The following is a 72089-nucleotide window of genomic DNA, read 5'->3' as shown; positions in this document are numbered from 1 at the left end:
GTCTTGACCTGGAAGCTCTAGTGAAACCTGTCCACCGTGGATAGCCCTGCTGGGATTGGAACTATCGGTGGAAATAGTTTCCAGCATCCTAGCAGCATGCAAGTCATCATGATAAAGGAACCTGACAGATGATTAGTGGGCTCCTAATATCACAACATTTCCCCCATTATTGTTGTGTTGGTGTCTATAACATCATTACCTCTACTATTTTTCTTCTTGAAATTCTTGTTGCCTACAGGTAAACATTTTGGTGGGGCTTTGCCACGCATTTACCATGTACCAAACATATTAAACAAATGGTCTTCTGATGAAATTTTTAAAAAATGAACTAATATCTCTAATACTATATCAATGATAAAGAGACCTCTTTTAGACATGATTTTATTTTTTCACCCAAAATATGAAGGCAACCCCATTCATAACTCTTGATCTGTGATAGAGGACTATTGATTAATTCAACAGATATTCTGACAATATTCTCTGATATAAAATTTCTAATCCCACCAACATTTCACACATATCCCCAAAATCCACCTGTCTAACAATTTGGGAGTTTTATTGATTGATTGATAAAGGCTAGGTACTTAGGAATTCAGATTAAAGGTTTACAGGCAAGCCCCACTCTAGTGCATGCTTGAGATAAATTCCAAATTCCCATATTCCCTGTGCCTCCTTGAGTCCCAGATTCCCATCACCACCATTTGGCCATCTTTTGAAAATCAACAAAAAACGGTGACAACATTGTACTGCAGAAGATCTGTGGAGTTCTTTTTCACAAAGAGAAGGGTATATGTCTTATTTCCTTTTGTTTTGTTTTAATTCTCTTTTAAAATCTGGAAGATAAATGATATTCAAACAAAGCAGTGCCTTTGAAGGCAGCCGTACATTTGACTCATAGTCTCAGAGCTCGCAATTACAAACATTTGTAGTTCTAGGGCCTTTCTAGGAAATGCAAATAGATAGCAGCAAGGAAACACATCCTCATGAACTCCCACAGGGGAGGAAAGAGAAGCTGCAGTTCCCGGGAAGTGACAGGAACACTAAGTTCAATGCACTATTCTTCTTGGGGAGACCCTCGTTTGTGTTCATCTGAATTTAAATTGTTTATGTAGCTTAACAATAAGTGAAAGGGAAAAGCATAAAAAGCCTTCTCCTCTGTAAACTTTAATTTAATCCTTTATGTGATCTATTGCTCGATTTTGCATTCCTGGTACCAACCTGGCTTATAGCAACCCTCAGTAACTATTTTGTGAATGATGAAATTAAGATCCTCCCTGACTGAAGAAAGTCAATCATTTGAATCTTTGAGAATGAAGTCAGTAGCGAAATAGTAACTTCATCTCCTTTAGTTTATGCTATCTTTTAACATGCTCCACCCGGTACTTTAACAACCAGCAAACCTCATTTTTTGTAATTAAAAATTCTAACTGATGTACCCTTTAGTTATTTGTTTTTTACTAGCTTTTCTAAGATTATAGAAAAAAATAAGTGAGAGCATTTGGAAGCCCCTAAATATTTTCCTGACTAAACAGAGGAGCAACTTAGCACATCCTACTGGTACTTATTGAAGAAATATAACCGGAATGCTCCTTAGGGGTGAGGGTGCAGAGATTCCTTTTGCACGTATTATCAGGAGACACCAGTCCCTGGAAAATGACGTCATGCTGGGTAAAGCAGACGGGCATCAAAAAAGGGGAAGGCTCTTAACAAAATTAGCACAGTGGCTGCCAAAATGGGCCCAACCTAACCACAATGTTGAGGGCGGCACAGGACTGAGCAGTGGTTTGGTCTATTGTACTTAGAGCTGCTGTGTGCTGAAGCTGACTCCATAGTACCTAGAAGCAACGATCGGCATAAAATGTGGAATTAAGGTTCATGTGCTCTCATTGTACAGCATAAACAATTGAGACAGACGCAAGCCCCACTGGAGTACATGCCTGAGATGAACTCAAGATTTCTCCTTTCATGCTGTGGGTGCAAAATAAGCAGTTCCAGTGATAAAGAACAGTAGAATGCACAATTGACTTTATTACCAAGCCTACGATGATATACAGATGTACAAGAAAACCAAACCTACTGCCATCAAGTTGATTCTGACTCATAGCAAACTTACAGGACAGTTAGAACTGTGGGTTTCGGAGACTGTAACTTCTCATCAGGTAGAAAGCCCCACCTTTTGCCATGGTGCAGCTGGAAGTTTCAAACTGCTGACCTTGCTGTTAGCAGCCTACTCCGTAAGATTTTAACACTGGATACCCTTTTTTAACATTTTCTTAGGGGCTCATACAACTCTTACCACAATCCATGCATATACATACATCAATTGTATAAAGCACATCTGTACATTCTTTGCCCTAATCATTTCAAAGCATTTGCTCTCCACTTAAGCCCTTTGCATCAGGTCCTCTTTTTTTCCCCTCCCTCCCCACTCCCCCCTCCCTCATGAGCCCTTGATAATCCACAGATTGTTATTTTGTCATATCTTGCCCTATCTGGAGTCTCCCTTCACCCCCTTCTCAGTTGTCCATCTCCCAGGGAGGAGGTCACCTGTAGATTCTTGTCATCGGTTCCCCCTTTCCAAACCATTCACCCTCCACTCTCCCAGCATCACCCCTCACACCCCTGGTCCTGAAGGTATCATCCGCCCTGGATTCCCTGTGCCTCCAGCTCCCATATGCACCAGTGTACAACCTCTGCTCTATGATATTCTTATACTCCCCTTCTAGATTTTGCCATGAACTTTGTGCTGTATTAACTTTATCTCATATTTCTCCATCTTGCTCTTCCTCTATCTACCCATAAATCTAGCCTATACTTTGATGTAATCCAAAATTCAGCATACATACATGTCTATTGACTAGAGTTCCAATTTTGTAAATATGTTTTTGTTCCAATGTTTTTTAGAGTTCCAATTTTGTAAATGTGTTTTTCAACATGAAAACATGTCTATTGCCTAGAGTTCCAATTTTATAAATGTGTTTCACAACTCTGAGATAAAATCTTCCCAGAATTAAATACGAGAATATCAAGTGACAAAGGAGTGTTGAAAAGTGTCACTTTGTGGTGTTCTAAACCTCTTATAAGGTTTTGAACCTCCATCACCCCAGAAATGATCACGCTTCTTCTAAGTCAGTGCTCACCAGAGTCCAACTTCAAGCCAACGGTGGTTCGGAGTCCCTGCTGCCCCACATTAATTTTTCCTGTTCTGAAAATTCACAAAACTGCACTTGCAACCTCTTTCACCCAGCATGTTTTAAAAATTAACCATTTTGATTTGGGGCTTGCACTTAATTCTAACCCCGATCTAACAACAACGAGTTCTTTTGACATGGCCCTGCTTGACACTTGCCCTCATGACGAACTCATTGAAGATATGGGTGCTGTAGCAAAGTGAGGTGAAGAAAGCAGATGGTGCTTGGCTATCAGAAAGAATAGGCTTGTCTTCAATTACGCAGCCATCTAAGCGAGGCATCAACTAAGTCTACATGGAGGAAACATACCAGCCTGTGTGATCCAAGGATTGTAAATGTTTTTATGTTAAGTGCTGTCCACTCAGCTCCAGCTCATAACGGCCCTCGGAACAACGGAACAAAACACTGCCTAGTCCTGTGCCATCGCTACAATTGTTCCTATGCCTGAGTCCATTGATGCAGCCACTGTGTCAATGCATCTCATTGAGGGTGCCTCTTTTTCACTGTTCCCACCCTTTACCAAATATGATGTCCCTCTGCAGAGACTGGTCTCTCCTGACAATATGTCCAAAGTTTGTAAGATAAAGTCTTGCCATCCTTTCCTCTAAGGAACACTCTGGCCTTACTTCTTCCAGTGCAGATAAGTGTGTCCTTTAGCAGTCCATGGTACTTTCAGTTTTCTTCTTCAGCACAATTCAAACCCATCTATTTTTTTTCATTTTATTGGGGGCTTTTACAACTCTTGTTACAATCCATACATCAATTATATCCGACATATTTGTACATATATCCCATCATTCTTTTCTAGACATGTACTTTCCATTGAGCCCTTGGGATCAGCTCCACCTGTTTTCTCTCTCTCCTCACCCCACCCCAAACCTCATGGCCCCCTGATAGATTGTAGTTTTTAATTATTTAAAAATCTCACTCTGACCTCCATCTCCCTTCCCCTCTGATTTCTGTTGTTCTTCCTCCTAGATGGGGGTGTGTGATTATGTGCCAATCATTGTGATCAGTGGCCCCCTCCCTCCCACCTCTCCTCCTATTCTTCCCCCTACCCTTTTGGTATCTCTATTCCCATTCTTGTTCCTGTGTTTCATTTTTTTGTGAGTTTTATCTCTTGCCTATACCTATGTACATGTTCCCGTCTAGTCTCGATTGGGAGGCGGCACTGAGGTCGCGATAGGGGGGGTGAGGAGGCCTCCAGGGAGCAGAGGCATATTGCATGCCTCATTAGTGCTCTACTGCACCCTGCTTGACTCGCCCCCTCCCTGCGACCCCTCTGTGGGGCATGCTCCATTGTCCATAGATGGGCCTTGGGTTTCCGCTCAGCTCCCCTCCATTATCACCAGTGTGTTTTCATTTGTTTGTTTACTGTTTGTTGTGAATCTTCTGATATCCATTGGCCAGTCTCAAAACCTCATGATTGCACTGACTGGTGTGCTTCTTCCATGTGGGCTTGTTGCTTCACCGTTGGATGGTGGCTTGTTTAACTTCAAGCCTTTAAGACCCAAGACACTCAGACAGTATATCTTTTAAAAGTTGGGCACCATCCTCTGTCTTCACCACAGCCGCTTATGTACCCATTTTGTCTTCAGAGATTGTGGGTGGGGGTGGGGGTGGTGAACATCACAGAATGCCAATTTGTTAGAAGAAAATGTTCTTGTATAGAGGGGAGGTATGAGCCAAGACCCAAAGCCCACCTGCAGCTTTAGTGTATTGCCTTATAAATATATGTACATAGGCCAATACCACTATTGTTATGTTTTTAATATATTTGCATAAGTGCACACCTCTGTTAATCTCCCTATCTGTTCCATTGCTTCCTAGAGGTTGCCTCTGTTTCCTTTGGCCTCCTCCTGGCCCGCCATCACGATCCCCCTTCTTCCACAACTTAGAGCTTCCTCTCCACTAGCTTGGTGTTACTCTAATACTCACCGGATCTCTAATCTCTGCTAGATGCTGGTTCCACTTCCCTAGTCATTCCCCTGTCCATGATGCCATGCACTCACCACCCCCTTCTCCCCAAGTCCTTCTTCCCCTTCTACCTCCCGGGGCCATTGGCCCCATTGCCTTCACCCTGGACTTCCCTCCCATTGCCCAACCCATAGATTAAGCAGCCCTTCCATGTCCTAGTCTGAACAACAAGAAAACCTATGGTTGAAGAAAGAGAAGGGAAGAGGAAAATATGTTTATGGTCTTCCTTATTAAATGTGCACATACATTATTTACAATCCTTATTCAGTTGGACATTGGGCATTAAATAAAGATTTTAACTATGTAATAAAATGCAAATCTGAAGAAGAGAAGGGTATCAGAGCTTGTTCTGAACTCCTGGTTTGCAGAAGGATAGGGATGCCAGTGCAAGCCCAAAATCTATTGGCAGGATCTACACACTGATTAAACCTCTGACCATAAGTAGCGGGATGTGAGTAGTCTAGTTATTCAACAGAGACTATTATACAAATGATTATAGTAGATCAAAATGGAACATCTGGTTTGATCCCTTTTTTGACACATCTAAAAATTCTAACAGTTAAAACAAAAAAGGGAGAGAGAAATACATGCAGATAAATTCTCCAGTGGATCCCCTCTGAACATAGACCAGGAACATGAAAAGCCTTGCTGTTCTACAGAAGACATTGGAAAGTGGAGTATGACAGATATAACTAAGTTAAAATCTAACACCTTATCATTTGATCTTTTGGATACATTGTTAATTTTTAATATTTTCTGTTTTCTTTTCAACTAGGGTTTTTCTCTATTTTATTTTGTAATTATTCGTAGCTGTTTTTTACTCTTTTGGTTTTGTATTTTTACATGTTTTTCAGTATGTGAAATCCAGCATTAGTGAATCTGTAGAGACAATGATTGGGTCAATGGTTCCTTGGTGGTACAGCAGGGGGGTGGGGGAAATAAGGAGATAATAACAAGGAGTACAAAAAATATTCTTAAATTGATTTCGAAAGTCATTGTACAACACTTCTTTGTATAATGGAACTATTGAACCATATGATGTTGCTATAAAGCTGTTTTAAATAAAATAAAGTCATCCTAGGGTGGTGGGAATCACCATTTTGTTGTATGTAATGGTAGGGTTTTCCCCTTTTATTGTTGAATAGTCTATTTTATTTCTATTATACTACAATTTGTTTACCCATTCTATTGACGGACATCTCAGCCATTTCTAGTTTTGATCTATTTTGAATAATACTTCTATAGATATTTATCTACAACTCCTTTTATAGATATGTTTTCATTTGCTTTGGGTAACACAGCATTGCTAGGATATAGAGTAGGTAAATGTTAAATTCTGTAATAAACTGCTGGACATTTTTTTCTGCATGAGCCTACTGTTTCATATTTCTTCCAATAATGTATGCAAATTCAATTTGTTTGATAAACTGGTGCTGACAGTTTTTCATCTGCTTTTTTTTCTTTTCTCTCTTTTAAATTTAAGACGTGAATTTGCCTGTGAGTGGTATCTCATTGTGGTTTTAATTTTATTCCTGATGGTTAATTCTGTTGTCCATTTAGGTATCTTCCTTCGTGAAATATTTGTTCACATCCTTGTTCCCATCTATTTGAGTTGTCTGCCTTGTTCATTTCTTACTAGAAGGTGTTCTTTGTGTTGGAAATATGTGTGCATCTTTTATCAATCATGTATTTTGCAAATATCTTCATCCAAGTTATTGCTTCCCTGTTTACTTGCTTACCAATCTCATTCGATAAGTTTCTCAATGTTATAATGATAAAACACATTCACTTCTAGCTTTTTTTTCCTTTTTATTGGTTGCTCTTGCCATATTGCAATGGTTAAGACCTCTCAAATCAAAACCAAATGCACTGAAGAAAGCTGATGGTGCCCGGCTATCAAAAGATACAGCGTCTGGGGTCTTAAAGGTTTGAAGATAAACAAGCGGCCATCTAGCTCAGAAGCAACAAAACCCACATGGAAGAAGCACACCAGTCTGTGTGATCACAAGGTGTCAAGGGATCAGGTATCAGGCATCATCAGAACAAAAAAATCATATCACTCTGAATGAGGAGAAGTGTGGAGTGGAGATCCAAAGCCCATCAGTAGGAAGCTGGATATCCCTTCTAGAAGGGTCACGGGGAGGAGACGAGCCAGTCAGGGTATCGTGTAGCAATAATGAAACACACAACTTTCCTCTAGTTCCTAAATGTTTCCTACCCCCCTACCCCCACTATCATGATCTCAATTCTACCTTACAAATCTGGCTAGACCAGAGGATGTGCATTGGTACAGATAGGAACTGGAAACACAGGGAATCCAGGACAGATGATCCCTTCAAGACCAGTGGTTAGAGTGACGATACTGGGAGGGAGGAGGGAGGGTAGGGTGGAAAGGGAGAAAGGATTACAAGGATCTACATATAACCTCCTACCTGGGGGACGGACAACAGAAAAGTGGGTGAAGGGAGATGTTGGACAGTGCAAGAGATGACAAAATAATAATTTATAAAGTATCAAGGATTCATGAGGGAGGGGAAGCAGGAAGGGAGGGGGAAAATGAAGAGCTGATGTCAGGGGTTTAGATGGAGAGCAAATGTTTTGAGAATGATGAGGGCAATGAATGTACAAATGTGCTTTACACAATTGATGTATGTATGGATTGTGATAAGAGTTGTATGCGCCACTAATAAAATTATTTTTTTAAATGATGACAGCAACAAATGTACAGATGTGCTTGATACAATAGATGAATGTATGTGTTACGATAAGAGCTGTATGAGCCCCCAATAAAATGATTTTTTTTAAAAAGAAAGAAACAAAACCAAAGGCACTGCCATCCAGTTGATTCCACCTTATAGTGACCATATAAGACAGGGCAGATCTGCCGCTGTGAGTTTCTAAGATGCTACATCTTCACAGGAGTAGAAAGAGCTCACCCTTCTCAAACAGCGCCTGTGTCTGGTGAGCTTGAGCCATCCACCGTGGCAGTTATCCACCTAGTTCATAACCCACTGTGCTCCATCCAGTATTTCATAGACATGGTAGAGGATAATAAGGACCCTGATTTCACTCATTCCTAACGCTAGTGGGAATGTGTTCAACTCCGCTAGTTGTAGTTTCTGACAGAGCTTTTAACAAGATGATGAAGGATTCCAATTCTCAGGGTTGCAGAATCTTTTATTGTAATTAGCCATTTAATTATTTTAATACTTTAAGAAATTAAAGCGACAATGTCTTTTCTCATTTGATATTTTATTATAAGGGATTGTATTGATTTTTTTGAGTCTTAAATAAGTCTTACATCCATGGGCATGATATGCTATAAGGATAGATTTAAAACTATGTAAGACCATCCATTTGATTCTTACTCCTGCCAGTTCAATATAGGGTTCTTGAGGCTGTAAATCTTTAAGGTAGCAGATAGCTTCACATTTCTCCCATAGAGCAACTGGTGGGTTTGAACTATGGACCTTGTACTTAATTAACAGTTAAACACTTACCAGACAGCACCACCAGGGCTCCTTGATCAAGTACATAATAATTAGCTTAGATCACTAAATGCTCTGATGAAATAAGTATTTCAAAAATAAAATTTAAAAAATATAATAAACATAAAGATGTAGAAAGTTTCAAACTATGGCAATGGAGGCAATTACACAATGATATAGTAACTACAAGAAAAAATATTTGCTTACCCTATTATCAGACAAAGTTGATTTTAAATAAGAATCAATATTAGAGCCAAGAAAGTGATAAAATTACTAATTGAATAGGTACCAATAACAAAGAATGTACACATGTTGATGTTATTGATGTTAGGTGCCATCGAATCAGTTGTGACAGAACGAAACACCGCCTGGTCTTTGGTTTTCACATTTGAGCCCATGGTGGCGCCACAGTGTCAGTCCATCTTTTCGAAGGGCTTCCTCTCTTTCGCTGTCCTTCCACTTTACCAAGCATGATGCCCTTTGCTACAAATTGGTCTCTCCTGAAAGCACGCTGAAAGTACGTGAAGAAAAGTCTCCTCATCCTTGCCCCAAGAAGATTCAGGCTATACTTGTTCCAAGACAAATTTGTTTATTCTTTTGACAATCTTCAATATTCTTCACCAATACCATCGTTCAAAGGTGATTTTTATTTCATCTTCCTTATTCAATGTCCAACCTTCACATGCATATGGGGCAAATGAAAATACCATGGCCTGAGTTAAGTGTACTTTAGTTCTCAAAGTAACAGCCTTACAAACAGCCTCACCATGAATGCTGGCAAATTTTAACACACCTCTCTTGGGAATTGATAAAAGAGCAAACAGTAGGAATAGAGGAGATTTTCATCAAAATCATTTAATAGGCCAAATAGAACTCTGTACCAATAGCTAAAAATCCATATTTTTGAGTGTACACAGAATATTTATAAAACTTGTCATATGTTGGGTCAAAAAATCAATTTCAACACATGTAAAAGGATGAAATAAATGATAGAATGTTTTATGACAACAGAAGAATGTTAACAGATATAATCAGTGCATAAAAAACAAAATTATACGTTTATAAATCAAGCTCAGTTGCTCAAATAACTTATATTTTAAGTAGAAATCATTATAATATGTCAGATTCAATTTATTGTTTTTGAAACTTTGTGTAATTTTTGTAATCATTTCAAATTAAAAGTTAAAATCATGTATTAGAAAAGAATAAATGCTGAAAGTGAGTAACTGAGCATCCATTTATTTCAAACATTAGACAAATTAAAAAAGTAAATTCTACTCAAATAAGGTAGGTCAAGGAAAACAATAACAATCATAATTGAAATGAATAAAACTAAAAGAAAAAAAAGGAAAGGACTTCAAAGAGTTTGAAGAAAATGGAACCAAAATATAATGAAATTTTTCCACAAAATTTTGACACCTCTATGTATTGTAGTCAAAATTTTAAAATTCCCAGGTTTAAAAAAAAATACCCTCACCATACTGACTTATGGAACAAAGAGGGGAGACACTAATTCTCTGCATCAGCAATTAAAGTGGGACATCACTACCCATCTTGGAAGCAGTAAAAAGATAGATTATGTTATGAATAATTTTATTTCAATGTATTTGAATAGTGACATGAAACAGATAAACTAAAATAATGCAACTGATCTCAGTTGATGCAAAAAGGAATATGCAATAGGAATAATTCTTAGATATATCTTAAAAACAAAATCTTGAATCTATCCTTCTGAATGTTCCAACATTTTATTGAAAAATTCAGTATTATTAAGATATTAACTCTTACAAAATTGTTCAATCGGTTTAATATAATCCCTATCAAAATTTCAGCAGATGTGTTTTTTTCTTGCAGAACCTGACCAGATAAATATTAATTATCTATAAAAATGTTTAGGAACTAGAATATCCAGAACAATTTTGAAAAAGAACAAAATTGAAAGACTCAAGCTTCCAAATTTCAAAACTTAATAAAGTTACAGCAATCAAGTAAGTGTCCTATTTGCATAAGTACCGTCACATTCCTCAGAGAACAGAGCCCAAAGCCCAGCAATTAACCCTTAAATATACGGTCAGTCAAAAGTCAGCAAAGGCAAATTAATGGAGAAAAGGATCATCTCTTTTTATAAAACAACAGTTGGAAAGTTGGTTATCAACCATTTCTTTTAAAAATCTTATTTTATTTTATTGGGGGCTCTTAGAGCTCTTATCACAATCCATACATATATCCATTTTGTCAAACACATCTTTACAAATGTTATCATCATCTTTTCCAAAACATTTCTTTCTACTTCTGGCATCAGCTCCTCATTTTGCCCTCTTCCTCCACATCCATCCCTCCCTCCCTCCTCGATGTTCACTTTGATAATTTATAAATTATTATTGTTTTTTCATGTTTTACACTGACTATTGTCTCATTTCACTCACTTTTCTGCTCAATCTTTTTGAAAAGGATGAATTTTGAGCTTTACGTCATAGCCACCCTTTGTGGGTTTCTGAGACTGTAACTGTTTATAAGAGTAGAAAACCTCATCTTGCTCCCACAGAGCTGTTGGTGGTTTTGAACTGACAGCCATGAGATCACAGCCCAATGCATAATTCGTACCCACCAGGGCTCCTTGTACATTGCAGGGTACACATAGTCAATACATCATAGAGAGTATGTTGTTGTTGGGGGCTGGCAAGTCTATTCCAACTCCTAGTGACGCTCTACTGTTTCCAAGAGTGGAAATCTTTAAAAAAGGAGACTGACAGATCTTTCTCACAGACAAATGCTGAGAAACAAAAGCTTATTGGTTGGTACAGTGGTCTGACTTGGTAAGTAATGAGATTTATTGCTAAAGGAATGCCGAGTTTTTTTTAGGGTGATGGAAAACTTTTGAAGATGAAGAGTGAATTTTATATACCCTTAAAATGGTTCAAGTGGTAACCTTTTATTATGTATTTCTTACCATTACATACATCTACAACATGTATTAATGAAGTCAACCTATAGGCACTGATAGAAAACGGTTACCAGGAAATATTACTCAGTAAAAATAGCATGATACAGAACAGGGTGAGTTTATGATATATTTTGATTTGTGTTAAATGATAAATATAAGAATTTGGTATTTGGAGAGCCATGGTGTGTTAATAGAGGGATAGACACACAACCAACCACCAGGCCTGGTAAAAAAAAAAAAAACTGTGAACCTGGGGTGCTGTGGGATAATCGGAGCATACACTCGTCTCTTTTTTTGTCTTCTGAATTTTTTATAATCCACAAATATTAACTTCAACGGACAAAGGACATTTCTGGAAAAAAGGATTCACCTGTGCACAGGGATGTAACGTGGTCATAATACAGAAAGCAGTTCTGTTTTCTAAGTCACCGGGGTAATGCTCTCTAGAGTTGAACTTTACAAACTAAAGTGATCATTCAAAATCTCTGCACAAAAGTAGCTTTTTGTTTTATCCATATTTTACACTGTTCAAATGTTATCACCAGGAAAGAAACCTTATTGCATGGAACTTCTAGTACTTCTCTGTGTATCTTGCTCAGAAATATTTTTTTAATGCTGGTTCAGACATCAAAAATGGAAGGCTTGCTGGATTTCCATTTTGAAATGTATAAATATAAAAGCAAACAATAGAAGTACACGGTACCTATTCTGAAATTTCTTATACTAAGATCCCTCCTCTAAAATCAGGAATGTTATTTAAGTTCACTTTTTAGCAGTTGTTCATTTTGGGTCAAACTTTGTGCAGTTACATAATAAAACTTGCCACTCTACTTTCAGAAGTCCAGATGGTGAGGGGAAAAAAAATTTCACAAGTAAGCCATTTTATTTGAGTGGAATGGAATTAGCTTTCCAACCCACAATCTTCAAATACTATGTCAGGAAGGAAATTTTCCCTTCTATACCTCAAAGGTTCTGGGAAAATCATGTCATCTCTCAGAATAACAGCTTCCTTCTCTACAAAATAAGGACCCCAATACCTCACTGACTTGCAGGGTTTTGAGAATTGAACCAAAGAGCACATTCCTTTGAAGGTAGCTATTGGTCAGCAGAAAGCCCATTCTTTCTCTTATGGAGCTGCTGGTGGTTTCAAACTACCTACCATGCAGATCACAGCCGAACATGTAACCACTACACCACCAGGGCTTCTGTGGGCAGAGTAGCCCTAAATCCTCATTCTGCATCACTGGAGTGTGTATAGCCCCTTGTGCGACACAAAGGATTTGCTCTCTTTCAGCGAGGAGACCCCTATGACGCACAGTTCTGCTCTGATGCACACAGGCTCACCATCAGTTGCAATGTCTCCATGGCTGTAGTAAAAATGCTAAAACTGCTAATATCCAGACCCCACAGACACCAATTAAATCCCAGTCTCTGGTGCTAGGTCCTGGATCTGGTTTTTCAAAGCCCTTTGATGTATTTCCATGTGAGCAAACGTTAAGGGTCAAGGAACTACACCATATCAGTGACTAGCATATGGGCTGTTTGTTAGCTAATGATCTCAGCTGTGTCAGAGTATAAGAGTGCTCCATAGGCTTTGGAAGGTTTGGGGAAGTACAGGCACTCAAGGCACCAATGGCCAGATTCGAACTGCCACCCTCCCTGTTAGCAATCAAAAAGTTAACCAATTGTACCACTCAGGGACTCCCAATGATATCCACTCTTTTAAAATGCAGCTTATTCCCCTAGCCCCTCATAAAATAGACTCCCAAATTCCTTTCACATGCTCTCTACTTCCCTCCCCCAAAAATGGTGGTGCTATGGGTTAAATATTAATCTATTCATCAAAGAACTAAAAATCATATCAGTGGGTGCCCACCTTCCTGATACGATCAATGAAGACAAACATCTGCTTAAGCAAATGTGGTGAAGAAAACTGATAGTTCCCAGCTATCAAAAGATATAGCATCTGAGGTCTTGGAGGCTCGAAGATAAACAAGTGGCCATCTAGTTCAGAAGCAACAAAGTCCACATGGAAGAAGCACACCAGCCTGTGCGATCACGAGCTGTCAAAGGGACCAGGTATCAAGCATCAAGGAACAAAAAATCATATCATTGTAAATGTGTGAGTGCAGAGTGGGGACTCAAAGCCCATCAGTAATGGGTGAGTGCAGAGTGGAGGCTCAAAGCCCATCGGTAGGCAACCAGACACCCCTTACTGAAGGATTGTGGGGAGGAGATGAACCAGTCAGGGTGCAGGGTAGCAACAAAGAAACATATAACTTTCCTCTAGTTCTTAAATATTTCCTCCCGCCCACCCCACCCCCACTATCATGATCCCATTCTACCTTACAAATCTGGCTAGACCAGAGGATGTACACTGGTACAGATAGCAACTGGAAACACAGGGAATCCAGGACAGATGACTCATTCAGGACTAGTGATGAGAGTAGCAATACCTGGAGGGTAGAGGGAACGTGGGATAGAAAGGAGAAACTGATTACAAGAATCTACATATAGCCTCCTCCCTGGGGGGTAGACAGCAAAGAAGAGAACAGGGAGAGACATTGGACAGTGTAACATATGACAAAATAATAAAAATGTATGAATTATGAAGGATTCATGAGGTAGGAGGAAGTGGGGAGGGAGGGGGAAAACGAACAGCTGATATTAAGGCCTCAAGTGGAAGGGTCCTGTTTTGAGAATGATGATGGCAACAAATGTACATATGTTCTTGACACAATGGATGGATGTATGGATTGTGATAAGAATTGTACAAGCCCCCAATAAAATGATTTTTAAAAATACTAGTGTATTAACTGCAAAATTGGTTGTCCAAACACACCAGCAGCTTCTTAGGAGAAAGATGAGGCTGCCTGCTCCTGGAAAGATGAACAGTCTTAGAGATTCTGGGTAAATTTGCTATGAGTCAGAATCAGCTCAATGGCAGTGGGTTTGGTTAGACTTTAGCTTACAAAGTCTTTCTTTTTCTTTCTGACAATTTAGACTCATTAGATAGTACGCTCCAATGAAGTAACTCTAAGGTCCCAGTCAGCTCTACATAGTTGAATACTATTCTAAAACTTCCCCCAAACAAATGTCCCACAGACCTATCCCAAAGATAGAAATGTATTCTTATCATTATTAAGAAAGAGCATGCCATGTACCAAAGAACAGGTGCCCACTGGTAGAATGCTCACTCTACACCACTTTCTCTTTTCCTGTTATCTTTATATATTTGTTTCTTTTCTAAGACTCATATTCACAAGCCAGCTAATTGGCATACAATTCACCGATCATGCAATTTAATAGTTCAATCACATTTAAAAGAGGTGTGCCACCATCATCCCACCACAATCACATTTTCTTCTTTCTTGTACTCATTGTTTCCATGTCATAAGAATGGCCATATCATAAGAAACCATTAATTAGTAACTGTCTCTGTAGGTTTACCTATCCCGGATTTCATGTACAGAAAAACATTTTTTTAAAACCACTACAAATAATACAATACAGCCTGGTTTTTTTGTTCTCTTGTTTTTACTTAAAAATCATTTTATTGGGGGCTTGTACAACTCATCACAGTCCATACATACATCCAATTATGTCAAGCACTTTTGTACATTTGTTGCCAGCATCATTCTCAAAACATTTTCTTTCTACTTGAGCCCTTGGTATCAGCTTTTTTTTTAAAAAATTTTATTAGGGACTCATACAACTCTTAACACAATCCATACATATACATACATCAATTGTATAAAGCACACCTGTACATGCTTTGCCCTAATCATTTTCAAAGCATTTGCTCTCCACTTAAGCCCTTTGCATCAAGTACTCTTTTTCCCCTCCCTCCCGCTCCCCCTCCCTTATGAGCCCTTTATAATTTATAAATTAATATTTGTCATATCTTTCCCTATCCAGAGTCTCCCTTTACCCACTTTTCTGTTGTCCGTCCCCCAGGGAGGAGGTCACATGTAATTGGTTCCCCCTTCCAACCCACTCACCCTCTACCCTCCCAGTATCGCCCCTCACACCCCTGGTCCTGAAGTTATCATCCACCCTGGATTCCCTGTGCCTCCAACTCCTATCTGCACCAATGTACAACCTCTGCTCTATCCAGACTTGCAAGGTAGAATTCGGATCATGATAGTGGGTGGGGGTGGAAGCATTTAGGAACATTTAGGAGGGCAGCTCTATTCTTCATCGGTGCTACATCGCACCCTGACCGAATCATCTCCTCCCCTAGACCCCTCTGTGAGGGGATCTCCAATGGCCGACAAATGGGCTTTGGGTCTCCACTCTGCACCTCCCCTTCATTCACTATGGAAAGATATTTTTTTTTGATGATGCCTTATACCTGATCCATTTGATACCTCGTGATCACACCGGTTGGTGTGTTTCTTCCATGTGGGCTTTGTTGCTTCTGAGCTAGATGGCTGCTTGTTCACCTTCAAGCCTTTAAGACCCCAGACACTCTTTTAATAGCCGGGCACCATCAGCTTTCTTCGCCACATTTGCTTATGCACCCATTTTTCCTCAGCGATCGTATCATGGAGGTGTGCACCCAATGATATGATTTTTAGTTCTTTGATGCCTGATAACTGATCCCTTCAGAACCACGTGATCACACAGGCTGGTGTGTTCTTCCATGTGGGCTTTGTTGCTTCTGAGCTAGATGGCCACTTGTTTATCTTCAAGTCTTTAAGACTCCAGATGCTGTCTCTTTTGATAGCTGGGCATCATCAGCTTTCTTTACCACATTTGCTTGTTCACCCACTTTGCCTTCAGCAGTTGTGTAGGGAGGGTGAGCATCATAGAGTGCCAATTTAATAGAACGAAGTATTCATGCATTGAGGGAGTGCTTGAGTAGAGGCCCAAGGTCCTTCCTGCACCTTAATACTAAACCTATAAATATAGGCACATAGATCTATTTCCCCATCATCATATATATTTGCATGTACATGTCTTTGTCTAGACCTCATAAATGCCCTTTACCTCCTAGCTCTTACCTCTATTTCCCTTGACCTTCCTCCTGCCCCACTAGCATGCTCCGTCCCCACCTGGGTTACAGCTATACCTCTTTGTTATTTTACCTTACCCTTGATGATTCTCTACCAGGCCTGCCACTCCCTCCTCACCACCAATTTGGATCCCATGCTGTTCCCTTGTCCCTGGGTTTGTTAACACCACTTCCTTACCCCTCACCTCCCCCTCTCCCATGTCTCCCCAGAACTGTCGGTCCCGTTGTTTTTCCTCCAGATACTTCATCCAGCCTATCTTATTTAGACAGACCTGTGGACATAATAACATGCACAAAAACAAGACAGAGGAAAACAAAGCAACAGTATACAACAAAACAACAACAAACCACTGACAAAGAACAAAACAAAACACATCAAGAAAGAAAGTCAGTTCAAGAATCGTTTATTGGCCCTTAGGAGTGTTTTCCAGTTCAGTCTGTTGGGGCACCACACCCTGGCCCCAAAGTCCACCCCCAGCACTCCCTGGGGACCCCGCCACCCCATTCCCCTGCTGTTCCACTGCACTCCCCCAGCGCTTCGCCTTGGTGTGGTGGGATCAGGTCAGGTGCAATTTCCACACTGTCTCCAGTGCTGTCCCCTGTAGCACCATGGGTCAGTGAGGGACATCATGTCCCATAGTGGGGCCAGCCATGTTGTCCTCTCTGTGGACTGGCTGCTCCAATCGGGAACATCATCCTCACAGCCTGGTGGACCAGAATACAGTCCGTTTTCATAACCAAAATGAGTCATGAAAAAGAGTTCGGCTTTCACAAATAAGCCAAAGCCAGTTTCCGCATTGGTTTTGCAAAAAGCCATTAAAGAAGCAGTATAGACCCTGGAAGCAGCTTTCTCAGGGTCCTGCCAGAGGAGATCTGTGCACGCACAGAAGCCACCATGGCTGTGGACTCGGTGTGCAAACCTTGTATGCTCGTGTTATTTCAGGTTTCACGTGCTATGGAGGATGATTTGCTGTTGGTTTGGGGGTTACGGTCTGGGATTTAACAAAAAAAATTCTCCATATAAACTCATTGTGATTTCGTCATTCTATACCATTTCTACTTATAAAACTTGTCCTAGCAACGCTTTACTTTCAGGTAGTGAGGAAAAACCTTAAAACAGAATATTAAAAGGGCAGACTAGAGAAAGTGGTGTTTTGAAAGAAGTTAAAACAAGGAGCGATAATGTTCTCTGCTTTATAGCAGTCTTTTCTTTATATCAAACACACTTTGCCATATATCGGCCTGCTTGGATTAAATATTTTCTTCAAATTCCACTGAAACATCCAGAATTTTCTAGAGCTATTTCTAGAGCTATTCTGGGGAGAGGAGTCCTGATAGTATGGTGGGTTGTGCTGTGGACTGCTATCTACAAGGTCAGCAGTTCAAAACCACCAGAAGCTCTGGGAGAAATATAAAGCACTCTGTCCCTGTAAAGATTTCCAGCCGTGGGTTCCCACAGGAGCAGCTCCACTCTGTCCTATAGGATCACCGGGTGTCGAAATCGACTCAATGGCCGTGAGAGAAAGAGTCCTTGGAGGTAACCGTGGCTCTATCTTGTCTCAGACTTGCTGGTAGAAGTCTCGTTTCTGTCTTTAATAACTGAAATTTGCCAGCTGTTCTATAGCCTTCAGAGCTTTCTCCCAAACTAAGTGAACTTGTAACAATATAAAATAAAGCTTCTTCTCCTGTTATCATTACTTTCTTTAGTCTTGCCGAAGCTCTTGTTGGCTCCTGCGGGCTACAGCAAAATTGCCCTTTCCCTGTTGTTTACAGAAGAAATCATGTGTGTTGAGTAACTTGAAGCGTTTTAATGTGTCATTCCATAAGTGAAGGGTGTATTTAGTCTTACTTCACACGCCTTGTGTACTTTTCAGTGTTTTACTAAATGTACTATCTATTGGCTTGTGTATAGGACACTAACCAAATGGCTTCAATGACAGGAACCTCAATTCTAAAACTTACTTACAGAGTGCAAAGTAAGTCTCTTATAGAAACAGAGCAGAATCAGTAATAGTATTAGATATGTATATATGCATGTATACTATCATATATAACACTATATATTATATAGTGGTATATTTCCTTATCATATAATATATTTTATATATTATTATATACATAGATGAAGGCAAAGGAAAATAGAATGAAAACATAATGGGATTTTTCCACCAACTTTTGGAAGCCCCTTTTTATATATGAAGGTAAGTAAAAAATAGTATGCCTACTAGAATTCTAATTCATACAAGCACAGGTCTATTCCAAACAAAGTATGCGTAGGCGTGTGTGTGCAATCAGTATGTGGGTGCAGACAAGTTCTCTAAGTAAAAAACTTACCTTAGTCTTCTAAGGCATCTTTAAGAAAACAGGTCCAATCCAGACAGTGGTTTCTGAGGGGATCTGTTGAGCCAGTTTCATTCAAGACACTACGGTGTCTGTTTGGAGAATTCTAAAGGGATTGTCTCATTAGGATTTCTTGTAGTGCCCAAGATGATCGTGGAGGTTTATAAGAATGTTGCAAACTGCACTGTGTTACTTTGAAAAGGCCAGGACAGTTGTGCCAATGAATTTCTTTCCGTATCATGTTAATGAACCTGACCAGTCTTCCAGGGAAGCAAAGGCGGTCCATAAAGAATTTCTTTGGGAAACCTTGGCCACCCACTCTATAGCCCTGATCTTGCTCCTCGGACTTCCTTTGGCTCCAATAACTCAAAGAACATCTACATTTCTCAAGGCTATCAAAACAGTTGTTGTTTTGACGTGGTGTAAATCAAAGAGCCCAGAGTTCTTCACAAAAGCTTGAAGAAAGGGAAACACCCACCCCTACTGGAGAAATAATTTGCTTTTAAGTAAACCCAGCTCGTGGTGGCCCAAGGGGAAAAAAGTAGAAGAGTGCTGCAAAGGTTTTTGAGGGACTAACCTATTGGAAGCAGGTCACAGGTGTTTCTTCCAAAGCACCCCTGGGTGGATTCCAATGTCATTCCTTGGTTAGCAGTGCAGCACGATAACAGTTTGAATCGCCTCAGAATTCTTCCCAACAAGTTCTCTCAAAGGACATCGCCTTCATCAAACCTACTTGGGAATGAAAGCATGATACAGCATTTTTTAAATTGAGCTAATGAAATCATGATACAGCATTTTTTAAATTGAGCTAATGGGATGATAATGAGTGAATTGCCTATTCACTTTCGGAAAATCTTGTGGGGTTAGATTTGTGTAGTATGTGAAATTACTTTTTCATCACCTGTGTGAGAATTTTTGCTAAGGTAGGATAGCAAAAATGTGCCATCCCTCTTCTATTACACTTCACCATCTTTTCTCTTTGCATATCTCTTCCAATGCTTAAAAATATAAACAAAAAATCAATTCAATGTTGACTCAGTGACCCAAGGAGTCTGTAAACCTTTAAGGGAGCAAACAGCATTATCTTTCTCACAAACATCCCCTTTGCCGCCCTACGAACCCTCTAGGACAGAGCAGGTCTGCCCCATCCTGTTTCCAAGACAGCAGTCTTACCAGAAGCAGACCTGCACATCTCTCTCCCACAGAGTGGCTGCTGCCTTTGAGCTAGTGAGTGACCTTTTGTTTCACACGTGACTGCAGAGCTGCTGCTTCACCAGGCTCCTTCTAAAGGTACTTAGGAGAGCACAACTGCTATTCCTATCAGTGAGCAACCTCAAGAGAATACTTACTCTCTCTAAGTGCATTATATATAAAGTGAGCAAATAAGAATTTACACAACATGGCGATTATGAGATCAAAGAAGATCATCAGTGAAAAGGCTTTGTAAAGTTCTAAGTGCTGTTCAGAGATTAGTGTGTTTAATGTTACCTGGGTAAAGTATAAATTAAGGGCAATCCTTAAAGTAGTTTAAGTGTATACAATATCTAAAAGTTAGTAACTCACTCACCCAAACCTGCTGCTGCTGAGTTGATTCTGACTGCTGACAACCCTGGAGGACAGCAGTGAGTGCTCCCTAAGGCTTCTGAGACGGTCACTTGTTCCAGACACAAGCTCATCTTACTCCCATGGAGCAACTGGTGGGATTGAACCACCAACCTTGCTATTATCAGCCAATGCGGAACACATTGCTCCCCTTGAACTTCCTTAAAAGAAGATCATACTGTTGAAATTACACACCTTCCTACAGTATGAGACATCCAAACAACACAGCATCCCCCAACTCTCCATCTGGAGTCTTAGATGTACTCCAAAATGCTTTAAAATGGAAACCAAACACATTCTCAAGAATAAGGCGGTAAGATACACAATGGTGGTGGATAAAATGGAGGAAAAGGAAAACAATGAGGACATCATTATTAAATAGGAAAAAAATGAACACCCACCCTATAGTGCTCATTAGGGTTACACACATGCCCCATGCACACCCGTATTCACATTCACTAAAAATTAAATAACTAACACTCACTGCCACTGAGCGTATTCTGACTCATAGTCACCCTGCAGGGCAGGGTAGAACTTCCCCTGCTGGGTTTTGAGACTGTGATTTTTTTATGGCAGTAGAAAGCCTCATATTTCTTCTGAGAAGCACCAAGTGATTTTGAACTGCTGATCTTGCACTATGCCACAAGGGCTACACACACACACACCCAACACAACAGAAAAAGAAAAACAAACTCCTCTTGTGGTGCATTTAACAGTCTTAATTTCACAAACATCCACTCATATCTTGCCATTCAGCTTCCATCTAATCCAGCAACCCCATAATTATTTTATCTCCCCCAATGCTAAAACTATTTATTCTTTTTATTTATGATTTATTTATTATATGCATTCATTTACTATCTCCTGTTATCTCACTTCTTTTTGTTTATTAGGCTTTGTGTGCGCTTTTGCATCTGCAGTTCATGCTAATCGGGGAGTCCAGAAGGAAGGGAAACTTTGGAAGCTAAGTGTGGTAGCGGTTGTACGATATGGTTTGACACAACTGAACTATTGACTTCCAATTAAATGTATACGTATGAAGCAAAAACTGAGACAAAGACTGGATTTCACATTTCTTCTATGATCTTTAGAATGAGAATTATATATATAGATATTCACCTACCTGCATTCAAATGAAAGTGTGACACAAACCGAGTCTGAGAAATATCAATGTAAATAGATTTTTGTAGCACATTTGATGAATTCTAGTACAAGATGTCAAGTCACTCAAAAAACATACAGCTTGGATATAGACCTAATGTTAATGAACACAACCCACAGATAATATTGGCGCCTACAAGAGTTTTGGTGCTTCCAGTAAGACTGGAAATAACTAGAAATATTTCTGTACTTCTGTTTTTGTGTCAGCACTTAGCAGGAAATAAAGCATATTATTTATATACACACAAACACAGAGAGAAACGCCTGCCACATGTTGATCGCTATATGACTAATTCAAAAAAAACTTTTTCTCAACACCAGAAAGCCTACAGTACTCCAGGTTTAGTCCTGTCTTGTAGCCAATGTTCCGTGCTTGGCTTCCAACAAGCACAGAGTCTATGAGTTACCTAAAATGTGAATTCCTTAATATACAGGGTAATTTATTTAATGCTAAATTAATTTAATGGTAATGAACCATTAAAAAGAGGTGTTCAACCAAAATAAAAACTTAAGACCTTAAGTCAGATGTTTGCCACCACCTTAATCCTTTATCTTTTCAGATCTGTGTAAGTCCTCCAAAATCACCATAGTATGTCTTCGAAAAACAGGTTTAGAGACTCTGTCCCAGATCACACAGATCACAGATCACATCGATCGCCGAGCCCGTTCTCTAATAATTGTGGTACTTTGTCTCCCAGATTAACTCGCCATGGCTGAATGCTATGTTGGCCGTGGTTCTGCTTCTCTGTGACAGGGAGAAAGCAGTGGACTTATTATGCAAGCTGAGAAAGGGTAAATTCCCAACTGGGTTGAATTTACCCTTTGGTTTCACACCCTCTGCCTTCATTCCCACTGTTCATTTCATGTGATTGGCTTTTCATAGACCACTGGGGTAATGTCACCTATGGGTCTTATCAAATTACTTCCGCAAAACTCTGGTGTGTGACCCCATCAGAAAATGTCACCATACGAAGGATTGCTTTTGGGAGTTCTTCCCACTAGGTGTGATGGGGATGGACGCAAAAGGAGGGAGGGTTACAAATGCAGACTTATGAACGCACCAAGATTTAAGAGGAGCTGAGTGGCTAACCATCTAGTTCTCATTCGTATTCTAATTGGGACAGATTATCCATGAAGCAAGGTAAGTATGTATTGAAGGCATCAACAAAACACAGGAACCAGTTGTGCAAAGGAAAGACCCCAAAATATGACTGTCTCATTGAAAGGAAACTGACAAGACACTAACTGAAATTGACACCAGCTCCAGACTTTACAAGTAAATAATTGAAAGACATGTTTTTATCTTCTCAAATGTTAGAGGTGAAAGGTCTATCTAAACTTAAAACATGGTTTCTTCACCACATGTGGCAAAGAAAGCAGATGGTGCCCGGCTATCAAAAGGTATAACATCTGGGGTCTTAAAGGCTTGAAGGTAAACAAGCGGCCATCTAGCTCAGAAGCAACAAAGCCCACATGGAAGAACACACCAGCCTGTGTGATCACAAGGTGTCAAAGGGCTCAGGTTTCAGGCATCATCAGAACAAAAAATTCTTACCATAGTGAATGAAGCGGGGGAGTGCAGAGCGGAGAGCCAAAGCCTATTTGTCGGCCACTGGAGATCCCCTTGCAGAGGGACCTAGGGGAGGAGACGAGCCAGTCAAGGTTCGATGTAGCACCAATGAAAAATACAACTTTCCTCTAGTTCCTAAATGCTTTCTCCCCGCCCCCCACCCCCACTATCATGATCCGAATTCTACCTTGCAAGTCTGGCTAGACCAGAGGATGTACACTGGTACAGATAGGAACTGGAAGCAAAGTGAATCCAGGGAGGATGATACCTTCAGGACCAGCGGTGTGAGTGGCCATACTGGTAGGGTGGGTTGGAAAAGGGGAACCAATTGCACGGATCTACATATGATCTCCTCCCTGAGGGATAGGCAACAGAAAAGTGGATGAAGGGAGACGTCGGACAGGGCAAGATATGACAAAATAATAATTTATAAATTATCAAGGGCTCATGAGGGAGGGGAAAAATGAGGACCTGATGCCAAGGGTTTAAGTGGAGAGCAAATGTTTTGAGAATGATGAGGGCAATGAATGCACAGATGTGCTTTACACAATTGATGTATGTATGGGTTGTGATAAGAGTAGTATGAACCTTAATAAAATGATTAAAACAACAACAAAAAATTATCTGCAGAGCACATTGAAATCTGCAAACTAAGAGTGAGAAGACTACAATGGATGGATGGATGGATGGATTGTGATAAGAGTTGTACGTGCCCCCAATAAATTTATTTTTAAAAAATAAGAAAAGAAATGTCTTGGAAATAATGATGACGACATATGTACAAATGTTCTTGATACAACTGATGTATGGGTACAAGAACTGTATGAGCCCTCAATAAAATATTTTCTTTTAAAAAAATAAATTAAAACATGGTAACTTGTTGCAATATTCATCTCTGTTCATTAAACTGTATAACATTTTTCATTTGCTAACTTATAATTATAGCATTTATTGCAAAACAAACATCAAATGTAAAGTATGGCCAATTTAAAGCAAAATTGCTGCAAGCCAACTTTACCTGGTGGGAGATCAACAGAATTTAACATTGCTGAAATAACTAAGTTCACTGACTCGGTTTCTTTTGGGCAAAATATCTGGATATGCTTTCTGTAAAAGATGTAGTCTAGAGTAAAGACAGTAATACCTTCTTTCACTAAAAATAGTGTAATCCAGTTCATCTCATTTCTCTAAAATGGTGTGTGTCACTTTTGCATTCAATGGCATTTTACAAGAAGTTGCTTATGGATAGCTTCGACATACATGTAGACGTTTATATAAGAGGAGCTTTTAGATGTCCTGGGTAAACTTCATTACCTTTTCATCCCGTGTTTCCATGAACTTGTTGAAGCCCCCTCATATAGATGGCTCCATAGGTAGCATATAACATGAGCAATATGTGTGTGTGTGATATACGTGTGATATATATATATAGTATATAATCTGAAAGTGTGTAAATAGAGGCGAGACCACCACCAATGATCACTATTTAGGGTCCTCACATGCCCTTCATTCCAGGCTATGATACCATCACCCCCATGTCACATCTTGGTACTGTGGTGCCATGTGTGTTGTTATGACACTGGAAGTTATACCACTGGTATTTCAAATGCCAGTAGGGTCATCTATTTGTGGACAGCTTTCAGCAGAAATTCTAGACTAAGACAGGGCAGAAAGAAAGGCCAGGTGATCTTCCCAAAATGAACCACTGACAACCTTAGAGACCCCAGCAGTCTGACCCACAAGTAATCCCAGGGTTGGCACAGAATCCAGCAGCATTTCATTCTGTTACATCTGGGTTACCTTGAGTTGGGGGCACTCAATAGCAGTGAGCAACAACACTGTAAATCTAAATGACTACAATGCACCCTATTGAAAAGGAAACCAATCGTACCTTTTTATTGCTGTTATTATTATTGCAAAATGACATCCTCGTGTTTTGTAGCATCATACTTTTCATCTTGCTGGAGCTCAGAGGGAAGGAAGGAGTCCCCCTCGCCATGACAGCATGTGCCCTTGCAGGTCGGAAAGATCCCCCTCCTTTTTCCTCCATGGGCTCCTGATTCAGCCCTCACACTCCGCACTCATCAAACCTGAGAAGCAGAAGAAATAAGCAGCACAAATTGGCAGATAATGCACCTTATTTCCCTGTAGAAGCAGGTGCATTTTCCGTGGGATAAGTGGCGCAATGACACTGATCTGCTCTGACAGGCCAGCTGATCTAAAATTACTCAGCACACATTGCCACTGGCTGGGGAAGCTTCTCCCAAGAGCTTATTCCAAAACTCCTCAATCCCCCGGGTGCTAATTAAAATTTACTGGATAATATTTGCAAAGCTCAATGGCCCTCGTTACAGCAATTATCAGTTACTAAATGTTAGTGCTAGAGATGTCACCTGGTGATTGACTTTTTTATTTAAGAGGATTTCCCCTCTTTCTCCCCTCCCCTAACTCATTCCCTGCCCTTTGAGAAATGGAATGAGCTAAAAGGGCTAGATTGGCTTTAGAAGAAGAATAAAACCGCCACCCTACCCCTGTCATAATTCCTTTTCTCATTGGACCAATAGTCGCTGAGGGAAATAGATTTTCAATATGGGCACGTCCTTTCACTACCGGAGCCAAAGACTAAATTGAAGGCACACCTGTGGGCCATGAGCAAGTGCAAAGGGCAGACTAGGATTGCCAAGGTGATGACATCAGCTCTCAGCAGGTAACAAGAGTGTTGGCAAGATCTGCCAGTCTCCTAGTGTTACTATAAATGATAGTCCTTGAAATGGGAAGCTGTACTTCTGAAAGAAAAGTAGATCTAATCAATTTATGGTTCCAGCTACCATGCCTGCACTGGGCAAAGGGCTTAACTGCCTTGTGCTATGATTTACATCTAGCTTCCAGAGACTCGCGTGAGGAGTTAATTGTTACAATGATATACAGGTTTATTTGCTGTGTTTAATTGAGCTTGTAATGTACTTTTTGCTCATCATTAAGCAGATAATCTAGCCATAAGAAGGTGGCTAGCTATACGAAGGTCCAGATTATCTTTATATAGATGGTCTTAACATTTATTATCCAATGTCTTTAACGTAATTGATCCAAAAGCAGTAAAATTGAACCCCATTTGCTTGGGCAAGTAGTCTTTGCCCTTTGCACATAAATCAGTGAAAAGTTGTTGGGTTTTGGTTTTTTAAAAACAATGCTCTCAATTATTTGTCGTATTGTTTATTGTTTGTTGGGTTGGTTGGTTTCAGAGGAGGAAGGTGACTAAAATTTGCACAATAACTAAGACCATAGGCATATTCTTTTTAGACTTTAAAACAAAGGACGCCTCTTTCTATGGCTTGGTCCAAGTATAATGTGGGCTCCTGCTTTTTCTTTTCAAATCATTCTCTTTTCCGAAGTCTGGGGAAACATTGCCCAAAAGTGTGGTAAGATACGTCACATTGACATGAAGCAGGAGAAGAGAGGACAGACGGTAACAGAAAGGCCACTGCTGATTTCAAAACTCCCCCTTTTCAACGTCTTCTCCAAGGCCCTTCACACTCGGGCTTTATTTGCCTTGCTGGGTCAAGGTTAAACAATGCACACAAACGAGTTTCACAAAATGTGAAGTGCTGTCCACGGGGAATGCAGGGGGCCTTTACTCCCATTGAGAGAGGTGAGAGCTCAGTACGAAATATTTAAGTGCTCATAAGCACTGGGGAAACTCATTGATAAAAAGTGAAGGGTCACAGAGCTAAAAAGGCAAACTGGTAACAAGCTGTGGGGAAAGATGGTCATCAGTGTTTTCCATTATTCTGTTCCTAATACTATAAGGTTTTCTTCAGAATGAAGTACATTAAAAACAACCTATAACAGCAGTTAATTGTTTGGACTATCCCATTTCTTTCAAGTTACACCTCCAACAAACACCTCCTTAAGTCCCCCACATATTCTCTGTAAAAGTTCAAAGAACTCCAATATATCAGTTGTGGTTTTGTGCCCATAAATCAACCATGAATCATATGATCCCATGGGACAGTGAAGAACTGCCCCAAAGGGTCTTCTAGTTTGGGAACTTCATAGATGCTGCTCACCAGGTCTCTCTCCTTTGAAATCGCTGCGTGGGTTCAAACCACCAACCTTTGGGCTAGTAGTTAAATGCTTGACCATGGCTCCTTCCAATGTATATAGCAAATGCTTAAAGAAAAAAAATTGGATCGAACCTATTTGATATTTACACTAGGTTAAAATAAGTTTTATATGTTCAACATCTACTAAACCAAATAATTAAATATTAAAAATTAAATTAAAAAATTTAAATGTACACACAAGTGATTTCTGGTGTATTTTCAATAGCTTTCCTCTGGCCTAAACTAATGATGATGCAATTTTCAGGGGTATGACTATCCTCAACCACAAACATTTGCTAAATATCAAATATTCATTGGGCACTGTTTTGTGATCGCCTACAAATAATTTCAAATCCATAGGCACCTAAAGGATAAGAGGGAGGGACATAACCAAGTATACAGGGTGAGGAAGAACTATTTAGGTAAAAACAAAGGCAGCATATGACCTCTGGTGGGAGATAATATCACTGGAATTCAGAGAGAAATGTAGGAGAGGTCTAGATAACTCTAATCATTATAAATGTAGTTTTAAAATCAAGATTCCACAAGGAAACAAAAGTAGGTGGCTTAATAAAGAGCCTTCTAGGCTAGGGGAAAGGTTATTTATAGGAGTATAGGCAGTAATATGCTGTGGGGTGTTGGTAATAACAGAGAGTCATCACCACCCATGGTTTAAAGGGGAAGGAAGAGAGTTAGTGGAATCCATTGAGAAGTAAGTGGAGCTGTGGGGGTGAGGCTACCCACCATGGGCAGAGCAACTTCAAGCAGAAGCCGAGAAGCAGCAAGGACAAACTATCTCCATGCTTCAACTCCTCACCCCCGGCTAAAGTCTCCACTGGGTTTGTTGGCTGAGCCATGTAGCAGTACACAGCAGAACAGAGAAAGTCAGACAGTAATAGGAAACCGAGGTCTATCGCCTTCTGAAATGTTTAATATGCTAAGAAGATGGGACCTTTGGAAAGATGTCAATCAAAGGAGTACAATGGTGAAATGTCTCAGTTTAGGTATTTTCTGTTACAGAGTTCGTGGAGAGACCCATGGCATTAGAATACACATTCTCCCTCATATTGTTATTCGGTGTGGTGAGGAGAGGAGTGAGCTTCTCAGGTTTGTGGCAAGTTTAAAAAAGACAAATGTATATATTCAAGTTTAAATACAAGTAACATCATTCAAATCTGCTTGTGATTAGTAAGGCTTAGTTAGTCAATGGGGGAAAACAAGCACTCAGTCACTGGCCCATGTGTACACAGAAGGCTTGCATTTGTGTTGTTTTTGAGAAATGGAACATAGCGAATTACTTATCAAAGCAGTACTAGCCAAAAACAAAAAGAATAAACAAATTCACTGCCATTGAGTCAATTCTGACTGATAGTGACTCCTTAGGACAGGGTAGAACTGCCGCTTTGGGTTTCCAAGACTAACGCTTTACAGGAATAGAAAGCCTGTCTTCCCCCACCCCACCCCCATTCTCATCATGGTCTTTGAATTCCTACCAAATGACTGGGCAGGAATATGCAAATGGGAGGTGTGTGTGACCCACCAAAGAGATTGGAAAGCTTGCTAATAATGTAAATAAAAACCTGGCAACTCTTGGTGTGGAACCATACAAATAAGATATATGGAACTGCAACATGGAGATTGGTCACATTTTCCATCATGCTGGGTTTAAAATGAACCCCCTGAAAAGAGGAATGTGGGGAGTGGGGTGCAACACTTGAACCTGAGATCCCTGCACCACACATCCTCTTTCCAAAAACCAGAGGAGGTGTATGACACCAGGAATGGCAACAGGAGTGGGAGAGAAGTGACAGCAACAGGAGAGCCAGGAGACCGTGCGGTGGCTTCCAGGTCCGTAGACTAAAAAAGCTGAGTGCCTTTGGGCGGACCCTTGCTAGCAAAGTGGGGCGCCCTTTCTAGGGACACTTAATCTGGTGAGCTCATTTTGTTGGCCCATTGAGCTATAGCTGAGCACTCCAGGCTGAGGCAAATTGACAGAGAAGGTATTTGCCGGCAGAATTAAACTTCTCTCTGCAGGGCAGAGACTAAGGAGCCTTGCAGATGAAATGAAGTGGGCCAGAGAGACGTGTGTCTGTGGGCAATGTGGAGAAGAGACTGATTTGACCAAAAAAAACTGTACCTTGAGCATTTTTTTATCCTGAACTGTAACCTATTAACATCTCTAAATGAACTCGTATTCATATTTAATGTATTGTCTGTGAGTTCTTTGTGGCCATAGCAAAGGATTATTGATCCAGAATGCCATTGGAAAGATGATTGGTGTCGGAAATGGTGTAAAGGTTGGAGAGCAGAGGCATGTCTGACATCATAGGAATCAGCCTGAGGTTGCTGCTGATGGTGATTTGCCTCCTCCCCCCTTGAGAAGTTAGAAAAGGTTACAGGTCAGCCCAAGCCACGCTGACATTGAGTTAGTATTGAAAGTTTTTATTAAAAGGACTTGTTGGGCTCAGATGGTGTGTGTGTGTGTGTGTGTGTGTGTGTGTGTGTGTGTGTGTGTAAATATGTAAATGTTTTGGGGGAGTTTTTTTTTTCTTTGTTGGGTGATATTTCTAACAATTCTTCAAAGAAAGGGGGGGGGGGAAATGTGAGCGGGACTGAGAGGATGGTGGAAAGAAACAGCCATTTGGTTTTTATTGAGTTGCTAACGCTTCCTTTTACCTAAAGCTTCGTACTAGAAATCCTAAACTTAGAAAAAGACAGAATACATATTGCGCACCTATTCTAAAGGTGAAGAGTCTTCCTATGTAATCTAAAGGTAAGAATGGAATGAAAAATCAGAAAGCTTTCCAAATCAGTGGCCTGATGCCTGCTATATGACACACACCATCCGAGGGAGGCTTTTAACCCTGTACATCTCAAAGGTCTCCTGCTAATCAGCTGAGTCAAAACCTTTGAGTACAGCGCAGAGCTCTCCATTGTTAAAAGGTTCCTTTGGTGACTTTGGACATGTAGGCCCTGCTTAGCAACCACTACAGACACAATGCAAACTCCAAACACTGTGGATGTGAAAATTCCAGCTAAGTAAGGTTCTAGTGATAACCTCATGCGGTTCTTCCACCTATAACGCTCTCTTACTCTCGATCCTCAGTTTCAAATTTAAGAGCATAGATTGAAGTTCATCTTCTAAAATTGAAATGACTGAGTGGCTAGCTATCACTTTGCAGAGCCTGTGGGTTTGCTTTTGGTAAGGGCCATTAGTAGATACCATTTAAAAAAAATAAACTCATTGCAATCAAGTTGAGTCCAATTCATAGAAGCGATACAGGATGGGAGAGCACTGCCCCTGTGGGATTCCAAGGCTAATTCTTTCAGGCAGTAGGAAGCCTCGTCTTTCTCCTGAGGAGCGGCCGGTGGTTTCAAACGTCTGACCTTTCAGTTAGAAGCCCAACATGTAACCTACTGCATCACCAGGTCTTAGGATGCCTTATTTTAAATGTGATAAATTATGATGATGATGATGATGATGATAGATTTAAGTGGCTTCTGAAGTGTTCTGAATACCTAGGCTGGGGATGGTTACATGGTGAGAACTAATTTAAAAAGTTATTGTTATTATTGACTTACTATAGAAAAGTTGTGGGCTCTGGTGCTTTTGTTCAGAAGTAATTGCCATCTCTTTCAGCGAAGGCTGCAATGAAATGTCAATCACTGTCAATAACCAGCATCCTAAAATCAACCCAAATCCTGCATCTCAACAGTTAATTTCTTCAAATTTTTTTCCTGCCATCAAATATTCATCTGTGCCTGTTGCTTTAGAAGAGGATATGTCTTAGACTGGCCTTGATTTATTCTGAAGACTCCTTCTAATATGTATGCGATTTCAATCTTTCTTATCTTATTGGTGGCCCATTTTTCTTTTTTTTTTCTTTTTTTGACTAACCAAGAACCAAATAATCAATTGTAATAATCTTGGTTTACAAATCAATCTCTGGAAATTGCATGCATACTTCCCTATACGCACCCTCCTTTGATAATAGAAACCACAAAGATGGGCAGGAGGCATTGCCATGTGTTTCTATGTAAATGCTTCTTAGGTTCTTTGCTCTACAATTTATACTCCTACAATATTATCACTTTCTTTGTAAAAAGGCAAAGTGGACTGAGTACAAATAATCACCTTTGCCTCATCCTAAAATTCTTTTGTGAAGCAAAACCTGTTTTAAATACTGTATATTTTGTACCCGGAAGCAAAAGAGATTACCCCAGATGAATAAGAAATCTTGATGAAATTCTGAAGAATAGAAAGCAGGGAGGGTGAAAATAACAGGAACCAGAAACCACACACAAATTACGATAAAAATGCACGACGACAAATGGCCTGGCTGTCAGAGTGGTTATTTGGAGTCTAAGGCCAAAGAATACAAGGAACGAGAATGTGGCCCTGGTGATTAACAGCTAAAGCCACGGCTTTGTCCAAATGCTTCCATTGAAAAACATCTGCTTTCCTACAGGGTATGAGTGCAGAGAGAATTAAAGTTCAAGAATTTCAGGTTGTTGAACACAGAGAGAAAGAAGGAGGGGAAGCTTCCAAAACCACAAACACGGTTTCCTGCATTCCATTCTCTACAACATTTGCTTATCTCCAAGGAACGCGTCTGTAAGCAAAATGCACATCTCTGCGCGGGGATCAGCCACAGAACACGAGCAAATGCACCAGGAAGCACCAAGCTGAGAAAGAAAGAGCTAATTCTAAACACTGAAAGTGAACATATGGGAGACATATTTCATAGAGCAAGCAGACTAAGATGAAAATGAGATTATTTGGATTGTGTTTATCATTTCCATAAAAATCAGTGGAGAAAAAAAACGAACATTTAAAAGAAACAGGTGATTTAAATATCAAAATAAACTAGTATGCAAAGCAAATTAGTGAGCTAGAGAACCGTGCCAAATTTTTCACAGAACATAGAGAAAAGAAACAAAGTAATGGAAGGGTAATGTAAAAATCCAGACTTAATGAAACTCGATTCAGAATACTCAAAATCCATTTAATTCCATACACACCAGGAAAAGGAATCCTTAAGGACAGAGAATATATATATATATATATATATAAATCATGGGGAAAATTACAAAGAAGAAAAATTCAAATTGACCAAATCCAAAGATATCAATCTGAAGAATAAGTACAACTCCACTTAACATATAAAGATGAGATCCCATAAGGTACTCTGAAAGGGCCACATCTAGAGCTCTGGAGAAGAAGAAAAAGAATCATATTAACATCAGACTTTTCCTTGACTACAACTCATACTGAAAGATAATGAAACAAATAGAGTAAATTGCTGAGAAAAACCTCACCTATAATAAATTTTATTTTAAGTAGCCAAACTTTATGAAAACCCTCAACATCTTTCAAGAAGAACTGTAAAAATGAGTGCTGGTAAACAGAGTTATGGAATATTGCTTCACGATTTGCTAATGGGCGTCAATAAGCACACGGAGCAGCTTTGAGCAAGCTGATTATTGGTTCCAAAAGCAATGGCTGTAAGACTGAGGAGGGGGGAAACTTTCAATAAACCCACAGGACTGAGGACCAAAAGTAAACCCCACATTTTTAATAGTCCTCCAAGGTGAAATGAGAAACCCAACCCTAACCAAAACTTGTGTTCAATAAGATTAAACAAGTTTTGAAGTGAAATAAACTGGATTGCTTGTGTTTCTAGAACCACAAATTATTTCTACTTCTTTCTATCCACGATCTTTGACATTCTGAAAAGAATAACCATGCACAGAAGAAAAGAAATACTAAACCCAAGAGAAAGGTAAAACGAAACAGGAAACACAGTAGACATAGAATTGTACCATTGCTTCCACAATCAGTTTCCAAACGTACTTTTTCTTCCGGACTCCTTGACCTCATCTCCCTTCTACCTCACCAACACCCTGAACCCAACCTGACCGCCCCGCCCCTCCAACCCTTATTCTACTACTTGCTGTCCCTATAGGTTAATCAATCCTGAGTTTCATTTACTGAAAAACAGAAAAGTATATAACACAACTTCAAGAGTGTGACTCCCTGGGAGAGGAGGGGGTGGGGAAAGAGGAGGGGAGAGCCAACCGGCCCAGAGCCAAGGGAAGAGCAAGAGATCTAAAATCAATGACAAGGAGGAGGCAGAATCCCTGCTGGCGTCTGATCAGGGGCAATGTAGTCAAGAGGACTTAGGGAGCACTGAATGAAGGTCGAACATGATAGTGGGACAGGAGGAAAGTTAAAGGAAATAGAGAATTAGGAGGCAAAAGAGATTTATAGAAGTTCAAATATAAGCATATATATAAGTAAATATATTCACATATAATAATAAGGATATAGATCTATGCACATATATTTATATGTTAAGCATCAAGGTAGAAGACATTGAGCCTCTATTCGAGCCTCTATTCGAGGCATTGAGCCTCTATTCGAGGTCTCCGTCAATGCAAGAACTCTTTGTTCTAATAACCTGGCAGTCTGTGATGCTCACATTCCCAACACAATCAATGAAGACAAATTGGGTTCATAGCAAATTGGTGAAGACAGCTGATATTGCAAGTCTGTTAGACAGTATAACATTAGGGGTCTTAAAGGCTTGAAGATAAACAAGCATCCATCTAGCAGGGAAGCAACAAAGTCCACATGGAAGAAGCACCCCAGCCTATGTGATCAAGAAATGTCAGTGGGATGAAGTATCAAGCATCATAAGAGCCATAACAAATAATCATATTGATGTGAATGAGAAGAGTTGGAGTAGAGACCCAAAACCTATCTGTAGACAATTGGACATCCCTTCACAGAAGGGTCACAAGGAAGAAGCAAGTCAGCCAATTTACAATATAGCACCCACAAAACACATAACATTCCTCTAGTTCTTTAGTGCTTTCTCCCCCCCTCCCCCCCACACACACCATCATGACCTAGCCCTGGACACACAGAATCCAGGACAGATAAGCCCTCAGGAATAGTAATGGCAGTAGCGATACCATGAGGGTAGGGAAAGGTCAGAGAAGAAGGGGGAGAATAGGGGAACTGATCAAAATGATCAATGTATAGCACACATTCCCAGGGGGACAAACAACAGAAATGTGGGTGAAGGGAGACAACAGACTGTGTAAGATATGAACATAACAATAATTTATGATTTATCAAGGGTTCATGAGGGTGGGAGAGGAGAAGGAGTGGCAACAAAGGAGCTGATACCAAGGGCTCAAGTAGAAAGAAAATGCTTTGAAAATGATGATGGCAACAATTTGATTGATAGAACTGATGTATGGATTATTATAAGAGCTGCAAGCTCTTATAAGTAAAATGATTTTAAAAAATAAAGAGACATAACACATCTGAGATACACCCTAATATGAACAAACAAAGACAAAATCAAACAGAATGTCCATCACAGGTCTTGCAGAATAATGCATATCTTAATACAGCATGGAGGGCATTTTTGTAGCAAGACCATATTTGTAGCAAGACCTATCAACAGTTCATCAAGCTTGGCACATATGTCTTACGCTTCCACAGACACCAGGTGTTCTCTGACTTAAATCCTCAGGTTACGAGTGTGTCTGAGGAAGAATACAGATCAGCCATGGGAGTTTCCACAGGAGATTGCACTGACGCAGCTTCGAGAGCATACCTCATTTTTTGTTGAATTCAGCAAACCAGTTGTTAAAATGGCCTTTGAAATCAGGGTTCTCTGTCCAATGGGGGAATCACAAATTTACATCCCTGACTCTATTTTAACATTCATCTGTACAGCAATGCTTTCTAAGCATCGCCAGTTGTGTTCATTCTGTTCATAGGTATAAAAATACTAGATAGAACTATGCTTCTAATATTCAGTTCTTAATTTCATAAAATTCATTGCACTTTTGATGGAGTACTATATTTTTTATGTACTACAAGTATTCCCTTGTCCTTGTCCATAAACAGCCTTAAAGAGAAAAAGTGCCATAACAACCAGTGGTGGTTGTGTTATGTCCCCAATTCCCATGGGGTATTATGAGGGTATTGTGTGGTTCTGAAAGTGTTCAAAGAGCTAAATATAGTGTCAGAACAATTGTTGTAAGTTCAGCAGAAACAGAAAGGGGGTTTCCAAAACTGAACATAATATGTTCAGAGAAGATTTTTAAAAAGATATATAAAATGCAATGATTATTATCCAATAAACCTACTGCTAAAGGAGCAGGAAAGCACATGTACAGTGGAAAGAGAGTTAACAATAAATCACACAGCCGAAGACGCTTGGATAAAATCAAAACGCATTGCAAGTGAGGACACCTACCAAGAAGCAATATGGAAATATATTAAGTGTTTCTTCAAGTATTAATTAATCTTTCATGAATATTTTAAACTCTCTCATAATCCAGTGTTGTGTACCTCTTGTATTATTCTTATTTAAGTATGAACTGTATGGAATAAGCATGTACCTCTCAGGATATCATTATTTAATACTTAAAAACAGTCATTAGATATAATAACAATCTACAATCTATCAAGGGGCCATAAGGGTGGTGGGTGGGGAGGGAAAAAAAAGAGGCGCTGATACCAAGGACTCAATAGAAAGTAAATGTCTAGAAAAGAATGATGGCAACACATGTACAAATATGCGTGATACAATGGATGTATGGATTGTTATAAGAGTTGTAAGAGTCCCCAATAAAATGATCATTAAAAAACAAACAAACAAAAGCAGTCATTAGGGCAGCAAACTGCTTGCTAACTTCATTGAATCCCACCACTGGTTGGAGTCCATCGTTACAATCACTGTGTCAATCCCTATTTCACTGACCCTCTACCAAACATGATGGCTTTCCTATCAGATATAAAACAAAAGGGAGCATGTTCGAGTTCATTTTATGTGTTCTGCATTGCTCTGTTACCCAAGCCAATGGCATTTTGAGAAAAAAAATGGAGGCCAATATTGCTCATGACATATACACAAAAAGTTTCAACAAAACAAATCAAACCCAAAATATACAAAAAGGATAATACTTTATGACATTGAGAAATACCTGCATAAATGGGCAAACATTTCATTCTCTTGGATGGAAGTATTTAATTATCTGACTAAATCAGCTCTCTCTAAATTCAGTTATTATTCTATTATATTTTTATTCAAATTTGTGAGGCATTTACTGCATGTTTTCTGAACATTTCATGGTTCTATATATTTCAGGGGCGGGGACTTATCTTTCCAGACATTCCTACGTGCTGTAAAGCTACTCAACTTCTTTTAAGGCCCCAATAGATGACATTACTCACAAAAGTTAATGTCTCTACCACAAAGTCAACCTATTTGATTCCTAATTACCCCTGCAAACTCCCTGTGCCACAGCACACAGATTTGTGCTTGATTAAACCCTGTGAGAGGGTCGGAGTACAGCAGGGGGTGGGAATCTTTGAAGCCATCTTAGATTTCTGTTCAGTATAGTCAGATTATTCACTGCTAACTATGTAATTCTTTTCTTTTCAGGGCAATGATCTCTTAATGATGTTCACTTGGGTTAAAATAAATGAGATATTTTAGTTATCTGCTTTATAACTTTACTATATGAGAACAAACTCTGAATAATACTTGCACCAGATGCATTGCAAATGCTCTGTGGTTTAATGAACTTCAAATTCATTACCATCGAGTCAATGCTAACTCATAATAACCCCCTGTGAGTTTCCAAGACTGTAACTGTTTAAGCCCAGTCTTTCTCCCAAGGAGCTCTTGGTGGTTTCAAACTGTCAACCATGCGTATCACAGGCGAACAAGTAACCACCACACCTCCATGACTCCTGTGAGGCTTAGTAGTCTTAAATTTAATTAAAAATTCATATAGTGTCAAGAATATTTGGGGGGTTGTCAGTCATAGACTAATAGGCTATATTAGTTTAAACCTCAATTTATGTTATGATATTTCCTTTTCTTTTTTTCTGTGTAATCTTCCTATCCGTAAGGAAATTGTGGTGGGTGTAGATACTTTCCCCTGGAATTTTGCCAGTTATTGCTAATACAGTTTGAAGCTGTATATTTGAGAACATAGAGGATTTGTGTGTGTGTGTGTGTGTGTGTGTTGTTTTCAGTCAGTAGTAATTTTTTTCTGATGACAGAATGTTTAAGCGCTTGGCAGCTAACAGAACGATCAGTGGTCCGAACCAACCATCCATTCCTCCAGAGAAAGGCACTTGCAATCAGCTCCCTTAAAGATTTCCAACTTTGGAAATTCTATGAAACAATTTTACTCTGTCTCACAGGATCCTGAAGGACTCAACAGCACACAACACCACCACTACAATACATTTATCTTAAATTAAATTATATTTTTTCAAATTTTATGTTTCCCAGCACAGTGAATCTTCAAATGTTTAGGGGGATTTTGGCTTCCAGTGACACATAGATTATCAATTGATAATTTATATATTTTAGCTTTAATCTCCTCCCACATTTTGCAGCTCCATGTACAATAAATTCCTTTGCCTTCCCTCCGACTTTTTCTGCCCTTGGGAAACATTGCGCTTTTTTTTTGCATTTTTAATGTCACCTAATCTACATCATACAATTTAATAGTTCAATCATATCAAGAAAAATTGTGCAATCATTACTACGAACAATTTTAGAACATACACCCATCTGGTTAAATCACCTTTAAAATGAGCTCTATAATGACAGTCAGTTCTAGCCTCCTCCCTGCTCCTGAGCAGGAGATGTGCTTATCATGGGCAGGATTTCAGGGTAAGTCAAAAGTATTGGGTTAGAGCTCATACATGCATGGATTTATTCCAAGCAAACTTTGCTTAAATAAGTGTCTGCAGTCAATGGTTAGCTACAGACAAATTCTCTCAGCAAAACACTTGTTTTAGTCTCATTAGGGTGCTTTCAAAACAACAAAAAGTTCGATCAAACATTCATTCCTCAGGGCCAGGTAAATTGAAACAGAAAGGTAAGCTTGGGAGGTTAGGGCGATAGTTTTTTGTTTTTTAATTTCAGAGGGTGAACCTTGATAGATTTCCTTGCACACAGAATGATCATGGTGAAATATCATGAGTTATTTTTTAAAATGTGAAAAGATAAAAAATTTAAAGGCCAGAAAAGTCCCTCTACGGAATTATTTCGCATCCCAACAATGCATTCTTTGAGAGCAGCAGGGACTGTCCTATGAGGATTTCATTGGGAAACTTGGCCCTTCGCATCCTCCAGCCCTGACCTTGCCTTTTGAACTGACCTTTCTTCCAACTCAACATTGAAAAGGAACGCTTTGGAGGATGCTGAAACTGCGATCTTGAAACGGCATGAATTGAAGACCACAGACGTTTGTTTTTAAGGAAAGGGTTAGAAGTCAGAAGCATATTGACCTAGATGCAGGATATGTCAAGAAGCCATAGCTTCGCATTCTGATATTTTCATTTAATAAATGTTTTTTATGATTTTGAGTGATACTTTTGACTTGCCCTCATAGGTCTCCTCTGATTCAAGTATAGTGTTCGTTTGATTCCTATTTTGTAGGTGACCGGCGTTTCCTCTCTGGATGGGTTTCAGTTTTTCTCAAAGGCTTTTCTAATCTGAAAATTCACCAGATAATTTTCCAGTGTAGGCATTTTTAAAATGTCTGGGCTGAAGCCTCAGTTCTCTGTCCTTTTGAATACCTATCTCCATTTAGTAGCCCTGCTGACAGTGTAGAGGGTTAAGTCCCCTTGGGCAGACCAGGCAGCTTTCTACACCTGCAACAATGCGTTGTTTCAGCGACCCACAGAAGCAGTCTACTCTGTCCTAGAGTGTCACTGTGAGTTGGAATCAACTCAGAGACAGTGACTTTTTTGTTATGTTTTTCTTATACTTTATTTCCATTATTTCTTAAAATAGTTTCCCTTTTATTTGTGTTTCTTCCTTCTAGGATTTCATTCCGGAGTACCTGTACTGTGGGGGATACTGGCTGTGCTGCTAATCGGAAGGTCTTCAATTTGAAACTCCATGGGAAAAGATAGCAGCCACTCCATGGGGAAAAGATGGAAAAAAATTAAATCATTTTATTGGGGCCTTGTACAATTCTTATCACAATCCATACATCCATACATCCATTTGGGTCAAGTGCATATGCACATTTGTTGCCATCATCATTCCCAAAACATTTCCCTTCCACTTGAGCCCTTGGTATCAGCTCCTCATTCTCACCCTCCCTCCCCGCTCCCCCTTACTTCATGAACCCTTCACAATTCATAAATTATTATTATTTTGTCATATGTTACACTGTCTGGCATCTCCCCCTGCCCTGTTCTCTGCTGTCCATCCCCCAGGGAGGAGGCTATACATAGATTCTTTAATCAGTTCCCCCTTTCTATCCCACATTCCCTCCACCCTCCAGGTATCGCCACTCTCACCACTGGCCCTGGAGGAGTCATCCACCCTGGATTCCCTGTGTTTCCAGTTGCTATCTGTACCAATGTACAGTTTATTATTAGAAAAATAAAATTATTATTGGAAAACTAAAAAGGAATTCTAATAGTCTTTCATAGATATTTAGAAAGTGTACATTCTAGTGTCTATTTTTAATAAATCATTTTATTGGGGGGGTTGTACAACTTCATACATACATCCATTGTGTCAAGCACATTTGTACATTTGTTGCCATCATCATTCTCAAAACATTTGCTTTCTACTAGAGCCCTTGGTATCAGCTCATTTTCCCCCTCCCTCCCGTACTCTCCCTCCCTAATGAACACTTCATAATTTATAATTATAATTTTTCATGTCTTATACTCTCCAATGTCTCCCTTCACCCACTTTTCTGTTGTCTGTCCCCCAGGTAGGGGGTTATATGTAGATCCTTTTATATGTATATCCTTGTGATTGGTTCCCCCTTTCTCTCTCACCTTCCCCTTCCCCTCCTGGTCTCACTATTCTCATTATTGGTCCTTAGGAGTTTATCTGTCCTGGATTTGCTGTTTCCAATTCTTATCTGTCCAGTGTACATCCTCTGGTCTAGCCCAATTTGTAAGACAGAAGTGGGTCATGATAGTGGGGGCAGGAAACATTAAAGAACTAGAGGAAAGTTGTATGTTTCATCAGTGCTACACTGCACCCTGACTGGCTTGCCTCCTCCCTGAGATCCTTCTGTAAGGAGATGTCCAGTTGCCTACGGAAGGGCTTTGGGCCTCCACTCCACACTCTCCCTCAATCACAATGATAGGATTTTTTGTTCTTTGATGCCTGATCCCGTAGACACCTCGTGATCATACCGGCTAGTGTGCTTCTTCCATGTGGAGTTTGTTTTTTCTCAGGTATATGGCCGCTTGTTTATCTTCAAGTCTTTAAGACCCCGGATGCTATACCTTTTGATAGCCAGGCACCATTAGCTTTTTTCACCACATTTGCTTATGCACCTGCTTTGTCTTCAGTGATCAATCGTGTTGGGAAGATTAGCATCATGGAATGCCATGTTAATAGAACAAAGTGTTCTTGTATTGAGGGAGTACTTGAGTAAAGGCCCAATGTCCATCTGCTATCTTAATAGTAAACCTACAAATATATGTACATAGATCTATCTCCCAATTTTCATGTGTATATTTACATATGTACATGCCTGTATTTTGACCTCTATAAATGCCCTTTGCCTCCTTAGTATCTTTTTTTTTTTTTGGTATTACATTGTACTGATTTCTTTGGAGGATAATTTTGCCATATCTCTTACCACAGTGATCACAGTGATTCACTATTAGGACTCTATAGTATAATAACAAAATCATATGTGTAAAGGCATATGTATATATTAATATCCTACACAAAAATCAGTCTCATGGCCTCGAGTAGATGCTGACTCATGCAAACCTATAGGTCAGGATAGAGCTACCCCTGTGAATTTCTGAGACAATAACTTCATGGGAGTAGAAACTCCCATCATTCACCCACAGAGCTGCTGGTTGTTTTAAACTGTTAACCTTTCAGATCACAGCAAACTCCTAAGCACTTTGCCACAAGGGGACCACTATAGTACAATGGGTGCATAAGCAAATGTGGAGAAGAAAGTTGATGGTGCCCAGCTATCAAAAGATATAGCATCTGGGGTCTTAAAGATTTGAAGGTAAACAAGTGGCCATCTAGCTCAGAAGCAACAAAGCCCACATGGAAGCAGCACACCAGCCTATGTGATCACGAGGTGTTGAAGGGATCAGATATCAGGTATCAAAGAGCAAAAAATCATATTGTGAATGAGGGGGAGTACAGAGTGGAGACCCAAAACCCATCTATAGGCAACTGGACATCCCCTTACAGAAGGGTCAAAGGGAGGAGATGAGCCAGTCAGGGTGCAGTGTAGCAACTGTGAAACATACAACTTTCTTCTAGTTCTTAAATGCTTCCTTTCCCTGCCCCCACCCCACTATCATGATCCCAATTCTACCTTATAAATCCGGCTAGACCAAAGGAAGTACACTGGTACAGATAGGAATTGGAAACACAGGAACTCCAGGACAGATGATCCCTTCAGGACCAGTGGTGAGAGTGGCAATACTGGGAGGGTGGAGGCAAGGTGGGATAGAAAGTGGGAACCAATTATAAGGATCTACATATAACCTCCTCCCTGGGGGATGGACAAAAGAAAAGTGGGTGAAGGGAGATGCCAGTGTAAGGTACGACAAATAATAATAATTTATAATTATCAAGGGTTCATGAAGGAGGGGCGAGTGGGGAGGGAGGAGGGAAACTGAGGAGCTGATACCAAGGGCTCCAGTAGAAAGCAAATGTTTTGAGACTGATGATGGCAACAAATGTACAAATGTGCTTGACACAATGTACGTATTTATGGATTATGATGAGTTGTATGAGCCCCCGATGAATTATTTTTTTAAAAAGAAACTGAAAACTAAACAGAGCAATGGTGAGATAAACACATAATGAGATTGTTAATATATTTTCCATAATTGAAAATATTATAAATATACATCCTCTGACATGGATATTTATCTAAGACATAGTACAAAGAGTGAATTGCACAGTAACTGTGCACATAATTATACAGTATATAGTTTTACTGTCTAAATAGTATATATATATATAGTTGCACAGTAGTTGTGTACATTAAAGAATAGGTTGCATATAATTGTGATAATGATGCAAAACAGAATGCATACACAGCGTGTTTAATTTACTTAGGACAAACTCTGTAAAGGGGTTCACTAACCATGAACCTGCCAAGCATTTTACAGAGGGAAAAAAAGGAAACAGAGAAGAGTGTTATGAGCATTACTTTATTATGTCCCTATATAGAAGTATCTCTCTCATGAAAAACTATATAGTCATATAATTTGGAGTGGAGGCAATTTATACCCACTAAAATTGTGCAGGGGATAAATTCTTTAATCTGTATCTAATTTATTAGAATATCATATCTCTATGGTCTTAACTTAATTGGAACATCTTTCTTCATTTAATTCTAAATGCCCTAATATCATCATCTCATAATATGGAAAGATACAAAAAAAGATCATGGAATCTTTAAAGGAAACCATTGAATTTTGGTGGGAAGTTACTAGAATAAAGTAAAATTTTGTATTATGATCAAATCCACATAAAAGTGTGTGTACACATGGATAAATCCAAGATAAAAATGAAATGAAGCATTTTTCTATCAGATAAATGGCCAACTTCACACGGATACTTCTTTCGTGAAGAAAAAAGTTAGGAAAAATAAATCCCCTCCATTCTTGTCATACCCAACAAATTCTATCTTGTGATAGTCTGCTTCATACTACCTCATGTCCTAGTATACTTTCTTTATTCATTAGGTCTGGAAGCTATAACAAGTGCGTCTGATTTTCTGTTTTTTTCTAGTTTCAAAAGAAGATGCGTCCTCACTCTCACTCGGGAAAAAGTATTTGAAACTCATTCTTCAGGTTGGCTTAAGTACATCCTCTTACTTCTGCCAAAGTCTAAAATGTTTGCACCTTCCCTGGTAATAACATTAAAAGACCCTTTAGAACTCGTTTAGAGTACACTTCCGTCATGAGTTGCACTGTCCATACAGCGACTGGAAATGTCCTACCTTTAAGCATTGGTTATAGAAAAATTGGGACATTCTCTTCCCGTTCTCACACATTGATGCTACTTAAATTGCATAACACATGATTACTGTCACATTAGTGGTAGTGAAGAAAGGAAGTTAGATACACAAAGCATCTTTTAGAGCTCTTTGCCTTCCCTTTCCCATTTGACTTTAAACTTACCTTTAAGGTAGTCACACCATAAAGTCACAAAAGGGTCTATCACAAAAAGGTAATGATAAATTGGGGGGAACGATTGAATAGAGTAAAAATCAAAAGATCTTTAGTGATGTGAGGAAAATTCACCCATTTGGTATTATTTGTTACACTGCTAATAAATAGGATAGCTCAATCATTGCAAAACACCAGGCCAAAGTCACTGTCACAGAGTGATGCTGACTCATAATACACTGTGATTTCCAATCAAATGTCCGCAAACTCTGTGTGCTTCAGTACTGCAGTGCTAAAGTGTAGACTCACTTTCATCTGTACCCTAGCTGTTTGGAACCATTGAAGAGCAGCTGGCCCCATCTCTAAACAATCTAGAGGCCCTGCAGTAGAAAAGTCCAGAGTTCGACTTAGGTTGAAAACATGTGGAGCACAAATCTACTCAGCAACACATGGAGTTGTCACGAATTAAATTTCAATCAATGGCTTCTTTCCTCTGTTTACGTACATCCTTTTTAGACAGAAATTCTCGATTCAATGGTAGTCTTAGAGAGAATATGGGGAATTAGTTCTACTCTACCCAGTAGGGTTGCAATGAGTCAGAATAGACTGCACAACAGAGACCTTGATCTTAAGTGCTGACATAGTTTATTGTGCCAGCCTGGCTGATAAACACATGTGGGGTTAATTGAAAGGCGGAGGGATAAATGGCTCAGTGAGCTTCGCCTTTCTAGTTCTCATATCTCTTGCTTTCTGAGGGTCGGACCAGGATGCAGTTGCCTTAGCCAGTTCCCTGCTTCAGCTGGCAAGGCTCACTTCCTGCAAGACATCCCTAAGGAGAAGCCACATGGACCTACCCCGAAACAGCCCTGGGTGCTGGAGCAGCCGTGTGGAGACCCCTGCCAGCGCTGAGATGTTTACACATTCACTGACTTGGCATTCCTCCTGCAATCGGCATCATTACGCCTGTTTTGTGAGATTGAGGAGGATTTTGGGGGTTTGGTGTTGGACATATGGGTTAATGGGTGAATGTTGGATTTGTGGGTTTGGGCAGCACAGGGTTGGGATGTTTTCTTGATGCATACTTCACCTTTATATAAAACTCTCTCTTATACATGATTTTCTGTGAATTTGTTTCTCTAAAGTAGCCACAGATGCAAACCAGAAGCACACCACTCCTCATATTACTGCCCTTTCCCCATCCAAAAGAGCAGACCTCACCCTGATCAGCTTCCATGATAAGAAAAAATCAGACACATTGTATAGGAATTGATTTAATGGCAATGATCACTGGGTTACTCAATAAGATGCATTTCCTTGAAACTACTGCCATTGAGTCAACTCTGACTCAAAAGTGGCTCTATAAGACAGGATAGAACTGCCGCTGTGCATTTTTAAGGCTGTAACTCTTTATGGGAGTAGAAATCCTTGTCTTTCTCCTACAGAGCGGCTGGTGGTTTCGAACTGCTAACCTTGCAGTTAGCAGCCCGAAGGGTAAACACTCCACCACCAGTGCTCCTAAGCTACATGTAAAGAGTGCTACATGTAAAGAGTGCTACATAAGAATTTTAAATATCATTAAGGAAAATGATTTTACTACTTAGCCTACTGTTGCTGTTTGGTGCATTGGTTTGGTTCCCATGCATAGTCTATGCAGAACAGAATGAAACACTGCCGGGCCCTGTGCCATATTCACAACTGTTGTTATGCTGGATCCCATTGCCCCATCCAAGTTATTAAGGTTGATTCTACTGTGAGGAAGTGACGCTTTCCTATTGGTGTTTTAAGTCATTCCCAACCTGAGGAGCTCATCTTCCAACACTGTATCAGACTCTGTTTGGCTGCTAACCTTAAGTATTTCCGTGGCTAATCCCTCAGGTGTAGACTTCTTTCTCCTTGCAATGTTACTGACGTGACTGCCAAATCACTGGTGGCCCTGCAGGGCAAGTGTTGAAGAGGGCTAGCTGCCAGGGCTGTGGTTCAAAGTCACCAACCACTTGGAGAGCCAAATGAGCCTGTCCACTCCTATACAACTTGACAGCTTGGTAAACCTTAAGTGAAGTTACAGTGCAGAAAGCTCCCCTGACACAAGCTCACCCTGGTTTTTGACATAGCAGTGCTGTGGCTTCCAGCCTCACAGTAACATGAATGCCACTCAGTATGTTAAATTGATAGACAAGGCAGGTTAATTAGCCAGAAGATTTTTTTTTCATTGTTAAAAAAATTAGTTAAAAGAATGTGGTTGACCACAAAGATGATATAGGTGTCAATATCCTTGTGTGAAAGAAATGTAAAGTATGTTTGGCCCTTATGATAATCGAACCTGTGTACTCTTTGCATTTTTCTCAAGATAACACAGTTGTTGACCCAACTCAATATTGGCTGAGACTGAGTTACAGCATATGGTTTTCACTTCAGAGTGAGCCTCTCCTGGTAGGTGCTTATGTAAGTGTGTGGGACCGGAGAAGAGGGATTTCCCTCGACAATTACCTAACAACTTGTACCTACTTGCTAATAAATATTTGTAGTTTGGTCTAACACTTGTTTTCATTGTAAAATATTGTCTGATAAAGAGACCTTACAACTTCTACATATTTTTCATCGTTTCTGATAGTTACCGAAATACTTGAAAATTGCTAAGGGGTCAAATTGATTCAGTGAATTTCTATTACCCTCTACCTGGAAAATACCTAATACAGAGATGTTTTAGAATCCCCATTTTAAGGGCTTGGTGATTTTAATCATTATTTTAGTTTAAAGTTGCTGTACTGTTAAGGTAATCATCATGTTGGTGTACTGGGAGTAAGACGTCTTCATATCATGGAAGTTTCTCCTGAGTCTGTAGATTGATTCTTAAAATTTCACAATGAGAATATCATGTCACTAACTAAAAGTTTTTATTCTGTTTCATAGTGGACTTAGTTATTGTTGTTTTAAAACAGGAAATGGTATAATCATGAAATCAATTCCTCTAATAATTTATAATGAGAGGTTGCTATAAAAGTGCTTAATTTTTATAAAACATCAAAAATCACTTAAAGAACTTTTATCTCCTTATAAATGAGATGTGGTTCATGAGATATGTGTGTCTGTGTGTGTCTATTTGTATGAGTGCATTTATATGTAAATGAAGAGACTCATAAAAATCCTTGGAAAATGGAATTAAAAGATAATAGAATTGTTCTATAAACTTTTTGAAGGCCCCTTATATTACTATTTAAAATTGGGGAAAATTGTACGCGAAATTATATGCATGAAATTTATTGTTACCTTAGAACAGTGGTTCCCAACCTTCCTCATACCACAACCCTTGAATACAGTTCCTCATGTTGTGGTGGTTGCCCAGCCATAACATTATGTTCATCGCGACTTCATAACTGTGATTTTGCTACTGTTACGAATTCAGTGACCACTGTGAAAGGGTCGCTTGACCCCAAAGGGGTCGCGACCCACAGATTGACAACTGCTGCCTTGGAATAACTATTAAATTTGGGGTATTCTTATTTGCTTATACTTCTTTTTTCCTCACTGGATTTATTATTTCTTTTTGTCACATTTTAGATATTTTTATTAAGTTAAATTGACATTTTATTAATTCATTAAAGTAGAATGCATATAATACCATAACCTTGCCTTATTTTTTTTTCTCCAAAAGCCACAAGAGAGCATATAGCATCGAGGTCACCTAATAGCCTGACGATGTGGAACTGGCTGGGGTACAGATATGTTCCATGGAGATTCACAGAGGCTTACATGTCCATCCGGTTTGTTCCTTTTCTAATGCCATCTTTGAGCCAAGTGCTCCTAAACAAGTCTCTTCGGGGTGGGAAATAAAGTTGCCTCATTTTTGTTACTTTTTTAAATTACATTTTTTAATTTAAATGGAATCATTGGCGTTTGAGGGACTCTTTGTTGACTAAATATCACTCTCTAGTACTTTCCCCTCACCCCTTTCTATTGTGTGTTAAATTCAATGTCATAATGGCTATTCTGACTCAAAGTGACCCCACAGGACAGGGGAGAATTTCCCCAGCATGTTTCCAAGTTTGCAAGTGCTCATGGAAGCGGGCCGTCTCATCTTTGCTCCAAGGACAAGCTGGTGTGTTCAAGTCACTGACTTCCAGTTAGTAGCTGAGCAGTTACCCCCTGAGCCACATCAACCCCAAGTGAATTCGTTCATCTGCAACAGCAGAGACATCTTCAGATCCTCAAAACAGTTCTTCATCATGTCTAGGGACTCACCTTCTCACACACCCCCCCCCCCCCGTGCTTTACCTATGGTAGGAATAAAATGGAAAGGCAGGCCTGCATAAAATGCCCAGAAATCTGGAGTAGATAACAATTAGGGAAACAGGAGAGTACTCTCTGGGGCTACAGGAGATCCTGCTTGACACTGTTGACACTGGAGAGGCTTCCTGGGAAGTGGCCTTATCATCCGTCGAGAAAACATATACCGCACAGCATGTTTTGCTGGCCTTTCCAGATCTGAGTTCCCCAGGTGCAGTGTACTAGAGTTCAGACCTTGGGACACTTCTCTTATCTCTCTACCCAAGTCACCCACTTCCCTGATCCTCTCACCTAATTATAGGCTTTCAAACACAATGAGCAGGGCAGATATCACATGTGCCTGCAGAGCCCAAAACATTTACCTTCAGCTCCTGTGCAGAACATATTTGTTGATGTGTGCTTTGTATCCGTAGAGTTGCCTATAAAAATTCCTTTAAAAAATGAATGTATTAACTATAGTTTGTTGTTTTTATTTTTCTTGGATTTTTTTTCTGATTTAGTTTGCCTGATTTAAATGGCCAAAGTCCTAGAAGACATAGTGTCATCGTTTTGTCTGTGATGTCCCCAGAACACATAGTTAGCATAATCGGAAATTAATATTTCCAGCTAGTGTAACTCCACCCATTAAGTTAGGTCCAAGGAGTGGGTTAAGTGATTGTCCAATGTCAAACAAGTAAGAAGGCAAATAAGCAGGATGGGAACTCAGGTCTACAGAGTCAGAGGTCCTATGCTTTGTGTTACACAAGGTTTCTGACTTTCTTTCCTGGACTTAAATGAGACAAAAGTTGATGTTTCTTCTAACAGTGGTCACAGAATGAGTATAGGGTGGCTATGAATAAGATTTAGCTTGATATTAGTGAGTTTGGCTTGATTTTTTGGTATATTCCATCTGACAAGATCCACACGTATACTCACCACTAAGACACAACAACAAAAACCTCTGTCATCAAGTTAATTCCAATTCCTATGTTGTTGAAAAAGTATCTGAAAATGATTAAGTCATTGGTGTTTCAAAACTCTATCACATACTAATTGAAGTCTTTTTTTATTCAACAAGGTCATATTTACCTACAGCAAATCCTTCTTTGTTTCCCACTTCTTCATTCCAATCACCCATAAATATTAATAAATATTTATTGCATGTTTTTCAAACCTTCAGCTTTTCCATATTTGGCTTTGATTGTTATTGCATAATATTGAAAAGCATTCACATATACTGTCTGTATTGATGGATATTATCCTATCCTTGACAATATTGTAGTGTAGGATTGATCAGAAAATGGTATTTCTTTTTTTTTCTTTTTTTAAGAAATAGTCTTTTTGAAAAGAAATGCAATAACTTTCTTCTTTAAATTTTGTTATTCTTGGCACAGAACATATAGTTGTTTAATTCAAAGTGGGCAATACCACATAATTGGATTTCCATTTGCAGAAGAATGAAACAGAACCCATACCTTACCTCACCTACAAAAACCAACTCAAAATGAATTAAAGACCTAAAAGTAAATCCTGCCACTAAAAAAGTTCATCAGTGAGAAAATAGGGACAAACTTAAAGACAACCCCATTCTTGTGGATCAAAAGACTTGATATAGTAAAGATGTCAGTACTACCCAAGGCACTATATAAGTTTACACTATCCTGATACAAATACCAACATCTTGGAAAACCTGAATACCAACTTCATATAGAGGGGGAAGAAGCCCAAAATTAGCAGAGAACTCCTCAAGAAGGACAAACTCAGAGGTCTTGCTCACCTGACTTTAGCACCTATTATTCAGCCACAGAGGTCAAAAGAACATGGTGCTGCTGTAGAGACAGGTACTCAGGCCAATGGAAAAGAACTCAAACCCCATAGATAAAATCATCATCATACAGACAACTGATCTTCAGTAAGGACCCTAAAAATTTCAAATGGGAAGCAGATAAGCAATGCTGGGGAAAAAATGGATATCTACCTGCAGAAAAACGAAGCAAGACCCTTACCTCATTCCAAGCACAAGAATAAACTCAAGGTGGATCACAGACCTTGATGTAAAACCCCAAACTATTAAGGACATCAAAAAGGGAATTGAGACAATCCTAATAAAATTAGTGTTTGGAATATAAATACAGAGGAAGCACAAATTGACAAGTGGGATATACTGCAGATAACACACCTGTGTGCATCAAAAGACTTCGCCAAGAGAGTAATAACAGTGCCCACAGACTGGGAAAACATCTTTAGCAATGACGCATCAGACAAAGGCCTTATTACTAAATTTGCTAGCCTACAGTTACAAAAGAACAAATAGCTCACTGAGGAGGTGGGCAAAAGACCTGAAGAGAAGTCTCACAAGGGCAGAAATCCGAATGGCCAATAAACATATGAGAAAATATTCCTGCTCATTAGCCATGCAAGAAATGCAAATTAAAACAACTATCATATACCACCTAACACCCTTAAAGACAGTCCAATTCAAAAAAATAGGAAAGCAACAAATGTTGGAGGGATTGTAGTGAGATAAGAACTCTCATTCACTGCTGGTGGTCCTGCAGGTGTGTGCAACCATCATGGAAATTTAGTGATACCTAAAACAAATGGAAATCGAGCTACCATATGACCCAGTAACCCAGCTACTAGGTATATATCCAGAAGAAGTAAGAAACAGATTATTACCACCAGACATCTGTGCTCCAAAGTTCATCATGGTGCAGTTCACAATTTCGAAGGGTTGGAAGCAACCTAAACTCCCATCAATGGATGAATGGATTTAAAACCTCTGGTATATATATATATATATATATATATATATATATATATATATATATATATATATATATATATATATATATATATATATATATATTACACATCCCTAAAGAGTAATGATGAACACATAAAGCACATAGCCTCATGGGAAAAGTTGGAGGAAATTATGCTAAGTGAAGTAAGCCAAGTACAAAGGGATAAGTACAACATGAGTCCACAGAGGTAAGCTCAAAAAAACACAATGGGCATCAAGGAAAAGCTACTACCGTATATACTCAAATATAAGCTGACCCGAGGATAAGCCGAGGTACCTAATTATTACCTGGAAAACCAGAAAACTGATTGACTCAAGTATAAGCCTAGGGTGGAAAATGCAGATGCTATTGGTGAGTTACAATAATCCAAACAAATGAAAATAAAATTACTAAAAATTGAGACATCAGTGGGATAATGTATTTAAATACTTATAAATAAAAGGACAAGTCATTTAACGTTAGTAAACCAGCACAGTAAGTGGAAAATAAGTTCAACAAAAACAATAAGGTACCAACAACGATACCTTAAGAGTACTATTCCCTGAGCTCAATCAGCAACCAAGCTAAAATGTAGAGTTAAAATCCTTCAAAACTGGATTCCTCATCATCATCCGTATCCCAATGCAGAGCTTCAGTTGGTGTGAGGTCATCATAGACGCTGTCCTCACTGAGATCGCCGTCATCACCATCACTGCTGTCATTTTCTTTTTTTTTTTTTTAACAATTTATTGGGGCTCATACAATTCTTATCACAGTCCATACATATACATACATCAATTGTATAAAGCACATCTGTACAGTCTTTGCCCTAATCATTTTCTTTTCTTTCTTATCTTTTCTTTTTTTACATTTTATTAGGGACTCATACAACTCTTATCACAATCCATACATATACATACATCAATTGTATACAGCACATCCATACATTCCCTGCCCCAATCATTCTCAAAGCATTTGCTATTCACTTAAGCCCTTTGCATCAGGTCCTCTTTTTTTTCCCCCCTACTTCCCCGCTCCCCCCTCCCTCATGTGCCCTTGGTAATTTATACATCGTTATTTTGTCATATCTTGCCCTATCCGGAGTCTCCCTTCCACCCCTTCTCTGCCGTCCCTCTCCCAGGGAGGAGGTCACATGTGGATCCTTGTAATCAGTTCCCCCTTTCCAACCCACTCACCCTCCACTCTCCCAGCATTGCCCCTCACACCCTTGGTCCTGAAGGTATCATCCACCCTGGATTCCCTGTACCCTCATATGTACCAGTGTACAGCCTCTGTCCTATCCAGCCCTGCAAGGTAGAATTCGGATCATGGTAGTTGGGGGGAGGAAGCATCCAGGATCTGGGGGAAAGCTGTGTTCTTCATCGGTACTACCTCACACCCTAATTAACCCATCTCCTTTCCTAAACCCCTCTATGAGGGGATCTCCATTGGCCGACACTTGGGCCTTGGGTCTCCACTCTGGACTTCCCCCTTCATTTAATATGGTATATATATACATATATACATATACATATATACATATACACACATATACACATACATACACACACTTATATCTTTTTTTTTTGCATGATGCCTTATACCTGGTACCTTGGCACCTCATGATCGCACTGGCCGGTGTGCTTCTTCCATGTGGGCTTTTTTGCTTCTGAGCTAGATGGCCGCTTGTTCACCTTCAAGCCTTTAAGACCCCAGACACTATCTCTTTTGATAGCCGGGCACCATCAGCTTTCTTCACCACATTTGCTTATGCACCCATTTGTCTTCAGTGATCCTATCATGGAGGTGTGCAGTCAATGATATGATTTTTTTGTTCTTTGATGCCTGGTAACTGATCCCTTTGGGACCACTCGATCACACAGGCTGGTGTGTTCTTCCATGTGGACTTTGTTGCTTCTGAGCTAGATGGCCGCTTGTTTATCTTCAAGCCTTTAAGACCCCAGTCACTATCTCTTTTGATAGCCGGGCACCATCAGCTTTCTTCACCACATTTACTTGTTCACCCACTTTGGCTCCAGCCGTTGTGTCGGGAGAGTGAGCATCATAGAGTTCCAATTTAATAAAAGAAGGTATTCATGCATTGAGGGAGTGTTTGAGTAGAGACCCAAGGTCCTTCCGCCACCTTAATACTTGACCTATAAATATAGACACATAGATCTATTTCCCCATCCTCCTATATATATTTGCATGTACATGTCTTTGTCTAGACCTCCATGAATGCCCTTTGACTCCTAGCTCTTTCCTCTACCTCTCTTGACTTTTCTCCTGCCCTACTACCATGCTTTGTTGCCACCTGGGCTAGAGTATACCTCTTCTCTAAGCAACCTTACCCTTGATCATTTCCCACCAGGCCTGTCACTCCCCCTTCTCTACCATTTGGGGTCCCATGTTTTTCCCTTGTCCCTGGGTTTGTTAACACCACTTCCTTACCCCTCCTACCCCCCCCACCCCAAGTCCCCCCGGAACTGTCGGTCCCGTTGTTTTTCATCCAGATAGTTCATCCAGCCTGTCCTATTCAGACAGACCTGTGGAGACACTAACATGCACGAAAACAAGACAGAGGAAAACAAAGCAACAGTATGCAACCAGACAACAAAACAACAAAAACAAACCACTGACAAAGAACAGAACAAAACAGTTCACAAGAGAAAAGCTTGTAGTTAGTTCAGGAATCGTTTGCTGGCCCTTAGGAGCATTTTCCAGTCCAGTCTGTTGGGGCACCACGCCCTGGCCCCAAAGTCCACTTTCAGCATTCCCTGGGGACCTTGCCACTCCATTCCCTTGCTGTTCCGCTGCACTCCCCCAGTGATTTGCCTCGGTGTGGTGGGATCAGGTCAGGTGCAATTCCCACACTGTATCTCCGGTGCAGTCCCCTGTATCGCCCTTAGTCACTGATTGGCATCATTTCTCATAGTGGGGCCAGCCATGTTGTTCTCTCTGTGGACTGGCTGCTCTACTCAGGAACATCATCCTCACGGCAAAGCGCAGTCTTCATACAAAGCGCAGTCTTCACTGCCATCCATAGCATTACTAATACTGCATTTTTGGAAGGCACATCACATCATGTCTTCTGGAATGTCTTCCCATGCATCTCGTACCCACTTTGCTATTAACTCTATGTCAGGCTTCATGAGATTTCCTCCTTTTGTTAGTCAGGCTTGACCAGATGACATCCATTCATGCCATATCCTTCACACACAGTCTTTAAAAGGCTTATTCAAAGATACACATCATAGGACGGCTCTGATTGGTTAGATGTGAGTAAACAAACATTCAAAGCCCTGCAGTGTCAGCGGAATGAACAGTGGAAAAACGGCAATCACCCGCGAGATAACGGGTGCTCATCCAGTTACCTGAGGGGGGGAGGGCAGCGGGATGTTACACCTCGCTGGGATACCACTGACCTGTGTATAAGCCGAACCCCAGTTTTTCAGCACATTATTTGTGCTGAAACACTCGACTTATACACGAGTATATACGGTAATTAATAAGTTCCTGGGGCAAGGTCCAGGCACTCTGGCAGGGGTCAGACCCAACTCAGGAATACATATGGCAGCCAACTAAAAAGGAAGGGAAAAGATGAGGGTAGTGGGGGGACAGGGCACTAACCCACCCATGAGGAGGGTATTGTTTATGTCTTCACAGAAAAGGGAGAGAGGAGCCAGACTTCATTCCAGTACACCAAGCCTGGAAAGCAACATACCAGCATAGAGCCATGAACTAACAGAGAAGACTTCGGGACAGTCCAATCCCAGCTTTGTAGACCCTCTCTCTAGAAGAATGCACTACAGAAGACAGCACTGCAGACATAGCCAGGGGAGAGGGGTGGGTCTGCCCAAGCCATACAGGAGCAAACTAAGAGGGAAGGAGAGAGAGAACAAAAGGCCCCCATTGCTGCTCAGAGCAGCCAAGGCACAGAGAGGACAGTAGGGCTGGCCCCACCATGCAACACGGTGTTCCCTCGCTGACCCACAGTGCTATGGGGGACTGTAGACACAGGGCAGGGATTGTGCAGGGTCTAACCCCCCTCCACACCCCCCATACCAGGGCGAACCATGAAGGGAGCACAATAGAGCAGCAAAGGAGCAAAGCAACAAAGTCCCCGAGGAATCCCGAAAATAGACTTCTGACTCAGGAGGCAGGGCTTGGCACCTCAGAAGACCCAATAAGAGCATTCAGAAGGGTCAGCAGACAGCCCTGGAACTAGTTATAGGCTTTTTTTTTTCTTTTCATGTCTATCTTTATAAGATAGGCAAGATTGTTTCCAATCCCGGGGAGAACACAATAGGACCGATGGTTCTAGGGGGGCCATGGGAGAGGAGGAGGTGGGGGAAAGGGCGGGGTGGGGGGGAATCCAAAAAATTCAGGGTCAAGAACAATAAGAGTTCTAAAATAGATGGTGAGAAGGGCAAAGAATGCCTGGTAGGGTTAGATCAAGTACAACGTAGCTGAGAGGAAGTACTGAGAGTCAAATGAAGGTCTAAAATGATGAGACAGGAAGACAGTAAAAGGAAATAGAGGAAAGAACTAGGAGCCAAAAGACATGTATAGAGGTATAATATAGGCATGTATAAATGTAACTATATTAATCTGTTATGATATAGTGCCTGGGGTCTAAAAGGCTTGAAGTTAAACAAGTGGCCCTCTAGCAGAGAAGCAACAAAACCCACATGGAAGAAGTACACTAGCTTGTGTTAAAGTGTTGATGGGATCAAGAATCAGGCATCAGAAAACCCAAAACAAACAATCATATCAAGGCGAATGATAGGGGTTGGCTTTCGAGAGACCCAAAGCCCATCTGTAGACAAGTGGGCATCCCCTCACAGAAGGGTCAGGTACCAGTCAGCCACCATGCAGTATAGCACTGATGGAACACACAACATTCCTCTAGTTCGTTAATGCTTCCTCCCAATTCTACCTTACAAATCCAGCTAGACTGGAGCATGTACACTGGTTCAGATAAGATCTCTCAACGCATAGAATCCAGGACAGATAAACGCCTCAGAAATAGTAATGGGAGTAGTGATACCAAGAAGGTAGGGGAAAGTGAGGGAAGAAGGGGGAGAAAGAGGAAACAATGATTGATATATAACACCCCCACAGGGGGACAAACAACAGAAATGTGGGTGAAGAGAGACAGAGGATGGTATAAGACATGAAAATAACAATAATTTACATTTTATCAAGGGTTCATGAGTGGGGCAAGGAGGAGGGAGGGGAAAAGAGCTGATACTAAGCATTCAAGTAGAAAGAAAATGTTTTGAAAATGATGATGGCAACGTATGTACAAATGTGCTTGATTCAATTGCTGTGTGGATTGTTATAAGAGCTGTAAGAGTCCCTAATAAAATGGTTTCTAAAATAATAATGAAATCTATTTAAAAATTGCAATACCCAAACAAGATAAAGATGAATAATCCAACTAAAATTGAGTTGAGAATATAGACAGTCCAACAAAAACATGCAGGCAGCCAACAAGCATATTAAATGCTCTTGATCACTAGCCATAATAGAGATACACATCAAAATAATGGGGTAAGACCTTACACCAGCACTGGCAGTATATTTTAAGAAGAATACACAATTAAAAATGCTAATTCCAGAGAGATTGGGATCTTCGTACCCTGCATGTGGAAGGGTAAAAATGTGCACCCTTTAAGGAAAATAATATGGCATTACACAAACCATAGAAATATGGCATTATACAAACCATATTACTCAATAATCCATTTTCTGAGCACACAACCTAAGGAGTAAAATCCATAGTTCAAACAGATGTATGCATACCTATGATCAGTCTAAGTGCTGGTCACAAAAGCAAGGAGATGGAAACAGCCTACATGCCCATTTGTAGAGGACTGGATGAATAAAGTTTGGCTCGTTCACACAATGAAGTACAATTCATCACTAAAGAATAATGATAAAATTCTGAAGGACCTCATTGCATGGGCCGACCAGGAAACTGTGATACTGGCTGAAATCAGTCAATCACAAAAGAAAACATATTGTGTGAGAACATTATTATAAAGGAAATATCAAGACAATGTTTTTCATAGCCAAGGAAACATACTTTGATGATTGGGTGGAGGAGGGGGATGGAGAGGGGTTGAAACAAGAGGATAGAGGGCAGACAGGTAGAAGCTGGAGTGAAGGGGAAATAGTGTTCCACTGGGCAGGAGAGAAATCAAAGGGGGTGGGGCAGGGCAAGTTAATGAGGGTGCTGACAAATAGTTTAAATTGTTAAAAGCAAAATGTATGCTTTGAAATGCAAATCCCCACCTAATTCACAATGAAAAGTTTTGTGTGTGTGGTTTTTTTTTGTTTTTAATGGCCAATACCAGTACAGATCAGCCCACTGAACTTGTTTATTTGTTTTCAAGAATAAAAATGATGATGACATGCATGAACCTAGTGAGATAGAACACACAGGAATCAATTCAACCCCATCTATGGAAAGCTAATGGAGAAGTTCAATACCATCAGTCAGAACAAGGCCAGGGAATAACTGAGGCACAGGGGATCAATTGTTCATATGCAAGTTGAAGTTGGAGCTGAAAAAAGTTAAAACATGGCCAGCAAAATGTAAGTTTGACCTTGATTATACCTCAATTGAATTTCAAAGTGATCTCAAGAATCGATTTAGCACACTAATCACAAGTCATGGAAAAGCAGATGAACTGTGACATGACGTCAACGATCTTGTGCACAAAGAATGTGAAACGTTATCAAAAGGACAGGGCGAAAAACAAGAAAAGACCAAAATGGATATCAGAAGAAACTCTGCAGCCTGCTCTGGAATGGAGAGAAGCAGGAGCAAGTGGAAGACATGATGGCTAAAGAGCTGACAGAATAAACTTTTTAAAGGCAGCTTGTGAAGACAAAGTCAAGTATTTTAATGAAATATGCAAAGATCTGGAGTTAAAAAACCAAAAGAGAAGAAAGTCAACATTTCTCAAACTGAAAGAACTGAAGAAAAAATTTTAAGTGTCAAGTTGAAATATTCTAAGACTCAAAACAAAGGAAACATAATTTAATAACATATAAAGCAAGGGTTCTCAAGCTTCCTGTGGTGACCCCCAACCACAAAATTACTTTTGTTGCTACTTCATAACTGTAATTTTGCTACTGTCATGAATGGGGCGACCATTGTGAAAGGGTTGTTCGGCCCCCAAAGGGGTTGTAACCCACAGATTGAGAACTGCTGATATAAAACATCAAAAGAAGATGGAAGGAAAACAGCGAAGCACTGCACACATACACACATACACAACATAATGCTCCTTTAACTATCTCAGGTACTTATTACAAAGAAAGGTGACCCAGCAGGACAGAGAAACTACTGAACAATTCCATTAGTATCACAGTTTAGTAAAATTTTGCTGCAAATAATTAAAAATGATTGCAGCAGTGCATAGACAGGGAACGGTCAAAATGTAGGCAATCGTCAGAAAAGGACATGGAGCATGGGTTATGATTGCTGATATCAGATGGGTCTTGACTGAAAACTGATTCAGAATAGCAGAAAAAACTGTTTCCTTGACTTTTCCTGACTATGCAATGGCATTCAGCTGCTAGAATCATCACAAATAATCGATAACCGTGGGAAGAAGGGAAACTCCAGAACCCTTAATCTGTGAAAAACATCACTCTGATGATTTAGGTGCCTCTGGCTCAAGCCAGAGTACTTTCAACCACTTCATATGTATATACGAGCTGGAAGGATAGAAGAGGAAACGAAGCTATTGAATTGTGGTGTTGGTAAAGAATGTTGAATAAGCCACTGATGGCCAGAAGGATGAATAAGTAAAGCCAGACTCCTCCTTAGATGTGACTTCATCTCATATATTTTGGTCATGCGATCAGGGAGGACCGGTGCCTGGAAAAGGACATTGTGTTTGGAAGTAGAGGGTCAGCAAAATAAAAGAGGAATACACTTAAATGGATTTTCAGAGTGGCTGCCATAATGGGCTCGAACACAGATAGCAACGAGTGTGAGGATGGCGCCAGCCGGGGCATTGTTTCCATCTGTCTTGCATAGGGTTGCCATGAGTCAGAGCTGATTCAAGGACACGTAACAACAGCAACAGGCTGAGCATAGCACTCATACATAAGAAATCAAATTGTCATATGCTTGAGGAACTTCTGAGAATGTAATTAAGCCTAAGAAAAGGCACTGGGCCAAAATCAGCAAACTCTGTCTATAGAGAAAAGGAGAGATGGAGAAAGTAGATAATCATAAATCACCAGGCAAGAACAAGGCACTTAGTCCCAGGCTGAGTACTCGCAGCGGAATCCTTCTTTGGGACTTGCATTCAGCTGAAAATACCTTACTCCTCCCTGGGAACAACCCACAGGATCCAATTATCAGCTGATGTGGGCTTAAAAGCCTGGCCTTATGTGTCAACTGGGAACATCTCTAAAAACCCAATGAGCCCAAGACCACTCATGGTGAAGGCCTCCATTCAAATACATTATGTTTCCCTTATCCCTCTGCCCTGTTCTCCTCCCTTCATACAGCCTGCTCATCTTGAGTACATTCCTACTACACACTTTGTATAGGTGTCTCCTTCCGAGTCTGCTTCTGGAACACCTGACCCCAAGCTCGAGGAATTCCTCGGCTCTGTCTCTGACTTTGTCCCTTTAGACATGCGGCTGTGGTAACAGTAAAAAGAGACCCGTTCCACTCCTGTCTCTGTAACACTGGGTTTGCACTGAGTGTAGACAGGAACCACCTGGATAAGAGCATTAGTAACTGATTGAAGAGTTGGCGGCCACTCCTGGCAGACATCCCCCACAGTAAGCTGAAGAGGAGGAGGAGAACCTTAGATACGATGGCCTAGAGCACTGTGTTCAGAACATAGAAGCTGGTGGCCAGCTGGGAAAGAAAGAAGGGGGCACAGATCCTGCAGTTGTATGTAGGCAACCGCCCTGCATGCAGTGGTGTGGGTGAGACCTTATTGGGACTCCTCCCGTTGTGTGGACCAGTTAAAGCTCAAGCCTTCAGTCACTAGATCCCTTTGCCCTATTAAATTCTGTCCCCAGCACCTTCGGGGCAAATAATTTCTATTTCACACTGTTCGATTTCTTTGATCCATGTAACTGGAAGAATGAATCAACAGTTCCCTGCTGCCGCTCCCCCCTCCCCACCGCCAATCAAACCTGCCATAGCCCAGGGCACAATCAATTTCAATATACAGGGCAAATAGACCACACAGAATCCATGGCCTCCCAACTGGGACCTGAAGTATTGGCTGTCGTAATGCCTCTAATTCCATCCATTTACTTTGCAAGGGGTCTGTCTCTCCTGCTCAGCGTCTTAACCTGTCCTCAGTGGCCACGTCCGGAAGTTTCAGAGGGATGAGGGTGATGCTTGGGGCAGTCAGGAGAAGCCCAACGAGGGACTCATAATATGCTGCCTACGTCTTCGCTAAGGGTAATGAGGACCAATTCCATTCACGTCCCTTTTCCCTGCGCTGGAATCGAATCTTGCCTTTTAATTGGACGCCTGTCTCCGAAAATGAGCCTCTGCCCGGCTGGAATGGCCATGGAGGCGTTGCTTCTTCTCCTGAATGCAAGGTGAGCGAGAGAAAGTGGAGGCCAGAAGAGAAGCGCAGATGAGGGGCTCAAGGGGCGATGGTCAATGAGCAGGGAGAGAAGAGGAAACATCTTCAACCTTCTGCCATGATCTTGATGCGAGCAGCGCCGAGCCTTTCCAAGGCGGAAGCAGCTGGTGGAGATGTTCTCATGCATGCGCATCATCATCCCGATGACGTCAGGGTGAGCATGGCATCATCCGATGACGTCAGGGTGCTGGGTACGTAAGTAAGGGCTACATCGTGGCAGATGCTATCACACAGGACACGTTTCTCTTGTGAGCTGGCTCAGACTTTACCCCAGAATTTGGACCCCGATGGGCTCTCAGTGGAGGATGGCCCTTTAAATCTGTATTTCTCTAGCTCATCAGCATTGCTGAGCTGAGCGTTGTTGCACAATTAATTGTCTTTGGATAACAACTAAATAGGCAGATTTGAGGAGAGGCTTTAAAATGAAAGCAAAAGAAAGCATGTACCTATGAATAAAAATGAGTCCTCCACTTACACATTTTGACTATTCTATTAATTATTCTGCTAGAAAAGTTGTTTTTTTTCTTTCCCTCACTTTTGCTTTCATTGACACTGTGGACACCAGCTTGTGTGAGAAAACACAGCTAGGGTTTGGTAGAATTTCTGACTTCTGCTGAAAGAGTCATCTAAATAAATGAATCGCCACTCAGTTGATTCCAAATAGACTTGCACTCCATGGGATTTTCAAGGCTGTTAACTTGGGAAGCAGATCACCAGGCCTTTACTCTGAGGCATTTCTGGGTGGGTTCCAACCACCAACCTTTAAGTTATTTGTTGAGTATTTTGCCATTTGCAATATCAAGGGACTTCATATTGAAAGGCTACAACACCATTTATTAATTTCAATATGCTAGAGGGGGTACCTCCTCATTTTCAGTATATGGTCATTTAAATTGTTCTTATTATAAATATAAATATCGTTGCTCTTTAAATATAGGTATGTTCCATTATTTTAATACAATAAACCAACAAAAGGTGGATTTGTTTGGGAAAGCTGGTTAATGGATGGGCGAACCTATTTCCCTCTCACCTGAAGTAAGTCCTACTCAGAACTGAGTCTGGATCAAGACCAGACAAGGCATGCAACAGTGTGGTCTTATTCAAAGACACTTGGATTGGACAAATGCTCAGGTGGCCAGGGTGTTTCTGAGGAGACCCCAGGCAGCCTTGCCCCTGGCCTGGAGGAGTACTGAAATCCAGATCTGGTATTGAGCGTTGCCCATCCTGGAGAAAACCAGGACCTGTTTTAGACTACAACATACCCTTTCCAGGCAGGGATGCTGAAGTCACTGGCAGGCTTTTCAAGTCTCTTAGAGGAACCCCGCCCCACTTCTGCAGCCTCAGATACAGCTCAACCAGGAGCATATAGACGACAAGCAAAGTTCTGGTACTACCTGGCCTGCACAAGCCAGTCACTTGGATTTATATGTTCTTTGGCTAGTGCTTCTGGCATGCCCAAGGTAACAGATAGTGGCCATAATCATTATCATTGACCAAACAGCTTGCCTGCTAGGCCCTAGGCTGGCTCAATGAAAATCAACAGTGGAAGTGTTGCTTCTCTTGTTGATTTTCCTTGTCTAGACTGTAAGCTCTTTGAGGAGAGGCTTGCTGTGGTCATTAGTCTTCTCTGTTCTAATCAAAGTGTCTGGAAATAGTTGGAATTCAGTAAAGATTTAATAAGCTCCAGAGAGTGGCTTCACACTACTAACAAAGAGCAGAGTTGATCATTAAACTTTGCTGGTATTTTTATTATGTTTAGTTGCCATTGAATCTGTTCCAACACATGGAAATATTATTATGACATATAACAGAATGAAACATTGCTCTGTCCTGCACTATCCTCAAAATTACTGGTATGTTTGAGTTCCTTGTTGTGTTTGAGGTCAATCCACCAAAACAAGGTGTTCCTTGTTTCTGCTGACCCGCCACTTTACCAAAGATTAGGTCCTTTCCTTGCAATTGGTAGTTCCTAATGATGTGTCTGAAGTAATCCAATGTTTTGCAATCCTCAATTCTAAAAGGACATCTGGTTATATTTTTTTCTAAAATGAATTTGTTGTTTCTTCTGGCAAGTCATGATATAATGGTCAATATTCCTCACCCAAACCACAGTTCAAAAATATTAAGTCTTCTTCTGTCTTCCTGTCTCATTATCCAGAATTTGCATAAAGTTACAGATATTGAAAAGACAATGTAAATTATGAAGAAGCTCTTTTGCTTTGCCCATATCCTTCCCACCTTCTGTGGGGTCCAAAAAGTCTATATATTGCTTTAGGTGCACAATCCTTGCAGAAGAAATGGCCTGAAAAAAAAGTAGAAGGAGTTAGCTCACAAAAATGACAGCAATTTTTGGAAATATCACTACTCTTACTATGTTCAGATGAAGTTAAAAAAAAAAATTATAATTAATTAAAGCATCATACTGTTGCTTCTATTTACAAATATGGAACATCTGGGGGATGGGATAAGTTATCCACCAGTAAATCATTGGGAATTTTCGTTCTCTATAATGCACATGTGGACTCATTTACCTATTCTAGGGAGTCTGGGTGGCACTATCAGGTAGGCACTGGAGTGCTAACTTCAAGATCCATGGTTCAAGGCCACCAGATGCTCCTCAGAAGAAAGATGAGGCTGTCTGCTCCCAGATTTTTAAGGCCTCTCTAACTATTGGGCTACTATGTGTCAGAATTGGCTGAATAGCAGTTGATTTCCTTAGGCACTGATAGTCATATAATATACTAATATTTTTAATTAATTGATTTATTTATATGCTTCATTAAAAGGACTAGAAACAGAATTTATCATGTCTATGAATCAATAATAATGCAAATATATTTTATACTTTGTAAACTACAAAGCAATTGTACTGTTTTCCTTTTATAATTATTTAAATAATATTATGATATCATTTTATTATATTAAAAGGGAGAGAATTTTTATCCCTTATGAATAGATAAGAAAGCCCATATCCAGAAGGAAAACATTTGAGTTCTGAGATTCATGGCAAATAAAATAACGGAGGATCAAATCTCTGGTTTACTGTCTTTCTCTATCTCACCAGCCATTTCCAACTCTGGCGGAATTGCAGAACCATTCAGAGATTTTCATTCATTGAGTCTGGGATCCGGTCCAGGCAACAGTATTTTGCAAACAAACTCAGATAGATACATGTGTAACCAGGACGGAGCAGCATCACACTACAAGATTCTGTGTAATGAAGAAAAGCGCAGTTAGCCAGACATGATCTTAGACCCAACAGGTTGTCACTCTAACAGAAGCGTCTCTTTCCTGACCTAATATTTGCAAGATTGTTGACAGTTTCACTGGGGCTATTGATTTTTAAAGACACCTTCAGGTAATTTGCCATCCTTCAGCATTTTTAAAACTGAAAATTTAATTATTGAGCTTATGACCACTCTCTCCATTACTAACTACACACAGAACAAACTTCTCAAGGTCAGAAACCATGTCTAATTAACCTAAATGTTGTTCAGGACTTAAAAAAAAAAGCCTTAACAGCAACTTAATGAGCCCCATTGTTTCCTTCTAGCCGGGGAGGGAATTAGCAACATGCCTTTCATAGACATGCAGCAGGGGAGTCTACTCAGAATATTTCCTCCAACTGTACGTGGAGGCTTGGCTCAAGGCAGTGTGATAGTTACCAACGGTTTTTCTATAAGTCCAAAGAGTAGAAGGAGTCTGGGTAAAGGGCTAATTAACTTGCCTTCTAACTGACAGGTTGGTGGTTTGAGTTCACCCAGAGGCACCTAAAAAGAATGTGCTTCTGCAAAGTCAAATATTGAAAATGCTATGAAGCGTGATTATGCTCGGACACACAGGGTTTAATATCATGAGTCTACTCAACTCAATGCAATGTGTTTCTAAAAAGGAGCACGCAGGAGTAGAGTCATTCAATAAAAAGATGAGAATGACTGACATGGTTGTACTTCTGAAAATAGCTAGGTTCTATCACCGTAGCAACAACACATAGTGCTCAATGGGTTTACTGTTTCTCAAGAACACTGTGTGACCCATGCTGGGCAGTGTGGAAATGGAGAGATAGGCACTGGTCCAGGCACCCTTGGCACACAATGGCATCTTGTAGCTGACCTGCTAGAACATGCATCCTTCTCAGTTGCCAAGGACGGAAAGAGTAAACGGGTGGGAGTTTTTTGTGGGCTTTTCACTTTCTCACTCTCTAGCTGACATATGACTTAGATCTCCATTTTTCTGGCCCTAACTATTCATAATGTCTTTTGCTAACTGCAAGTGGACTGTGAAATACAAGGCAACTAGTACCCAATTTCATAGGCAATCCCATCCTCATTATAGACTCTAATTATGCCACGCAGGTGACTCTTCACCATGTTTCTATAGGCCTGCTTCCTTCAAAAACCCCATAATTAAGTTGTTTTCCTTTTTATAGAATGGGGAGCAAGTATTTTTCTCATTGCTTACCATTAAAACGGTAACAGAATCATTGAGGAACTTTTCAGAGGCTCTTGGTTATCTCTATAGAGGAACACTGGTGGTGTAGTGGTTACCAGTTGGGCTGCAGTCCCCAAGATCAGTAGTTCTAAACCACTAGCCATCCTTCAGAAGAGACAGGGCTTTTACTACCATAAACAGTTACAGTCTCCAAAGCTCACAGAACAGTTCTACCCTTTCCTATCGGGCTGCTCTGTGTTGGCATTGACCTCAATGGCGAAGAGTCTACAGAATAGGATAAGTAATCAAATATTATGTGATCATTTGGGACAAGGTTGAACATTAAGAAAGAACTTTTTTTTAAAAAAAGAGAAAGAACATTTTGGGGAGAAAGATGATTCATTATAGATTATTTCATAGTATTAAACAGAACAGGCTTCCATTGTATGATCTATGAAGATTATGCCTGCATTCACTAGTCTCTTGAATACTCTTTCCAAATCCACTAAAGAACTGGGATTATAAAATTCTTGAATTGAGCTAGGTTTTGCAGAGTTGAAGGAAGCCTAGATTGAAGACTATAAACCCTAAACTAGATAATTTCCAAAGGAGTATTGCATTACATTAGCTTCTCCAGAATGTTGATGCCGAGTTCTTAGGAAGCTATTGGCCTAATGAGGTACCCTGAGGTGAAAAGAAAATATTCTTTTCATCATAGTACCTTCATTTGATAGTCCTAGTTTCTGTTCATAGAAGTAATGCAAGGAAGTAAGCCAATTTTAAGATGATTACCGAAATATTCTACCATTATCATCAACAGATTTTAGGACAACTCCTCTTTAAGGTGTATCTATGTTAGCTTTTCCACAATGAAAATAGACCTATCATTTTGGGTAAGAGCAGTACAATCTATATGGAAGAAAAAAATGGACTTGAGAAAAGTTAAAAGAGTATTCGCCAGATTTTCAGGATGCTTAAAGCTATGTTTCTTTCTCAATTCATACTTGAAGGTAGACAAACTGTGCATTATTAGAAATCAACAAGAATTTAAAGCAGTTTATATACCTATATGGTGGCATTGTGAATTAGATTTGGGGCAGCTAGCTATAAGGTTGGAAGTTCAAACCCATATATAAATATATATATATATATATATATATATATATCAGCTCTTGTGTTAGTCTGAGAACCTTGGAGAAACAAATCCACATAAACTAATGTATAAAGAGTTTTATAAAAAGGTTAAGTGCACATCAAGAAAACATCCCAACCCAGTGCTGCCCAAGTCCACAAGTCCAACATTATCCCATTAACCCATATGTCCAACACCAGTCCACAAAGTCCTCCTCCATCTCGCAAAACAGACACTATGATGCCGAGTACAGGAGAAAAGCCAAATGAGTGAGTGTGTAAGCATCTCGGCACTGGCAGGTGTCTCCACATGGCTGATCCAGCAACCAGGGCTGCAATGAGGTAAGTCCATGTAGCTTCTCCTCTGGAATGTTTTGCAGAAGTGAGCCTTGCCAGCTGAAGCAGAGAACTGGCTAAGGCAGCTACACCCTGGTCCAACCATCAGAAAATAAGAGACCCAAGAACTAGAAAGGTGAGACTCGCTGAGCCATTTATCCCTCCGCCCTTCAATTAGCCCCACATGTGTTTATCAGCCAGCTTGGCACAATAAACTATAACTAACTCAGCTCCCATGAAGATATAGTCTCTGAAACCGTCATATAGTAGGATCCGCCTGGATGGCAATGAGTTGGGGGTTTGTATGCTGATGAATGTTCTATGCTATAGAAACCAAGCAATTGTTGTGACTTATTAACAGACAATATACTCTGTTGTTGAAACAAGGAGGCATGTGGCACAATGGTTAAGTCCTTGGCTGCTGTGAAGCAGTGAATTCGTTAATAAGGCTCCTTTAACCAAAGCCTTTGTGAATCCTATCACACGACCTTGTTCCTGATGGGTCTGGGTGAAAAGGTGGGGGGGAGATGCTGAATAGCTTACATAATTCAGCTGTGAGTGATTTTAACAGGGTTAATTGTGGTTGTCATCCCTTGGAGCATAAAAGCAGTCAACTCAGAAGCAGGAAGGGAAGATCTCACTCCCTGGAAGAGAGAATGAAGAGCCATAAATGGAATGTGTCCTTTTCCTGCACACTAAATCTCCTTTATCCAGGAGACAGAATTGATACCAGAGGAGCGACCAAGAAGCTTCAACAGAAAGAGGAACCAGATCATGAAACAGAGCAGTGGACTTCTCAGCCCACACAGCAAGTAAAGCTGAATGCTTTGGAGCAGAAGGATGACTTGAGGAGTGGGGTGTCTCTGGGAACTTAATTGGAGAAGCTAGGTTTGCTGACTCGTGGTATTGAAACTGAGTGCCTTGTGATGAGGGCTTCCAGCAGAGTGGCATGCCCTTCGGGAATTTATTGGCAGTTCAAAAAGAGCTTTGTAACTGTGCGTGAGTAGCCCACAGGCCAGACCAAGTGACTGAACACCCACTAGAGAGAAGCCTGCCTGCTGGCATGGCAGAGAAGAAACTCTATTGTCCAGACAACTGTATCCTGAATATTTTTTCACCTGAATTGTGGCAATTAACCTTGAAAACCCAAAGATGTGGCCCCTACACCATTTCCTCAGCTGCTAACATGAAGGTTTGCAGCGGTTCAAACCCACCATTTGTTCCCTGGGAGAAAGCTATAGCAGTCTGCTTTCATATAAATTTACCATCATGGAGAGTTTATGGAACGGTTCTACTTTACTTATTGGGTTGCTACAAGTTAGAAGTGACTCATTGGGAATTGCTTTTGCCTTGGGGCTCACTACAAGGGCATGTTAAAGAGAGGACTGCTACAAAAGCATACAAACATTTATGAAACAGAAATATCAAAACGGTCTCCCTACATATTCTATCCAAATCTACATACTTCAAAGAGTGGTGTTTCTGGCTCTCTAATACTTTGAAGTATTTTGTCGTCTTATATTTACACCAGTACAAAGGACAGTTTGGGCATCCTCAAGGGATTCAAATCATGTTCCTTTTCAATTGTATTTACATTTGGAAAACAAAAAGATCTTTGAAGAGGCAAGCTCGGGCTGGAGGCTGGCTGGGATAAGGTTTTCCCTTGAAACGCTCATAGGGCAGCCCTCGCTACCCTAGAAGAGCGAGCAGGTTCACTGTCCTATATTGGGGGAAAATTGTTCAGTGCAATTTTTCTGGTCTTTTTCTCACCCGTACAGTGTTCAATTTTCTTTAAAGCTTCATTAGAATAAACCCTTATCATTGTCTTGTGTCTTTAGAAAATCTATCACAATTATCCCTTTGAGATCCCAGAAATAGTTTCTGTACTTCTCTGAGCCGACCTCTCTGCCATGAATGAGGTTAATTGGCACCGCATCTCATCAGTTTCTTGATCAAACTTTTTGTTGTTTTGCAGGCAACTTACTGAGATTAAGACAAGTATATTATGAAAAAACTTTCCTGCAGCTATCCTCTGATTGCAGGGGTGTGTTCAACTCTGCTTGGAAGCACCGTGCAGGTATGAACTAGAACCTTAGTAGCGATAGTGTATGACTTACTTTCATACTTTGAAAGAGTCTCACAAAAGAAAGTGTTAGAGATGAAATATTTTGAAAGACATAGTTTACAACTTTGTATATTCTGTTTGTATAAATTATCAATACATTTTGGTCTTTCTTGGAAACACTTAAGTATTCCCCAAACCACCCAGGTTTTTATTGATAAATATTCAGAACAGTGGTTCTAAGAGCTGACCATACACTGGAACCACTTAAAGAGCGCTTCAAACTGTGTGATGATGGAGCCCCACCTAAATCACTTAAATTGGTATGTCTGGGAGTGAGGCCCGATACTGACATTCTTCCACAGTCCCTTGATAATTCTAATGAGCAATCAGGAACGGCGATCACTGATAGAGAACACTATCTCTACAGCTGGCAGCAATGGTCTTTTTTTTCCCAAACTTCCTGCTTTCACACTTTCTATTCTTTATAGAAAGATGAATATATTACCTCTTTCCTATTATCAAGTCAATCCCTAGAGAGTAGAGCCTATGTTGGATTCATCTTTGTATGCTCACAATTTCTAGAAGAGCACATGATATGAAGCAATTTTTTATTTGTTTACCAAAAAATCACATATTAAAGTCTTTCAGAATTTGTATTTATTTTTAATTTTTAATCTCTTTATTGGGAGCTTTTACAGATATCATAACATTCCATAGCTCAATCACATCAAGCAGTGTTGTATATTTATCATTCTGTATGTGCACAGATAGTTTTCTAATTTTCATCTGATCTCTATCTTTTATATTCAGAAATAAATATGATCTCATTCTGAGCTCAGATAGAAACAATGATTATCATCTGTGGTTTAATTTGGAGTCAGCGGAATGAGTGGCATGGTGTGAGTGGAGGAATGTGGCACTCTCTCTGGAAGCATAATTTCCTGATGACTGAGCTGATTTTATAACATCCAGAGTATCATTGAATATCCTAGCATTTATCACAGTTTCTAATCATCTGTGTGCTTGTTTTTCCTCTTCCTTTGGACTGTGAACTGTTTCTAGACCACCGTACCTTTCTAGACCACCGCGCCACGAAAGCAGGAACCAAAGGCACAAAAGTGCTCCCAGAGTTCGGCACCTGGTAACTTCTGAGTTAGTAAGTGTTATCTCTTTGACTCGATCATTTCAGAAATCCAATTGCACAGTGAAAGTCTTTACTCATGTCTCCTCTGCTCTGAAAGAATACAGCTTTTAATTCCACTCACTCTGGTCCAGGGTACAGTTTTGGAAACCCACAGAGGCAATTTTACCCTGTCCCATCGGGTTTCTATAGGTTAGACAACTCAATGGCAGTGAGTTTGAGCAGGGCGATGATTTTTATGGACTTCTTATTGGCAATCCCTAAGCACACAGTGGCCTCTCCCAACTCCCCAGGTTCTTCTAGACCATACAAATTCTAGGCAGCTAGCATTCCGTGGCAGTTGACTTCCAGTCAGACAAGCTTCCTGATTCACAGGAAGCCTGACAATGGGAGGGGTGATGATAAGTCACACCTTTTCATTATACATAATAATCCAGAGTAACACAAAGCACAAGCTCAGCTTGATTTTTCTGACGTCAAAGAAGAAAAATGTAGAAGACGTGGCGAGCGTCCTAAGTGATTTAGCAAAGAGCTTCATAAGTAAAGATCGTAAGCCCGCTCCTTATTCATCATTATTCTGTTGTTGCTGACATCCCTCCAACAGAGAATCGGCAGAAGTCAGGGAAAGATGGTGGTTAAAGCACTCAATTACTGACCGAACGATCAGCAGTTAGATGGGAAAAGGATATGCCAACCTGCCTCTGAAAAAGCCGACCGTTTTGGAAACACAACGAGGCAGTTCTACTCTGTCCTACAGGGTTGCTATGAGCTCGAATGGACTTGACAGCAGTGGGCTGAGTTTGGGTACTAGGAGAGGAACACCCAGCTATCCAATACATATATATATATATATATTTAATTCCCTGGCTATCACAGATAGAGGCTGCTGCTAGCATTTAAGATAAGATTAGTTGGTGGTGTGCTATCAGCGCCTCCACATTTTCCCTGCAGGGATTCCTTCTGACAGGCTGAGGCTGGAGGCATGTCTCAGGATTAACACGAGCTAATGATTCTACACTAAAGCTTTGGAACTGTCGGACTAATAGGATTAAGCCATAGCAGATGCAGGTCTCCGTTCAGGTTAAAAATGCACTTTTTACATTACAAAGTCAGACAGATCCCTTTGAACATGCAATGAATATGGATGTTTTCAATTATCACAGTCTTCCAGGGCTATACGATATGGTAAATTAATCCCTTTAGAACATCAGCAACAGGACAAAATAGCCTTCTTGAAGCTGAAATCCCTCGTTTTAGATTTTCTTTCACGGGGATAAGCAGCGGTGCACCCACCTCGCATAATTAATCTTATTACAAACAGAGGAAAAGGGGAATTTTTTTTTTAGTGTGAAAACTGTTTAAATATTTGAGAAACTCAGAAGAAAAAAAAAACACTTTGAAATCAACATCTCTTAATTAATTTCCAAACAGTCAGAAAAAGAAACATGAGGCATGATAAGCAAATGTCTGGATGTGTTTGGGGAAAGGTTTGTAATTTCTCATGCTATTAATGCAACAGGAGGGGAGGGAAAAATTAAGGTCACTTTAAAAATGAATAAAACCATCACGGCCATTGGAAAGAAAGCCTTATTTATAACCCGTTTGAGTTGATGTCTCTTATGCTCCTCAGAGGGAAGGAGGGAGAAAGGGAGCCTGGTGAGATGTTTATATTTCACTGCTACAGAAAGGGGTCTCTGCTCCACTAGATAATCCTGTCTCTCAGAGTAACTCAGAAGTAAATCCCTCACGCTTGCAATTAAACAGGTTTGGGTGTAGACATTCATAAGGGAGGAAATGAGAAGTTTTAGGTATTTGATTGACTAGGGGAGGAGAAGGGAGAAAGGTAATTTGTCATCAGGAGAATTTCCCAGAGAAGGTTGTTTGAACTACCAGCAGGGAATAAACGTAGTTTCACAATAATCAAAACAAAGCAGGAATAAAGCATTGTTGATTGGCTTCCTCAGCAATCTTGTCTGTACATTTGAGCTGAGCCATTGGGATGAAGCCTCCTTCCCAGATGCTAGAGTCACACTGCCGAGGACGACTCTGCCATTGCTATGCAGACCTTCAAGTCACATGGCTGTTGCCTCCAACAAGCTGCGGGGGGGAGGGCCAAAATGAGGAGCTGATGCCAGGGGCTTAAGTGGAGAGCAAATATTTTGAGAATGATGAGCGCAATGAATGTACAGATGTGCTTTACACAATGGATGGATGGATGGATTGTGATAAGAGTTGTATGAGCCCCTAATAAAATGATTTTTAAAAATACATGGATCTTCGAAGGAACCACATGGATACTTCTACCCAGGATTCAAATAACATCTGGATGAAACCATGACCCAGCTGATGACCATTCACACCCCCACGCTAGCAACCCAAAACCACATTCACTGCCATCTGGTCAGTCCTGACTCCCAGCAACTCTTCAGAACAGAGTAGAACTGCCTCTGTCAATCAAAAATGAAATTTCACAGCGAAATTTAACTCATCACTTATCCTTCTAGTCCAATATAGCTAGATACCTCTCAACCCTAATTTTGTGACTTTCACAAATACTAATGAGTCTTCTCTGCAAATACTGTTTCAATAAACCAAACAAAGGACAGAAATGAAAGACACTAGCAAACCTCCTTAAACATTCCCGTTTCCAAAATGTCCATGAAAACTTTCCTTCTTGCCAGATGAAATTTTTGGTTTATCTGATCATTAG

The sequence above is a fragment of the Tenrec ecaudatus genome, chromosome 5, assembly GCF_050624435.1.
Source record: "Tenrec ecaudatus isolate mTenEca1 chromosome 5, mTenEca1.hap1, whole genome shotgun sequence".
Taxonomy (NCBI): Eukaryota; Metazoa; Chordata; class Mammalia; order Afrosoricida; family Tenrecidae; genus Tenrec; species Tenrec ecaudatus.
The sequence above is the reverse complement of the archived record's forward strand: the minus strand, read 5'-3'. Positions refer to the sequence as shown.